The 72,089-nt window shown below is 42.3% G+C and overlaps 1 protein-coding gene across 1 annotated transcript; it reads left to right on the forward strand.

Annotated features, from left to right (window-relative positions):
* The first annotated feature begins 7,970 nt into the window (after window positions 1-7,970).
* Window positions 7,971-59,640, forward strand: slc6a2 (solute carrier family 6 member 2). The gene is made up of 15 exons (XM_080729230.1): window positions 7,971-8,014; window positions 8,500-8,970; window positions 11,287-11,418; window positions 13,322-13,556; window positions 38,195-38,333; window positions 39,793-39,927; window positions 40,410-40,513; window positions 42,321-42,445; window positions 46,933-47,045; window positions 48,068-48,196; window positions 53,276-53,375; window positions 54,878-54,978; window positions 56,763-56,930; window positions 58,669-58,743; window positions 59,280-59,640. Exons 2-15 carry the CDS (start codon window positions 8,673-8,675, stop codon window positions 59,301-59,303), a joined length of 1,878 nt encoding a protein of 625 aa, XP_080585356.1. The 5' UTR covers window positions 7,971-8,014; window positions 8,500-8,672; the 3' UTR covers window positions 59,304-59,640.
* Window positions 59,641-72,089: the final 12,449 nt, after the last annotated feature.

A 72,089-nucleotide genomic window follows, 5' to 3' on the forward strand; every position in this document is an offset into this window, starting at 1 on the left:
ATTAGGCTATATGTGTACTATATACATATAGATGTTTGCCTATCTGTGACATTCTCTTCTCTTCCTGAAAACAAACAAAAGAATGGAGCTTGCACAAAAATGAATTTCACCCACTTCTTTACACCTGTAAAACAAAGTTGATTCTGATCGAGATAGATAGAGCCAGTTGAAGAGCACATCATTCTATATCGTGTTTGGGCCAATGTTAGGTTTCACACTCTGGCCAATAAAGTGTACATTTCAATATTGATTGTTACAGGCGGTTTCCCTGTAACAATGTTCTGAGTCTGAGTGCCCCCCATTAATTAACATCAACTCCTGAGAAATGTCCAAAAGGTGGCCGCTTTTATAAGACACTGATCAGAGCACTTTTTGTGGCGACATGCTTTTAAAATTTGAGAATAGTTTAACTTTTTGAGAAATGTGCTTATAATGTGGAGCTCTTCTTTATCAGCTGTCCAATCAGGACTGGACACAAATATAGAGCTGCTCACTATGGCTGCTCATGATGGTCTCTCTAGTCTCTATGCCCTGCTGTCGGCCTCCTCCTCTACTGCCTAACATAAACACTATTTTTGATTGATCCATTCATTGAATACTTGATTATTATTATTACAAAACCACTTCAGACCTATACTTTGGCAATTTGAAAATAGCAGATCTACAAGCTCGCTTTCATTTGAAAACTTGTGAAATGGGACCTTTTATGCATAATGTGTACTTTTGGTACTTTAAGTATACTAGAAGCGTCTAGTCGGCGACCTGGCCAACTCGGAACAATGTAAATAGGGAATGAATGCCCCGCCCTTTAATGCAAACCCCATTATACCTGTTTTCATAGGACCCGTTTTGACCATCTGTCTGCCTGTGTCCATTTATGCCCATATATGGAGATATCTGTATCTGTCTGTCTGTCTGTCGGCGTCCATTTTATGTCCATATATGGAGATCACTGCAGTTATAGTTCTGGGTCCATTTTATGCCCATATATGGAGATATCTATCTATCTGCGTCCATTTTATGCCCATATATGGAGTATCTGTCTGTGCCTCCAACTGTGTTGCAGACACAGTGCCGGTTCCCCCTTTAATGCAAACCTCATTATACCTGTTGTCATAGGACCCGTTTTGAACATCTGTTTGCCTGTGTCCATTTATGCCCATATATGGAGATATCTGTATCTGTCTGTCTGCGTCCATTTTATGCCCATATATGGAGATCTTTGACCATCTGTTTGCCTCTGTCCATTTATGTCCATATATGGAGATATCTGTATCTGTCTGTCTGCAATCCATTTTATGCCCATATATGGGGGCATTCATTTTATGCCCATATATGGAGAACGCGCGTGCCCGTGGGACGAACGGTTCTCGAGATACGCGGATTACATACATACATACACACTCACAGAGATTTTTTGTTGACTCATGTGGCGTACGTGATGTGATGTCACAATGAGTCAGAGCTTTCGCCGATTTCCTCCGGAACAGCCTGATGTCAACAATCAACCCTGCATAAGGAGATTCCGAACGTTTCGCGCCGGTTCGGGAAAACCGCGCGTCGGGTCGGGTCGAGACCCGGCACTGCACTCCGTGCCGCGGCGGGGAACGCGCGTGCCGAATCTGAAGCCGGTGGGACGAACGGTTCTCGAGATACGCGGATTACAGACACACAGACAGACAGACACGCAGAGACTTCTCGCATTTATAGATAGATATTGATGCCAATACCCTTGTACTTGTTACTCAAGTCAATTTTGAATACCAAACTCGTACTTGTAACAGACTATTTCTACAAAAATAGGGTATTGATACTTTTACTTAAGTAGAAAATGACAGTAATTCTTCCATTCCAGCTCCAGACAGAGGAAGTCACAGCCGTCATGCCCCCCAGGAGAGAAGTGACAGCTGGGGAGAAGACACGCAGCCAGTCGATGTTCGTCTGACAGCTTGTCTGTGAGAGATCCAAACATTTCAGTCGATGAATATGCCATGCAGTTGATCAATCTCGATTAATTTAAAACATCTACACACCTACTAGTTTAAATCTTTGTAATCAATATTAGGTACTTCCTTTTTTAAAGATATTTTGGGGTCTTTTCTGCCTTTATTGGATAGTACAGTAGAGGCAGGAAACGGGGAGAGGGAGAACGGGAGTAACATGCAGCAAAGGTCGTCGGGCTACGGAATCAAACCCACCAGTCACTGCCAGGCTGCATTAGAGCCTATACGTGGTACGCGCCTTAACCACTAGGCTAAATATTTGGTACTCTCCAAGGAGTGTGTCAGTTGCACAATGACCCTCCTTTACCTCTTCTTCTTCTTTCCTTTTTTCATTATCAGCAGAAAAAGCACTATAGATAGCGCTTTTTCTCCTTAAAAGGCATCCTAAATTATACTTGGCGAAAACAACTGATTCAATTACCAAATAATGTGATGCGATGCATCATGATTTATGTTGGACTCCACTCTTAACAAGTGTCTCTAGACTTTATAACTAAAGACATGTGGCTGACATACATATATTCTACCGACTCCCTGACCTGGAGAGACAGATTCACTTTATCACTCCCAAACAGACATCAGAACCAGTCATTCTCAACCTGTAGGCTGGGCAGGGAATGAGGCGATATCTTGCTTTATCTGATTCTCATGTTTTCTGGGTCTTTGTTCTTCATGGGAAGAAGTAGCAGCGATCATTAAAGAATTATGGGTTTTAGTATCAGTAATAAGCCTACAACATTCTCAGCTCTCTATCTAAGCTGGGAGAGAAATGCGATGGCTCTCTCTCAAATACTGTACGCACCATGTTTGACACGTGTAGGTTTGTGAGTGTTCCTTCCTATATACAGCCTTTAATTTGTTTATGTCCTTAAAATATGAGTTTCTTCTAATTCAACCACTTAATCCCTATTTTATACTTAAGCTATTAAAAGACAGCCAATCTACAAGCTCACAAAGCTTCACATGGCGACGCTATTTTATAAAGATTTTGGATGGAAATTGGAATTCAGCTATAATGTCATGACAAACGTAGTTTTTATAATTATTTGTTTAAGGATATATTACCACTTGCATTATCCTCACAGCCCACAGGTTGAGAACCACTGCATTATGATTAACTAGCCCTTACCCGTTCAAAGATATGAGCTCCAAAATGATGTGCAGTGTGTGGGTTATGGGATGTGCACTGTGCATACAGTATATGAGGGATGGAAAGTAACTTTAACTGGTGCTTGCATGATAATATGTAGGAGCATCAATGTAAGAAATACCCGTTTCGTTTAATGGCTAACCCCCCCCCCCCCCCCCCCCCCCCCCCCGCCTGCCCGCCCGCCCGCCTGCCTGCCCGCCTGCACACACACACACACTCCCCCCCCCCCCCCCCCCCCGTGTGTGTGTGTGTGTGTGTGTGTGTGGGTTTGTGTGTGATTGTGCATGGCCTGAACAACAGCGCCCCTCCCTTTAACATGTGTGGTCACAAAAGGTACTGTAGGCTAAATAGATATAGATACACCATAAAAATGCTATTATACAGCATACGATTTGTGAAAGTGACAAACGGGCTTCACAGTTATGTCAGGTGTGTTCATATGCTGATGGTGATGCGATTTCAGATCAATTGCTCCAGCCACCGGGGAGAAACGCTGTTTCATACAGACAGACACTCACTCACTCAGACAGACATTCGCAAAATTATAGTATAGATGTAACGAGCATAATGAATTGCATTTTTATAACGCTTTAGTTCATTCATTCGACGAACAGTTCCCACATTCACACACCAACGGTGGGATTCAGTGTCTTGGCCATGGACACTTTGACATGTGGACAGGAGGGGCCTGCGGATTCGAACCGCCGATCATTGGACGACCTGCTCTACCTCCTAAGCCCCTGAGCCAGAGCCGCCCCCAGCATGCCCATCCTGGTTATAGGTTACTGTCCACTACAGCAAGGGTTTCAGGCGGTGACCACCCCCAAAATAATCATATATGTTTATGAACTGGGGACCCCCCACCCTGACAAGCACTTGTAATTGTAGGCTACACATAGTTTGACTCGTTATGTTTGCCTCTTATGTAGCTAATATTTGGCCAATTTGGTATTAAAATGTTATCTTAAAAATCATTAGATTGTAACTTTAGAAATGTGCAGATACCCTGTATACACTTATACTGTAGGCCTATGTTGGTTTGAATGTTTACTGTTGAGTGAAACAATATTGCACATTAAGCTAATCATCTGGGAATTTCCCCCCAAAAAAACATCTAGGCCAGGGGCCAATTCTGACATCTTCACAAATTGGTACCACCCAAGGTGACCGTACGTTTTTTACATTTTTGACTTCGTACATGTCTCTAGTTTACATTTTGGTATGATAACCCTTTCTGAGACCCAGCTTAATTGATGTTATCAGCCGCTAGAGTCGGTGTCCCATTAACTTTACATTACAGGGGGAAAAAAGCAAAAATTAATCTGCTTTAAGTAGCATATGAGGGGTCAAACTAGGGGGTTGTCATGATTCTGAATCCATTGCAAGCATTTGTTTTGCACAAAAAACATTCCTTGGGCTACAAACGGACCCACAAGACTATGGTTCAGTGATGAAAAGTGATGAGTCATCACTTTTCACACTTTTGTGGGGGCACCGACTCTAGCGGCTGATAACATCAATTAAGCTAGGTCTCAGAAAGGGTATCATTACCAAAATGTAAACTAGAGACATGTACGAAGTAAAAAAATGTAAAAAACGTACGGTCACCTTGGGTGGTACCAATTTGTGAAGATATCAGAATTGGCCCCTGGCCTAATCTGGGGATGCCGGTTTTGGAACCACTGCAGTGGGCTACAGGCTAAGTTTACTTGACATGGGTAGGCCACAGCAGGCAGAGGAAACAACCACCCAAACAACACAGAATCCCTCCTTGTTATACCTGTTTCTCTGTTTCTTCGCCTTACCATCACGTCCATTATTCAATCTTCACAAGCCAAAGACCCCAGCACATGCCCTGCCCTCCAAGGATTCTATCAAAGGGGCGCTGGAGAGCTTTAAAAGGGACACTCATTGACTTTAATGGGATGAACCCATCAGCCATATCTAATAGAAATCGTTGCCTTCAGCAAAAGCTGGCGCGCGATTCAATTACGCGTGGAACACACAATGCTTTTACCGCTTCTTAGAAAACTCTAATTCAATCCATTTAGCCAGGAGAAGAAACAGATAAATAAAGTCCGAATTAAAACATTTTCTAAAAGAAAAAGTTTTCTTTCAAATTCAAGCACTAGTCTACAAAAGGTAAACATAGTCGGTGGTTCCCAAACTTTTTAGCTCAAGACCCAAATTAGACGTTAAAGTGAAAACAGCAGATCTACAAGCTCACAACATGCTTTGTGTTGCATTGTGAGCTTGTAGATGGCTATTTGTTGCCTATGTGTTGTCTAATTTATGGAACTTCTTAGATTTTTGGCCTATTCATGAAATTACTTAGGAAAATCTTTGCTTTTTTATTCATGAAAATCTTTGCTTTTTTGGGAATGTTTTTGAAAATGTTTTTAAGTAATAATTAAAAACAAAATGTAGGAAACAAAAAACTAAGGGACCCATAAAAATGTGTCTGCGACCCACAAATGGGCCCCGACCCAGTGTTTTGGGAACCAGAGTGGCCTGTATAGCCTAGCCTTGGCTTAATTTGATACAAAAAAGAGAAAGAAACAACAATCAAAAATGTGTCAATGTTTTCTTACTCTTAAAGGAGTAGTTCACCCCCAAAATGACCTTTCTTCTGTTGATTAGTCACGCCATGGAGACTTCACTTGACTCGATAATATTCTTTTGTATTTGTGCCATTCCTAAGACAAAAAAGAAAGATTTATAGTAAATTTACCCCCATTGATTGGATGGGGACCCAAATGCTTGGCCCATTAATGTCATTGCATTAAAAGTAGGCTATGGAGGGGGAAAATGTTGTCTAGACAGGTTTGATGTTTACCTGATATCCATCGTTTCCTAGTTACTTTGTAGCACTCTAAATTCTTTAATACGTGACCATTTACCCATCCCGTTGTTGAATAGGGTCAAACTCTGATCTTGCACTTTGTAAGTGGCTCTGGATAAGAGTGTAGGCTACAGTGCCAAATCCACAGTGTAAATTATTTATATGTATAAAGAAGTGTCAACCTGCATCTGTGTCATCCTACATCTACAAATTGCACTTTCTTGATGGCAACAATTTAGGCTAAAAGTCTCAGAATTCTCATCTCGCATGAGATTGGTAGTTACAAGGGTGGCACTGTGTTAGGCTAATCAAAGTTTAATTTACTTACCAGTTTATTGATTGCAAAAAAAATATATAGTAAATTTACCCCCATTGATTCTGGATAGGGACCCAAATACAAGGCCCTGGATGGGGACCCAAATGCCCAAATGCCAAACTGGACAACAGGGGCATTTCTGCCTAATAGACCCCATGGACAGTCTTTTGGGATCAATATAAGTAGGAAAGTGAGCCTAGAAGTGATTTAGGGCGGAGTTGTCCTTTAACTGGTTGTTCGTAAATAAGCCACACTGAATGCACTCTATAACGTCACCGCCCACTGCACTCACTACACTGAGCACACACCGGGTGCGCATTTCCGAACGCACCCATAGTCTTCTGCCTTGCCATGTTTCCACCATGGTCCTTGATTCCCACAGACCATCTGCTGTGTCTTGCGTAATTCGGGTCAGAATAAATGGGGGTAAATGTAGGTGTCAAGCTAATTTTACCCCCATTGATTCTGATTCTGAGCTTGTGTCCCCATCCAGGGCCTTGCATTTGGGTCCCCATCCAGGGCCAATGGGCCAAGCATTTGGTAAATTTACTATAAATCTTTTTTTTTTTTGTCTTAGAAATGCGACAAATACAAAAAAATGTTATTGAACTCAAGTCCCCATAGCGTGACTAATCAATAGAAAACAATTTATTTTGGATTTTGGGGGTGTAGTTCACTTCAACTTTAGTTTAGTTCAACTTTAACGTCAACCTGTGCTGTTTTATGTGCAGGCAGAGGCGTCAATTGGGTGTGGCAAGCTATGGCAGCTGCCATACCTTGGCTACAGGGGAAAACAAATAAAATGTAGTCTACTTCTTGAAATAAATTAATTGTGCCTGTAACTGTTGCTAAGGTATATGACAGGTATGGCAAGACACTAGTCATGTTGCCATACCTTAGCTTTTTCTGAACTGACGCCACTGTGTGCAGGACCTACAAACTAACTAATGTGCGTTGTCCCGCAGCGGTGGTGTAAAAAGCTGTAAAAGGCGCACTGAGAGGCCGTTGGCCGGGCCGTCCGTGCAGCTATTAGGCTATAATAGCCTTCTAGGCTATATAGCCTAATAGCTGCCCGGACGGCCCGGCCAACCGGACTCAGACTGCAGCAGTGTTCAATTCTGGTTCCCAAACACTGGGTCGGGACCCATTTGTGGGTCGCGGTCGCGGACACATCTTTACGAGTCCTTTAATTTGTTCATTATTTTTTTAATTATTATTATTTTAAAACATTTTCAAAAAAACGTCCCCCAAAAAGATAAGATTTCCATGAATAAAATTAAAATGTTTTTCGAAGTAATTTCATTGATAAATAAAATAAAATCCAAGAAATTCCATAAATTAGAAAACAAAATGTCTAAGAAGTAGTGAAAACAGCAGATCTACAAGCTTCGATAGCCTGCTGTGAGCTTGTAGATCAGCTGTTTTCACTTGCTTGGATCCCGGCCAAACGTCTGATCTCTCTTTTGGGTCTCTATCTTAAAACGTTTGGGAACCACTGCACTGCCTGCCAATGAATTATACAACATCACGTGGAAGAGACGGGAGAGGAAACGGATCTAAAAGCTCACATTTGATCTCGTCTGATCGCCGGAGAAGAAGGCGAGTCTTAAAAGTTCCTTCAGGATGGGCAGTCTCCCCTCAGACTCATCTGGACGACAACAGCGACGGGTCACCATGGAGAGACTGTGTCCCTAGCTTCACAAGTATGGACCTGATCCCTGTCGGCGGCGGGGATCTTTAATCACCTTTACTCACGATGACATGACGCTAACCTTTTAACTTTTTCATCTATTGTCCTTGTAATAATGCCTGTAGAATTAGAAATAATGTTTTTTTGGTGATCGGGTCAGTTTGGAGCGAGCAGCGCACAGTGCGCGCTCCGACGCGGTGAGGAGTCCGCTCTAATCCTCGACACCTGCTGTTGGAGTGAATTACTACTTATATATAGGCGATCCTTCCATGTAGCCTAGATGTCATACTTTTATTCATTTTTTTTGGTAAAAAAAAAAATACAATCTCTGTCCTTTAGGGAGGAATAATAACCCAAATCTCCCCATTAAATCCATACCGATCCTGTGCGTAATTCGCGCTGAGCGTATAGCTAAGGGGGAAATCAACACATTTCGCTGCAACCACGTAGGCTGTCCCAGTCTGTACAAACTTTCCGTGTGTCTCTATCCCACTTCAGCTCATGTATGCGGAGGGTGTTGACTGCAGTTCCCGGGGAGAAGTGTCGCTCATGCGGGGAGTTTGCCGGCAGGAGTCCCGTCGTGAACCGCAGCAGCAGCAGCACCGACACCAACGTGATCGCCAGTTCCCCGTGGCCGTGAGAGCACGGGGCCACACCGGCTGCACAAAAACATGAACATCCAGGTGATGCCAGAACACAAACTGTCGTCGGTGGCCCCGCTTAAGCAGTGCAATGTGGAGAAAAAAGACGTGGAACTGATACTGGTCAAGGACCAGAATGGAGTCCAATTCACCAGCTCCAGCATCATCCCGACCCCTCTGTCTTCTGGTCCCCCCGCCTGCTACCCCGACGGGGAGGACCGGGAGACTTGGGGCAAAAAGATCGACTTTCTGCTGTCGGTCATTGGCTTCGCGGTGGACTTGGCCAATGTGTGGAGATTCCCTTACCTGTGCTACAAAAACGGTGGAGGTGAGTACATTTGTAGCTGGAGTTCAGTGTTTCTCAAACTTTTACGTTTCAAGGTCTCCCCTTAACTCTGACAGTATACAAATGGAACGAAATGGGTCCATTTAGGGTCGTTACTCGTTAGGGTCCATTTGGTTCCATTTGTACACTGTCAGAGTTAGACTTGTAAGAGTCAATTTAGACCCCCATAAAGGAACCCACAGAGTCCCTGGAATCCACTTGTAGGACCACTGCTGTAGCTCTATGTGCAGCAGGGTACACATCACAATAGTCCAACCTGTTATCTGGAGGTTCCCCTCAAAGTATCAGCAATTTTCTACTTTTAGGTTAAAATGTTCCCTTATGGGGCAAAACATCCATATCGTCCTAATAACAACACAGCTATTTTACATTTTCTCTTATCACTGCACAGTCTCAGTTGTTTTAATCACATAATAGCTTTAGTTGTATATTAACAGTGTCAGTGCATTTTGGTTTTAAGAAGGAACCACTTCATTTCATGATAGATGTGTAATGTCATTGCATTAAAAGTAGGCTATGGAGGGGGAAAATGTTGTCTAGACAGGTTTGATGTTAACCTGATATCCATCGTTTCCTAGTTACTTTGTAGCACTCTAAATTCTTTAATACGTGACCATTTACCCATCCCGTTGTTCAATAGGGTCAAACTCTGATCTTGCACTTTGTAAGTGGCTCTGGATAAGAGTGTAAATTATTTATATGTATAAAGTGTCAACCTGCATCTGTGTCATCCTACATCTACAAATTGCACTTTCTTGATGGCAACAATTTAGGCTAAAAGTCTCAGAATTCTCATCTCGCATGAGATTGGTAGTTACAAGGGTGGCACTGTGTTAGGCTAATCAAAGTTTAATTTACTTACCAGTTTATTGATTGCAAAAAAAAAAAAAAAAAAAAGAATTAAGACAAATTGAAGAAAGAGACATTTTCTAAATCTCTGCATCTGCAGTATGACAGTTCAACAAGGAAAATGTGCCGTTTTAATGAGACTTCTGTTGCCTCAGGCATGCTGTAGTCGTGACAAGTGTGAATGTGTGCCCTGGCTGTGGCTGGTACCTGCTGTGCTGTGCTGTGTGCACGTCACTTCATGTGGTGAAAATAAACATTGTGAAAGGTCTGCTCCGCGGGGTCAATGGTACAACTGATGTGTGATCCGTTTGACCTTCACATAAATACATGTATTCATACAGTCATATAGTCTTGGCCAGTGGTTCTCAACTTGACCCACATTTTATTTTTTATTTTATTTTATTTTATTTCTGTATTTGGGGGGTCCCCAGATGACAGTAAAATCACCTTTAAGACCTTTTTTTTAATAAACACGAAAAAAGACCATTACTGCATCAAAAGTAATCAACAAACTAGTATAAAAGAGGTCAAACATTGGCCAAATTGTCAAATAATATAAGAAAGAGGCATAAATTGTGAAAATAGGCAAGCTAACCTACAAGCTCACAATGCCTCTGCTACTACGATTCCAAGTGCGTGTCAGGGTGGGGGGTCCCTAGTTCAAATATGACCATTTTGTGGGGTCGCAGCCTGAAAAGATTGAGAACCAATTGTAGGGCCTATACAGCTCATACTGTGGCATTGTTTCATTGTTAACTGTGGCATTAAAGGGATACGTAGCTTTGCCCTGTGTTACTGTTTACATAACAAAACAATATATACATTGTTTTACACATCATTTCCCTCATCAGCCCCTGGAGTAGTGTGGTGGTCTTTACCTGCAGAAACACACTGTCCTCTCGCTGTATTTTGGTGTTTTCACTGTTTGTTATAAATAAAATAAATAAATAAGGATATTTATTGTTTTGTCACATAAATACAGGGCAAAGTAATAGTGACGTTTCCATGTCAAGGAACCTCAAATTGTATATAAAATGTACAGCGTAGTGAATTTTAAAAAGGTTGAAGGCTACCTATGTAGAAATGGTCATAGAGTGCTTTCCCACAACGTCTCGGCGTGCATGGCAGTGAATGATGTTTAAAAATGTAGGCTGAGATCTGCATCTGTATACACTGCATACATGTACACAACCTTGTTGAGGACGGGCAAATGGTCCTTTAAAAAAAGAGTGTTGTGTGCTTTCTATTTTTGTAAAAAAACAAAAAAAACAACCAACTCCCTTCTCTATCATCCAAAACCGATCTTACAAGCTACAAAGCTCGTGGCGACGCAATCCGTTTTGAGCTTGTAGATATTTTTGGTGAAGAGATTTGAAAATGTTACAGTTGTAACTCGAGTCCGATGACAATGTTGCCAGGTTGGTGTTCAGACTGTGTGTGTTCTTTCAGGTGCCTTTCTGATCCCCTACCTCCTCTTCCTGTTCATCGCGGGGATGCCACTGTTCTACATGGAGCTGGCCCTGGGGCAGTACAACAGGGAGGGGGCGGCTACCGTCTGGAAGATATGCCCCATGTTTAAAGGCAGGTCACACACACACACATGCACGAGCGAATGCACACAAGCACGCACGCACACACACACACACACACACACACACACACACACACACACACACACACACACACACACACACACACACACACACACACACACACACACGCGCGCGCGCGCGCACACACACGCACATGCGCACACGCGCACACACACACGTCACACACATCTGGCTTTCTCAACCTATGCCACTCACCACTCACTCATCTGAACTTTCTTTGAGGGTCTTGACTTTATGTTTTGCTCCAACCCTGTTGACCTTTCCCCTGCGCTGGTAGCGACCAGTCTCTGTGTCAGGTGATGATCTTTATTTCTACCTGTTCCTGAAACCTTTACCCTTCCTCTGCTTCCCCAAATGCCACACAGACATGAGTGACAGGCCACACGCTCGCACTAACAGCACACTAGCATGCATGCATGCAGGCACGCACGGCGCATGCACGCACGCACACAGGCACGCACGCACGCAGCCATTCTGTTGTCTATGTTGTACTGCTGGATGGCACTCGAAGGAGACCTGTCATCAAATAATTATGTTGTAAAACGGAATGTTTACTTTTTCTCGTTCTCGGGATTGGACTACTTATGAATCTGAGTCATATGTTTTGTTACTATGCATAGTGAACCGTCTCTGTTAAATTTACTCTGAGAGTGTTTATGGAAGAGAGGGTGTGTCGCTTGAGCTGAATTGAATATGAATCTTGAGTCATATGTTTGTTACTCTGCTCGCGGCCAGGGGTGTCGCATCAAATTCTGGGCCCTGGGTACTATGACAGCAGATATACAAGCTCACAAGCTGCAAGCTTGTAGATCTGCTATTTTTTTTTATCATGAACATTTGTGCAAGTCTTTGAATATTTCAACTCCTTCTCCTTTTTGAAAAACCTATGTTTCTATGTCAGTGGTGCTAAAACCTTTTCATGTGAAGGACCCCCAAAATCATATGTATTTGGCCACGGACCCCCATCTCAAAATATTTAGTTCCAGGGACCCCCCAGAAGCAAAACTTAGCTCTAACTTAAAAAATAGCAGATCTACAAGCTAGCAGCGCAGCACTCGGTGCCACGCTGTGAGCTTGTAGATCTGCTATTTTTCAATAGCTAAAGTATCAAATAATTAAGGCCCCTCCACCTTGGGCCCTAGTAACTCAGTCCCACTCCCCCCCCCCCCCCCCCACCCCCCACCCCCCTCCTTGTGACGCCACCTGCACCCATCTCATCACGTATTAAGTGGTCAGATGGGTGGGCCGCGAACGCTTTCGAGATTCTTAAGTGGGCCTTCATCCAGAAAAGGTGAGGACCACTGATCTAAACTAGTGGTTCTCAAAGTGGGGCCTGGGGACCCCCAGGGGTCCTTGCGGCAGTTCCATGGAGTCCCCATGCAGCCAAAATAGTTAAGAACAAAATGGACCCTCATGAGTATGCAACTCCGAGAACGTACAAATGGAAGCACATTTGTGTGCTCTCAGTACTACAGTGTAGATTGGGGGTCCCAGAGATCAACATGTATCTAATTCGGGTCTGTGTCCTGGAAATGGCATATCTTTTCAAATCGTCACTGTCGTTTAAAATGTGTATGTTTTTTCGTAAAGTAAAGCCCTGCTTCATCATACAAGACTGTTGCACAAAACTATAAATAGCAGAACTACAAGCACACAACGCCTTGCACCGCGAGGCGCTATGAGCTTGTAGTTCTGCTATTTTCACTATTTTCAATTGTTTTTTAAATGATAAAAACAAAATGAAAGGTTTTGGTGATACACGGTTTCCACCGGGCGGCACCCGACAACAATGAAATGCGGGTCCGCCGGCTAATATGTGTCAATTTGACTTGGAAAAAAACCCCTGATCTAAACTACGGCGTGGTCCTCAGGCGTGGGCTACACGGTGATCATCATCGCTCTGTACGTGGGCTTCTACTACAACGTGATCATCGCCTGGTCCCTCCACTACCTGTTCTCCTCCATGACCAGGGACCTGCCCTGGCTCCACTGTGGCAACCCCTGGAACAGCGTCAACTGCACCGACCCCAAGCTCATCAACAGCTCCTTCCTGGGCAACGAGTCCTACTCCAAGTACAAGATCACACCGGCGGCCGAGTACTACGAGTGAGTAGACCCCCCCCCCCCCCCCCCCCCGCTATTTTGGGCTATTTTAATCTGATTGCAGAGGAGGCTCAAGTTCATGATGTCTGGGTATGCCTCTGTTGTATGACGTAGTCGCATGGCAAACAATAGCCAATCTACTCCATCGTACGACAAAGGGTGGCAGTAGATCAGGAGGCTGAAAAGTGTCACTGAAAAGTAGCAAACATAGCGAATCTACTAGCTCTAAACGTTGATCAGACACACTGTTTTACAAGACAAGGATCTGAATCACAAGTGTACAGTATATATAGATGTCGGGCAAAATCTCCATATTTTAACATTTTGTATTTTTTCATGAATTAATGCCCTACTTGATCACTCTACAACATCACACCACAGCATTCTAAAGTAACAGATCTACAAGCTCTTTTGAGCTTGTAGTTCTCCTACTTTTGCTATTTTTGAATTAGAATCCTGAAAAGTAACAGTTTGGACATGCACATTTCCATGCGACAGAGACAATATCTGTGTTGTCAGGTAATCTGCATTGGTTGGGTTTGTAAACAGAGGTTTGTGATTTGTCTAAGGAGCTTTGTGGTTGGTCAGTTCATATGTCTGTCACACACATTTTGTTTTTGTCTTGGGGCGGTTCTTAACCACTTTTCATTAGATATCAATCTAATGGGCTGGCTACTGCAAGACTATAATGGAAATCTAACATAATTAGATGCTGATTAGTGATATGTCTATGCCTTTATAAGCACTAAGCAGCATTCCCATAATAGCATTAATGTGACATGTGAAAGAGGCTAAAGACAGGTTTTAAGGTTGGATTTTAAAAGCACCACTGGAAGCCAGGGGCGTTCGGAAGTGGACATGGTGGGAATTCCACAGGCCTGGCTCCAAAGAGTTTAGCAGTTTCTCTCTATTCTCTATTCTCTTTCTTTTTCCATTCCATTTGTTGACGTTCTTTTGATTACTGTCACAGGTTTCAATCATAAGTCATTGGGCTCTGCACTGCATCAACCATGTCTTGCACATTGATTTCTTGTAGTAGCATGCAACTATTCACATGGCACACGCATCATAACGATGGTGACCTTTTCACTAGAAACATCTGTGCTTCTTCACAAATTCTTCAAAATCCATTCATGAACATTTGCTCTATAAAAAGGCATATGTACGTCACAGACAGATACAGTGTTTGAAGCACACCGGGGGGGGAAAAGCCCAGCATCCGTTTGCACTTCAAAGTCGCCCCCCCGACCGACCGACCGACCGACCTCCAGCTCATGTTCAGACTGACTCTGCAGCACACACAGGAAGTAGTCTGAGGTGACTAGGAGGACAATGGCTGTGTCCGAAATGCGGAACACGTTCCCTAAATGAGGGATCCAGATGTAGTGTACTACAGTAGTGAACAAATCAGCGCATTTCGGACACTACTCCGTCGCCATCTGGTTGTGTCATCGCTGTCGCACAGTTAAAACGCTCAGAGCACTGGCTTTTGGAGCAATAAATAATAGCCGATCTACAAGCTCTCAACAGGGGGCGAAGCGACGCGTTGTGAGCTTGTACATCAACTCCCCAATGCTTGTGGATTGTAAATAACATACCAACATGTTGCGGTGTTATTATGAGAAATAGGCCAAATATAATTATGTTTTACTTTTTATTTATCACAATTCAATAAAATAATGTTAAAAAAAATATATGTTTGTGATAAAATAGGTTATTCTTGCTAATTTAAATAACATTATTTATCATGATTATTATTATCAGCTGTGGAAGGTTGGGAAGAAAAGATCGAAAAACAAAAGCCTCCATCGTCTATTCTTGTATATTCTCTTCATAAACAACTTTAGAGCTTTTTTTATCATTTGTTCTCTGGTGACAAGGCTGTGGACATTTGTACGAGTTGTTTTCTTTAGCCGGTGGTTCTGCTACGGACGGCTCTGTTGCATTTGCTCTGCAACAGGTGGCTACGCCTCCTGCCCAGAGACGCAGAGACGAGCCTGCAGTGTGCGTGTGTGCGTGCACACCGCATGTGCGTGCTGAAAGCGCGAGACAGCGGCCACAGTGCTGTGCATTGTGGGGTGGTAGGGCTTGAATATTGACCATCGAATGCACCCTACAAATCCAAATGCATTGTGGGATACTTCAGTACACTATATTAGGGTACAAAAATGCTCACTATACATTCGGACACTAGTTCAAAATGGCGGAGCCCCCCTTTTAGTACACTACATTAGAGAATAGGGTGGATTTTGGACGCAGCCAATGTGATGGTCTTTTCCGCCCTAGTCCAGTGGTGTAAAGTAACTAAGTACATTTACTCAAGTACTTTACTAAAGCACAATTTTGAGGTATTTTTAAATTACTCTTTACTTATTACTTCTACTCCACTACATCTCAGAGGCAAATATTGTACTTTTTACTCCATACACTTATTTAATAACTTTAGTTACTTTGTTGAGTTTGATTATTATTACAAACAATACAAAGCATACATTACCCACTTCAGCCCTATATCCACGGGTTTCCAACGCCTCATAGTGCATTGCGCAGACGTTGTACCGAGCTTCCGGCGCCGCAGCCGAGTGTGATTTACAAGCTCACAACGGGTTGCATCTGCGACGCGACGTGAGCTTGTACCGTATGTCTGCTGTTAAACCGGAAGTGTGGTCCAAATAATCTCCAGTAAACTCCCGCGGAAACAGGTGGATACATTTCGGCCATTGAAAATAGACGATCTACAAGCTCATATTGCGTCGCATTGCGATGCATTGTGAGCTTGTAGATCTACTGTGCTATTTAAAAAAAAAACATGAGAAATTAGACATTCTGCATAATGACTACTTTTACTTTTGTGCTTTTACTCAAGTAATCTTTGATTACAGGACCTTTACTTGCACAGAATGTTTCTGATCTTGCATTCGTACGTCGCACTGGAAAAGAGCGTCTCCTAAATGCATAAAGTGTAAAATGTAATTGTCTCATCCTTGGCTCACCTGCACAAACAAAGTGTGCTGGCCATTGCGTCACATGCGGGTAACCATGCAGATTAAACCCGATGCCTGCTGTGATTCAGTAGATGTCCCTCCTTGTTATCGCAGACTTTCCTTGAGACCCCCCCCCCACACACACACACACACACAACCCCCACCCCTGCCAATGATTCGTACGAGAGAGGCGACTGCAGTTTTCCCGGTGAACCTGAGCGCAACGGTGGGGGCGCGGGAGTGTGGGGAACACACACCACTGACTATTGCCGATGATGGAGAGGGTATAGGCCTATACTAGCTTTATGTATTGAGAGGCACTCTTGCCGATTTCGGAAGAGACTCGTCGCCACTTGCCACTACTAGAAATGCATATTGTCTGTGTTATTGTTTACAACCACAATTATTCACGTGTGTCAAGATCACGGTTCCACTAGTTTTACTTGTAGGCTAGTGTAGGCTTAGAAGCCTTTTCAGAAGTTAATTTAATGTTTTCCATTTAATGATTTCCTTTATCCTCATCTAATCTTGCGTTAATGCACGCAACTGTTTTCGCCATCAAGTCTAGTAGGCTTTTCAGAAGTTCATTTAATGATTTCCTTTATCGTCATCTTGCGCTAATGCACGCAACTGTTTTCGCCAGGTTTTAACTTTTAAGGTCTTATTTTAGTTGTTTCTCATAAGCTCGCAACCCTCCTTGCCCATCGGCTCCCACCGTTGCGCAAAGGTTCACCGGGAAAACTGCGGTCGCACGAGAGAGAGGGAAGTGAGGCAGGATTTGCTGACCGCTCTCAATTTGACATACCGGCAGTCGCTTGGTTAGTCCAGTCTAGAGGTTTTAACCACATAAACCCTGGTGTCCTTATTTTGGGCATGTTGTTTAGGGGAGACATTTCTCAAACGTAGCTCAATTTATACATATTGTACCCCACAAATAAAGCTTGTGGATTGGCTGTTTTTGTCATATGACTGTGTGTCAGGCTTAACTGGTTAATTGCAACCGTAGGTCGCAGTTTACTATCAGAACCGTCACAGCTTATAACACTGTGGTTCCCCTGACACATCACAGGTGACATCACAGTGATGTCAGATACTCAGAGCAGGGATCTCCATATATGGGCTTAAACAGGTGACATCATAGTGATGTCTGATACTCAGAGCAGGGATCTCCATATATGGGCATAAAAGGGATTCTGTTAGGGATCTCCATATATAGGCATACAAGGGATTGTATCCTAGATAATGCCCTGTTAGGAGAACCAACTAACATAATCCATACATGGCCAAGACAGATGGCACGACCTTGCCCTTTAGTGCGAGGTTGCTTTTCACCCTTAGGCGTCTTACTGGTAATTAATACTTGTGTGTCCAGTTTAGTTTGACTCGGTTCCACAGATAAATATTGTGAAAATAGCAGATCTATAAGCTCACAACCCCTCGGCTATTCTCACAATGTTTATCTCTTTATTAACGTTTCAGAGCATAATGCCCAGAACGCCATGTATGGAGATGTCCCTGTGTATTTGTCCCTATATTATGTATGCAGTACCAACGTTTCAGAGCCGTTTAGAGTCCTTAAATTGTCACCTCGTTGTCATCTGGGGACCATTGACATATATGGACCCCCACTGCGTGTACTGTACATTTTGAGACGGGCCCTGTCCGGCGACAGGGGCTCTGCTGGGGTCCATAAATCCTTCACTTCCAGTACAGGAACAAAGACAACTTGAGTCAACAAGCAACTTCCTCGCTCTCTCTCTCTCTCTCTCTCTCTCTCTCTCTCTCTCTCTCTCTCTCTCTCTCTCTCTCTCTCTCTCTCTCTCTCTGTCACCCAGGTGGAATGCGTGCACGTGCCCATGTTTACGTGCCCATATGCGCTTCTCGCCCTTAGGGTGTCTTACTAGTGTACTTGCAAAGTATTTATAGTGCACTGCCAGTAAATGCATATGTAGTTAATTATGTAAATGTTAATGACCATTTAAGTGTTAAGTGGCCCCCGATCTGGATGAACCATGGTTGCCTGAAACAGGGACCCGGTCTTTTACTGCACTGCACTTAAAAAGAAACGTGATCAACAGATAATGCTATCCAGTCAAAGTACTCTACATACATTCTCATTCAACGGCTAAAAGAGTAGCTGTGCCCTTGTCCCGGCCTGTCAGAGGTCATAACACGTCCGTTCACCTTCTTTCATCCTCTGTCATAAGTGGGCCCCTCAGGAGAGACCCAGTAAATGGATGTGGTCCCTCTAGGCCTGGTCCCTTTAGGTAACTTGGCAAGAGAAAACCGTTAACCAATTAAAGCCTAAATAATGTAATCAATAGCTCACAACATGTTGCAATGCAACGCGTTGTGAGCTGATATGGGCTTTAGCTGAATGCTTGCCAAATGTCCATCCATTTTGTGTTGTGAGCATGTAGAGCTGCCATTTATAACAAAGGTTTTCCCCCAGAATGTTGGATGCTGGGGTTTAAGTGGTTAACCGTGCCTTCCGGGCAGCTTACAGAGTGATCGATTTTTGACAGTTATTCACTTATTTCCTATCAAATGATAAGCAGCCACAGCCGCTTTGGATGGTATTTAAAAATCCTGTGCTTGTTTTGATGTGTCCCAGTACGTATACAGCGACATCCACTTTGACCCCATAATTCAGAACTAATGCACATCTGACCCCATTTAAGTCTTAACCTTGTTTCATTTAATCTCTACAGTTAGAGTTATCTCCTCGTTATTGCTAATGATATCTATGAATTATCTGACCTCAATCAAATTGCTGCTGTTTTCAGCAAACTCCTATGTTTTAATTCATCCATTAAAAATCAAAGTGTTTTGCCTCCAATGACAAATGAAAATGAATGATTTGCACTAAGCTGTTGGCCTTAAAATAGCTATTAGGCTGTTGACTCAGTGAAGTCCCAAGGTCCCTCTGCTCTGTGAGAACACGTTGACTTCCATTTAAAAGGACAAAAAATACAAATTGAATCCAGCAGTTTGAAACAAGATGGGCACTGATGCATGTTTCCTGCTGTCATGCTATAATTCATGTTAACTTGTTATAATCATTGTTGTTTAAACCTTGAATTCGATCCAGTGAATAGTGTCACTGACTGGCTCGATGCAGATCATACGGGAATCAGGCTGAGAGTGAAAGTTGTGCTCAAGGATGTGGCTGGACCTTTGTTTTCGGAATCATGCAGAGTCAAGGAGGCTATTTGAGGATAGCCAAAAAAACTCAATCCAGCACCCTGTCAAAATCTAGACCTGGAACCAACGTTTTCGGTATTTCTCTCTGGTGTGAGTTTGATCTCCTTGCCAGCAAGCCCTTGGTTTCCTGGATAGATCTGCAGTGTGAATCATCTAAACTAAAGATCTGCAGCCTGTTTTTGTGAAAAACAAACTAACTACTAGGGATGCAACATATCGAACCGAATATCGAATACCGAACCTAAAGACCCTGTACCGAACAATACAATACAATAACCCTCCACATCCACATTCCCCTGGAACCCCCTCAAGGACCCTTAGGGGTCCGCAGAGCCCACTTAGAGAACCACTACCCTAGAGGTTGGGTACTGTATTGTTCAAAGCTAAAACCAAAAAATACGTAGTAATAAAAATACATTTATAAATCAAGGACATTTCTGTTTATTTTTTGTATCGAAAAAATATCGAACCGAACTGTACCGTGAATTTTGTAAACCATTGCACCCTCACTAACTACCTAACTACTTAACAACCTATAACTACCTACCTACCTACCTACCTACCTACCTACCTACCTACCTACCTACCTACCTACCTACCTAACTAACTAACTAACTAACTAACTAACTAACTAACTAAACTCAATGATGTGACTATTTCATATGATGCAAAACATCATGATAGATTGCAGTGGCATGCATCTGGGGTGGGCTTTGTAAACCCATGTAGGGGCCAGCCGTTGACTATCATAGCCAACCGCAATGTTTTGTTATTTTGTTGGACGTACTTACGCTACTACAGAACTGAATTGTCTCATTAAATATTTGACCACAAAAGTAAACTAGTTTCTTACAAAATAAATTTCTTTCATTGAACACATTCACTCATCATGACCCAAGGCCTCCAGGCATACAGAAACAAGACAATAAATTGCCTCATGATTCGCATAAAAAGTCTACTTAGTTAGTAGTTAGTGCACTCCTCTTCCCAGCGCCCAGCTCAAGCACTTTCAGCTATCCTGGCGCCTGCTGTTTTTTGGCGACGCGTTCAACTTTGGGAGATGAGCTCAATAATTTATGACCTGATGTTGAATTGTTATCACAACCATGAGAAGTCCATGTTTACCATTGTTTCACCTGAGCTATTTCTGCTTATAACACAGATGACAGGACATTCTAGCACAGCAACGGTTGATAGGTTGGAAAGATGCGCGTGTAAACAAAACACTTTGTGCGAGCAAAGCAACAGTACATTAATTATTAATTAGTAGTACAGGAAGTGCAGTCAAAGGTAAAGTTTAGAAGGAGAACCAAGAAAGCCACAGGGGCTTGTTTCCATTGTGATCCACTGTACTCAATTCATCAGTAGTCTAATACATATAACATACAGGTATATTTACAGAGAAAGGAGGGGTCAGGGTGGGGTCCGGAGGATTCTACAATCAAGATGTTCAAAAGAGTTTTGAGGACAGGAATTATTTTAGTTTAGTTTTGGGTAGAGGTTCGACGCCCGTCATGTCTTTTGTAGGTCATCCAGATAGATAGACAACCAAATGAATGATGAATATATGCCATGACGCTAATTGATTTGAAATATTATAACAATCATTAACTCACATCAACTGAGCCTCTACAGTGTAATCTTTCTGGGCTTCATTGCAGCAAACACAGCAATTAAATGAAGCCTAGCGTTAGTTTATACAGGACACGCAAGTCTCACCGCCTCAGCTGTCAGTCAGATCCTTTCCTCATTCACAGATCTGCTGATCAATACATCACACTGTCATAATCCAATCAGAGCTCACACTCAGTAAACGAGGTTCCTTTAAATACAGCTTGCATTCACTATGGCCCTGCTCATCTTGGATCTGAAGCCTCAGATCCACTGCTGCTTAGTTCCCTCCTCCACCCCAGCCTCCACCTTTTGATGAGTCTGGCATAGGCTCTAATACTTGTGATTTCATGTCTGCTATTTCAAGCTAATATGTCAATGTAGTGCTATTGTGCTACTATTGTATCCCTAGGGGGGGTTTGCTAAAATCTCCCTGATTTTGCATAGCAGGCATGCATGTACAAAATTCAGGGAACATCTCGTTCCCTGAATTGTGTTCCTGACTAAAATACATAATCAAGTATTGAAGCAACTTTATTCTCAATAGAGAGAATGGGCGTCCACAGACTGGCATTTCTCTTCTTTTTCTGAGTATTTTCTTTTGCTCTCAACTTGTACTTTCTAAATGTATCTCGATCTCTGCTCTAGCCTTCCATATTATACAATCAGTCTTAGATCCGGCTTGTGTCTCACCTGAGCACTTGCCATAGCACTTGCCCTTGCATTGACGACCTTGCAGAATTATGCAAAAAGGCTAACATAATTAGATAGCATGTTATGTAGACAGATGTCATATTCAGTTTCAATGGACAGATTATTCATTTCTGGATATCGTATTGTTTAGACTGATGATATATCCTATATTACTATTTCTAGTGTTTACCTACTGAAGTAGCGTCTGCTAAATGCCTACATTGTAAATTGTGTGCAGCATAGGAATAACAGCAGCATAACAACCTAACAATAATGGAAACAAGTGAATGACAAACAACCTAATGATAACAAAAACAATCAAACAACCCAACAACAATGAAAACCACATGAATAACAAACAATGAAGCAATGATAATGCTGAATATGGAGCAGATACTCAGTGAACTTGTTCCAGATGTGCCCTGGCTGTAGCCTCAGTGGATGACAGCTCCAAACCTAATTTGTGCAGCCAAAAAAGGTTGTTTATTTTGTTTATTATACTGAGGTGACGATGAATTCAAATTATGTACTTCTTTCTTTTAGGAACAGTATGATGATCTGATTGCTTAATATTTGTCACAGTGCAACAGGAAGTGCAGCTCTGTCTTCACCTCCCCTTGGATAAGCAGATTTTACTTACTTTTACTTTTTTCAACCGCTTTTTCCCCTCCCCAAATTAATTATTATGCTAATGAATTCCTCCCCATTCTGGGTGTTGTCACTGCTGTTGTGTCATACTGGCTCAACTGAGCCCCCAAAAGGAGGACTTAGAGCATTCGTCCTACTCCTCCTGCCTAACACTCGTCGCTGACAGGGGTCGCCACAGCCCATAGAAGCATGTGCAGTGACAAGTATCACCTTCCACACCTGGCTTCCCACTCCCGAACTCGACAAAGCCGGATGCACCGCGGTGGATTCGAACCCCCAGATTCCGCAGTGGTGGGCACTGGGCAGGCACTATCTATCTGCCTGTTTCTACTAGCAGGTTGCAGTCACTCTGTACATCACGTTCACACGGGTGTGCCGTAACTCCAGGGCTCCATGGCGGCGTCGCGTTGCTCTGCGTCTTGACGGCGTCATTGACGGCGTCACATTGACGTCCGACCGGCTCCACCGCAGCGCAGCGGCTGTGACTGTGAGGTATTCATTCTATATCAATATAGCCCATTTCCAAAACAACATGAAAATCACTTTCAAACAGGAATAAAACTATTTGTGACCTGAATATGAACGTATAGAGCACACTATGTTCAGCAGAGAGCAGCAATGCACCACTGACCACTTTGTTTTGTCATGATTATAGCCTGTTGTAGACCTACATAATGTTATCAAAGTAGACCGCTGTATTACATAAAAAAATATGCTATGATTTTTGGGACATCTAGTCACCCATGTGAATGGATAGCCAACAGCAGAAACGCACGTACAGTATATAGCCTACATTTAAATATAGCCTACAATGCATTTATTCATATTTTATACATGACTGGACGTTGTGGACGCTGTCAAAAAATTGAACCGGGGCGATTTTCGACTTTGGACGCCGTCACCGGAGCGTCCGACGTTGACGTTACCGTCGGTAGTGGAGCACCCGTCATTGATTAAAACGAGAGCGTTCCCAGCGTTCCCAGCGTTGACGTTGACGCGACGCTCGACGCGCCCGGTGGAGCCAGGGGGTAAGTCGAGGTGTGTCTTGGGACTTTGTGACAACCTAACATTGAAATGCTGTATATATAAGGGATAACGTCTGGGTCAGCGGTCATTATCGAGAAATAAAATCCCGATAGGATTATCATCCTGAAGGGATTTTATTTCTCCAAAATGAACTCTGACCCAGACGTTAACCCGCTTATAACGCGGCTACATAATAAATACATTTATAAATTGACCCAAAAGTAAAAACAGAAAGAAATATTTCCTAGCTTACAAAACAAGGAAGTGTTGATCAAATAGAATCCATATTTGGTTACGGTATCATCTATTTCTTGCTTCAAATGTTTTCAAAAAACATTCTTGAGAGCAACGTTTAGTTGTAAATTGCATTGACACTGTGTGTTTGTTTACATGTTGGATACGGCATAAAACTCATGCAGTGCAGCAGGTGCTCTGAGTCTTTGATTATACTGTTATAGAGTGGAGCTGTCATTATCAAGAAATAACACTCAGCTGAATTCTGCGATTTACCAATCAGAATCAAGCATTCAACCAAGCCGTATAATAAATAACTATAAAAAATAATATTAACTATTTTTAAATGTACTTTATCAGTACTTTGTGGGCACTCGTCTTCCAATACAGAGGCAAAATCTATACCATAAAGAAAAAAATAAACATTGTGAGCTTGGTAGCTATTTTACACATACTAGATGTTATGGCCACTATGCAGTCCAGTCCTATATTGTGCTGATCAGAGAAATGGTCACGAGTTATGGCCGTTTGAACTGTTAAACACTGCTGTAGCAGTACCCATGTGTGCGCAATTTAGTTGTTTCATGGCAGACCCTTGAACAGCATTTGTGCCTAGTTTGGTGAGGATTGGAGCAATAGTGTGCCTGTGGCCGCCAGTAACCCCTGACTTGGCCCCTGGGGGCCACACATCATGGCCCCTGTTGTGACTATTCTCATGCCAAACCCCTGAACAGTGTTTGTGCCAAGTTTGGTTGGGATTGGAGCAAACTGAGGACCCTGCTTTAACTCCCAAGCCATTTTTTGTGTCAATCACTCGACACTCACTAGACAAGGGTTATAAATCAAGTACAAGTACAAGGAAACTGCATGACTATAATTTAAACACTGGAATCCTTAAACCAAAGAGCTATGTCTTATACAGTAATGAAACAAGTGCCCAATTTGCTTAATTAACAGTTAGTGGTGTTCAGTTTGAGTTACATACGATATACATCCTGTGCATTTAATGTAAGCATTACCAAACACTTTAATGAGAACACATGGTTTCCATAGATGCTGTATCCTGAAGCAGCAGCATTTTCCTTAATGTCGGGAATAGCTGAAGTTGATGAATGACCTTCATTAAACACAAACAGTTCTATTTACATATGGGCTAAGAAGATTGCATCGCTTGCACTTCAATCTCACACACAATTTAACACATTTATTGAAGGAATTACTTTAATGACGAAGAAGGAATACTTTTCATCAGGGCAACCCCCCTATTTTCCTTAGGCTGCCTAACATGCCTCTCAGTCAAATGAAAGGGGGTCAGGTTTGTGCTGTACTGAAGAGATTAAAATAAAACAAACAGCCCAACTTTGACAGGAGAGAAACTCTTCCATCGCCATGAGCATTCCAGTCCGAGCACAGCCCATTCTAGACTCTTGAGACAAAGGCATTTGAAACCTTGTTGTATATATTTTTGGTTTAAATGCGTGACGTATTGTTTCCTACTTGACGTCAATGGCTGGAGGGAGTGTGCCAAGGCCTGGAGTAAACTGATACCAACTGACTAGCAACACTGAGTGTTGGGATAGCAGCATAACCAGCTCACAAGAGCAGATAAGACCATCTGTGTTTAGAGTAAATGGGCCAAAGGGACCTGGATGGATGTTAAGGGGAGCTTTTCCTGGCACCATGCTATCAGATGAGCCATGATACCATGGGCTTTGGACATCACTGGATGCATTTCTAATATTACAGCTTTATTTAATCTTGTGTTGTTGTTTTCATTCAAATCCGTCCCATAGTCCAGTTCTGTATGTTATCTCGTTCCCCTCTTTGGCATAGTTTGTCTACCCCCTTCTCTACTGAAACATCTTGTTCTGTCTTATAATGTCTTGTGCTGTTACAGTATGTTCTTGTTGCGTGCCTCACCACTGTCACTGTGTCACATTCTTTTTCATGTATTGTATTTGTCCACTTTACACTTCATAAATGACATAAATGCCTTACCCAAAATAGCCTTTGGATAAGGGATCTCACAGTTTCCACAATCCCTCTTGGGGACAGTATATCTAGACACAGCTCCCGATGTCGTTGTTGTGTAAGCAACCTTCGGTATCAGATCCAGATGCATGTTTCTGAACAAAGTGGCTCACAATCAAGAAGAGTCCAAGAAGATCATCTGCACGTTTAACGCCGCACTCTGGGAGGCAATGATGTGGAGACAAACCAAAGCCCATTTACAGTAAAGTCCTATCACTCCTTCTTGGGACTTCATGATTTATTTTGCTGTTGCACATATGCCACCATCACTCAGTTTCTGGATGAGAAGTCAAACTTTATAATGAAGATGTACTTTTCCAAGTCCGATATGTGATACTATATCTGTGCAGCAGAATTGTGTAATTTGTTGTACACGTTAAGTGTTAATTTTAGCTTGCTTGTCCCCCTGACAAGAGCATCATTGACTGGCATGACAGTGTTTAATGACATACCATAACTCAGTGGGTAGGATACAAGTGCAGGCAAACGTTTGTGTAAGTCCAAGCTCCAAAAATGGAGTATGGCAACAAAAGTCAGAGTAAATTGTTATTTTCAGACGCAGGCTAGAAGCTTGAAGCAAGTTAAGACAGAACGATTGGCCGATTACCAGGAGAGCTGCGTGTACTGTAATGAGCGACAAGTGAGAGGAATGTTGAGTGGCCGGCTCTCATTGGCTGAGGGCAGTGTGATGAGTAGGACTGATTAACAGCAGAGGATAAGTGTGTTAAAACACTGTGGATGACCTGGGGGCTGCTCACACTTTTGTATGCGGCAAGGTCTCGAAAACGTGACGGGAGGTGGAGGGACGCTGCCATTTCATTTAATTTCCAATGGGAGTTGCGTGGTTTTCAAGCTTCCGATGTGCCGTGGGGGAGGAGGAAGGGTTGCTTGCTGCAAGCATAGCTCAGGGGTAGAAAAAACGTTATTAGAGCACGAAGGGTTCCCGAAGGGTTCCCAGTTCGAATCCGGGCTCCCCCTGAGTTAATGTCGAAGAGTCCTTGAGCAAGACGCTGAACCCCTAGTTGCTCCCAGTGTGCAGGTTGGTGCCTTGCATGGTTTCCTCCGCCACCGGTGTATGAATGTGTGCGTGAATGGGTGAATGTAATGCACAATCTCTGTAAAGCGCCTTGGATAAAAGCGCTATATAAATGCCCATTTACCATTTATATGTTCCCTCAGTCCTAAATTCCCTCAGTTTAGGATTAGTATTGGGGTTAGGATAGGGCTCTTCAACGTTTTCAGGCCAAGGACCCAAGCTAGCCTTACACCTAACAACTCTGAAAAGATTTCTCAGTCGTAATAAAATCGAGACGAGTCGCGGCGCGCTCCCGTGATTCCCGTTACTCAATCGCTAAGTGTGAGGTAGTGGTCCGACTCGATTTTTACCCCGACTTGAGACCCAGATTCTGTTACGAGAAAATCAAACTGGTTTGATATTTTCACAAATCGGGGCTGAGTCTGACTGAATGTCGAGTACAATGACGTAACAACCAAAACAGAACGCTTTGAGCCAAAACAAAAGCCATTCATTCTCCAAGACACTGAGCTGCCAGCCTGGTCGACTCGCCACTAGTGGCTGTTGGTGCGGCTACGGCAGCCCTTTATTTCACCGCGTTGTCCGTGTATCATAAATAATAGTTCATTATTCCAAACATAAGAAGTTGACAATAAGTTGATAGGATCGATCTGCGCAGGCTATGGAGAGGAGAGGAGACAGATAGGGCTGAGGGAGGAGGGCGGAGCTCAGTGTGTGTGCATGCAGTCAGACGCAGTGATGGAAAAAGTACTCACATGTTACTTTAAGTAAATGTATCAATACTGCAATACTGCGATGCGACGCGTTGTGAGCTTGTAGATTGATAGAAAGAAACTAGTAACAAAAGTTTTCAAAGTAGTGTAGTGAAAGTACAATATTTTCCTCTGATGTAGTGGTGGAGTAGAAGTAAAAGTACTGCAAACGGGAAATACTCAAGTAAAGTACAATTACCTCAATTGTACTTAAGTAAATGTACTTACTACTTAGCTACTTTATGCCACTCTCTCTGTGTGTGTGTGTGTGTGTGTGTGTGTGTGTGTGTGTGTGTGTGTGTGTGTGTGTGTGTGTGTGTGTGTGTGTGTGTGTGTGTGTGTGTGTGTGTTGGGGTGGGGGGGGGGGGGAGAGAGCGCTAGTCAGAGGAATATGAACACATGGGCATGGCTATAAAGCTAGCCTTACATCTAACAACTTTGGTAAGATTGTGGACAGATTTGGGAAAGATTTCTTAAAGACTAACCCTCACACTATAAGATTTGAAAAAGACTCCCCAAATACTGTAGGATGATTTTTCAAAGATTTCAGTTGTTAGATGTGTATGCCTCTAAAGATTTTGTAAAGACTGGTTCAAGATTCCCTTTTATTTGCTGATATATGCCTATTATATAGCCTTGTGTTCCTAAATAATTTATAATATTATTATAAAGCATTAGGATACCATAAATGAAAATAGCCGATCTACAAGCTCAGTCACAGCGTGTCGCATCAGAGTATTGCAGCATTGATACTTTTACTTGATTACTTTTTCACTGCACATGCCGTGCACAGTCTGCACACACACACCGAGCTCCGCCTTCCTCCCTCAGCCCTGCCCCTCTGTGCCTCTCCTCTCTAGTTTTCACCTCTCAGCCGGCACAGATCGATCCTATCAACTATTATCAACGTTGAATGTTTGGAATAATGGAAACGCGGAGAAATAACTAATAAAGGGCTGTCGTAGCCTAGTAGCCGCACCAACAACGACCAGGCTGGCAGCTCAGGCAGCGTCTTTTGGGGAATGAATGGCTTGGCTTTTGGCTTGTTCTGTTTTGGTTTTAGGCTAGGCTACGTCATTGTATTCATTCAGACTCAGCCCCGATTTGTGAAAATATTAAACCAGTTTGATATTCTCGTAACAGAATCTGGCTCTCAAGTTGGGGTAAAAATCGAGTCGGACCACTACCTCACATTTAACGATTGAGTGACGACTGAGTCACGGGAGCGCGCCGCAAATAGCCCCGATTTTATTACAACTGAGAAATCTTTACCAAGTCGTTAGATGTAAGAGGGCCTTAATAGGCATAATTCAGTAAATAAAAGGGAATCTTGAACCAGTCTTTACAAAATCTTTAGAGGCATCTAACATTTAACAACTGAAATCTTTTAAAAATCCTCATTAAGTCTTTGGGGAGTCTTTTTCAAATCTTATAGTGAGAGGGTAGTCTTTTAGAAATCTTTCCAAATCTTCACAAAATCTTTTCAAAGTTGTTAGATGTAAGAGGGCCTTTAGTCATACACAACCTTATCATAGATTCCATATAGTTTCATCGTTTGACAGCACAGTCATCAGTGTATTTTGGATTCATGTCAATTTGTGTTTTCAGATATTTAACCACTTGAACAGTCTTGACCTTTCATTCTGTACTTAGTGCAGAATGCTCCTCTTTTTACGCTCTACACCAAACCTCTTTGCTGAAAATAGCTGATCTACAAGCTCACAACACCTCACAGCGCGAGGCGTTGAGAGCTTGTAGATCTGCTATTTTTGGCCAAAGTTCTCAGAATATGGACACTAGAGTTCAAGTGGTTAATATAAAAAAGGGGAAAAAAGGTTCCATCACTCGATTTTGGAGGACCCCCTGTAGTAACTCTGAGGACCGTCCCGGACCCCCTGTTGAAGACCCCTAAGCCCTTGGTTAGGACCTAGGGTTAGGGTTGGAAACTTCTCTCCATTTGAAGGAAATGTTTGGGTCAAATTGTGCTACAATCTAACATAGAGAGCATAACATTGAGAATGAGCATACAGTAAGAACCAATATTTAGAGATATGAGACACGAGACGAGACACCATTATTTATAGTGTGTGACAGTGAAACACGCTCCCACGCTGACAGGGGCGTACAGTATGCTGCTGAATGAATTGTTGGGAGTGTGTTTATACTCTGTTCACTACCATATCTGCCAAAGGGCCTGACAGAGACAAACCTCTGTGTGTGTGTGTGTGTGTGTGTGTGTGTGTGTGTGTGTGTGTGTGTGTGTGTGTGTGTGTGTGTGTGTGTGTGTGTGTGTGTGTGTGTGTTTGTGTGAGAGAGAGAGAGAGACATACAGACAGACATACATAAGGGGAGAAATTGACCTCAGTTACCTCAGGCCCACGGCATGAGCAAACCCAAGACATGGCTACCGCTACGCTGTATGATTCAGCTCAAAGCTCCTGCTGTCATGCATCTTTCAGCAGGTTTAATACAGTGCCAGGTACTGTATGAAAGTACAGTACTTTCCCTTGTTGTTGTGTTTTAATTATAAAGCTGACAGAGTTTGAATGTTCCAAACAACATTGCTCTGTGGTGTGATGATGATAACAGTGAAGTGTTTTGGAAAGAGGCTTTGATGAAATGCTGTTTGTCCTTGAAGGGCCCCTAACAGGCATGTCGCTGCTGTCGGGTGGAAACCTTTGTATGTCCAAAACCGTTCCTTATTTATTAGTATTTGGAAACATTTTACAACTTGAAAGGTGCAATTCTGAGAAATTGTACAGTCTGGTTGCACTGATGCAAGCCGCGAGGAATCCACTGGGAAATGGATTCCGTCTTAACATTTATATTATATATTGTGATGTCAAGTGAAGCATGACTTACTTCAGTCAACTATTTTCAACTTCAGTTAAAAGGTTAACAAAAAACAGGTTCACTTTAGCTGGCATAAAAGTTCTAGGATTTAGAACAATACTGTGTTGCCTCTTTAGCAACCACCCGAATAATGAAAATATCTACAAGTTCTATTTTTGGTACTTTTGTGCAACACTAACAGTGATGGAAAGTAAATAAGTACATAAAAGTACTGTACTTAAGTAAAGTTTTGAGAAGGTTTTAGAGTATTTCAAATTTCCAATACTTTACTTCTACTCCACTACATGTCAGAGGCAAATACTGTACTTTTTACTCCAATACAATTATTCGAAAACTTTTAGTTACTATTACTACTTACTTATTATTATTAACCACTTCAGCTCTATACAGCTTGGCTATTTGAAAATTGCTGATCTAAAAGGTCACAACGTGTCGCATTGTGACACTATATGTGTCAAAGGGTTTTTATACATTTGAAAACTTGTGAATTGGGATATTATTCATAAAGCTGATTCAGACATTCTACATAATCAGTACTTTTACTTTTGGTAATTTGATACCAATACTTTTTTACTTTTACCAGACTTTTTCTACTTTGTGGTATTGATACCTTTACTTGGAAAAGATGTGACTACTTCTTCCACCGCTGCTCTTTATGATGAAGCAGGCGCACTACTTTATGAAAATGAAAACATAAAAAGTTGAAACATTGGAGATGTAAGGTTTCTGCCTGACTTTATGCTCATCAGACCCTGTCAACGTGGGCTGATTTGTTGAGTCTCATCCCTGGCTGAAGTGTAACCTGGGTGGGCCTCAACCCAGACAATAACAATCCTGTCTGGGATTTCCAGGGCATATAAGAATATAACAAAGGCAAAACAAACTTCTTTTGGTAATAAAAGGACTCTGGAATACCCTATACCGTATGAAACATTGTGAGAACTTGTACTTCGGCTACTTCCACAATGTGTATCTGTGGAACAGAGTATAAATGTAATGCCTACATTCCAAGTGCTTGTCAGGGTGGGGTTCCCCAGTTCAAATATGGTTATTTTGGTGGGTCCCCGACCCCAGTTCAAATATGATTATTTTGGCACATCTCCAGTTCAAATGTGATTATTTAGGGGCGTCCCCAGTTCAAATATGATTGTTTCTACATGCATCTACTGTACCACCAGCGCATGAGATCACCTGTTTTCGGCTACAGTGTCAGGCTTAAAATTGAATTAATAATAATAAAATACCATAATTAAAAATAATAATTACATGAATAAAATTGCCTTTCTGTCTGAAATGTGTATATTCTCACCCAGTATGATAATATAACTGTGTGTGTGTGTGTGTGTGTGTGTGTGTGTGTGTGTGTGTGCGCACGCGCGCGCATGTGTGTGTGTGTGTGTGTGTGTGTGTGTGTGTGTGCGCACGTGCGTGCGTGCGTGCGTGCGTGCGTGCGTGCGTGCGTGCGTGCGTGCGTGCGTGCGTGCGTGCGTGCGTGCGTGCGTGGTCCTCCATGGATCGCCACCTTGTCGTGGTGGAGGACCTTGCGTGTTCCAATGAACCTAAGAGCGATGCCGTCGGGAGCTTATGCTCCTGGTAGGGTCACCCATGGCGGTAAGGTCGAGGGGGAGGTTCCAGACAAAGAGCGGTCCAAGAAGACCTCAACAGCGGAGCAGGCGGAGGATGGAGTCCGACAAATGGATGGACGTCCACACCGGCTGTGAAGGTGGAGGAAGGCTGCAGCAGAGGGGGGCCTCCAACTGTCATGGAGTCCATGCCGTTGGGCGTTGGTCTCTCTCTGTCAAGGATCGTGTGGTGGCTGCTTGTGCACCAGTCTCCCCACGTTAAAAGAAGTCACGCACAGGCGTCCGCCTGTAGGGAAAAATCGACATCTGCACCCCCCCCCCCCCCCCCCACTTTAAAGCCCTGTGGCGTTCAGCAAGTGGCGACGGGAGCAGGATCGAGAAGTCTAGAAGCTTCCAGTCACAAACTGGCACACAGGTGGTGGGTGAAGTTTGAGTCGCTGGATTCTCGGATCGAGGCAGGAGAGTCCTTCGGTACCTTCATCCATGACTGAGCAGCCCTTTTCAGGACCCACACTGCTCACCCCAGTAGGGGACGGGACTAGAAAAGGTGTCCCAAAAATTGTCTGCCTCACCAACTTCCTGGCTGGATTACCGCGTCCAGTGGGATCTCCTTTAAATGCGGTAAGAAACAAAAGAAACAAAAGATGAATTTTGGAGCCTGGAATGTACGCACTCTTTTGGACAAAGACTCCTGTGAAAGGCCAGAGAGAAGAACCGCCTTTGTAGCAAGGGAATTGCGAAGGTTAAATGTTGACATTGCAGCCCTGTCTGAGACCAGACTCGCAGAAGAAGGTCAACTGAGGGAGGAAAAAGGTGGATACACCTTCTTCTGGAAAGGGAAGCCTGCTGGTGAGCCCAGAATACATGGGGTCGGCTTTGCCATCAGAAACACCATGGTTGGCCAGCTCACTGAACTGCCACAGGGCTTTAGCGAACGCCTAATGACAGTCAGGCTAAAACTGGATAGCAACCAGATGGCAACTGTTGTGAGTGCATATGCTCCCACAATGGACTCACACGATGACATCAAGGAAGCCTTCTATGCCAGCCTGGATACCATCCTGTCAGGCATCCCTAAGGAAGATAAAATCATCCTTCTGGGGGACTTCAATGCCAGAGTCGGTCGGGATCATAGGACGTGGACTGGCACCATTGGGAAAGAGGGGGTAGGGAACATCAACTCCAATGGGGTTCTCCTCCTGACCAAATGTGTAGAACACGAGCTTATTATTACCAACACCCTTTTCAGACAGAAAAACAAATTCAAGACCTCTTGGATGCATCCCCGTTCCAGACATTGGCATCTGATTGATTTCGTCATTGTCAGAGCCAGGGACAGGCGTGATGTACATCTAACGAGGGCAATGACCGGTACAGATGGATGTTAGACAGACCATCGTCTAATCCGAGCAGCTATGGCCATTAGATTGATGCCCAAAAGAAGAGGGAAGAAAAAGCAACACCGCCCCAGCCTCAACATCAGGAACTTGGAAAAGCCTGAGACACAGGAGCTCCTCCAAGCTGCAATAACTAACAACTTGCCACCCGAGTACCCTGATGATGTTGAGGCACACTGGAGTTCACTGAAGACCACCGTCCTGAACACTGGCCGAGAAGTCCTTGGTTTAAAAAACAAAAGAAACCAGGACTGGTTCGACGAAAATGATGAGGAAATTGAACAGCTAATTTCCAAAAAACGGCACACCTTTTGTGCCTGGCAGAAGGACATCTCATGCCAGGCCAAGAGGGAAGCTCATTCTAGAGCCAAAGCCTTCGTCCAACGGCGGGTAAGGGAGCGTGTGGACAGAGAAAGCCAGTGAAATTGAAGAACTTGCAGAAGCAGGGGACACAAAGGGCTTCTTCAATGCGACCAAAGCTGTATGTATGGCCCCATCCACCGCGTATCAAGCCCCCTCTGGTCCAAGGATAAGCAAAACATCTTGAAGACAGATGATGAGATCAAGACCCGCTGGAAAGAACACTTTGAGGAGCTTTTAAACCAGAGAACAACGGTTGACAGAATCCCACAGTATCCTGTGAAGGAGAGCATGGGTGATGCACCGAGCCTGTTGGAGGTTCAAGATGCCATCTCAAAGCTGCGGAACAACAAAGCTACCGGTCCTGATGGGATTCCAGCTGAAATCCTGAAAGCCGGAGGGGATAACCTTCTTCAGCACATGCATGCCTTCATTACTAAGATCTGGGATAAGGAGGCAATGCCTGCAGACCTTAGAGATGCACTCATTGTCATCCTGTTTAAAAAGGGGGACAAGGCAGATTGTGGAAACTACAGGGGCATCTCACTCCTGTCCACAACTGGGAAGATCATTGCCCGCATTCTGTTCAAGAGGTTTCATCCAACATCTGAAGAAATCCTCCCTGAATCCCAAAGTGGTTTCCGCCTTGCCCGTGGTACAACTGACATGATCTTCACAGCTCGACAGTTACAAGAAAAATGCAAGGAGCAAAAACAACCACTATACATGGCATTCATTGACTTAACAAAGGCTTTTGACTCTGTGAACCGCGAGGCCCTCTGGAAAATCCTGTCAAAATGTGGATGTCCAGAAAAGTACATCAGGATCCTGCGGCTCCTACATGACAACATGTCAGCAACAGTCCTCTGCAGTGGCAGTGAGACTGAGCCTTTCAAGGTGGAAACTGGTGTCAAACAAGGATGCATTATTGCCCCCACCCTGTTTGCAGTCTTCATTGCAGCCATTCTCCACCTTGTTGGTCACAGCCTACCTCCGGGAGTCCAGATCATCTAGAGAACAGATGGCAGGCTGTTTAACCTTAATCGTTTCAAAGCCAAATCCAAGATCTCTCGCACATCCATCGTGGAACTGCAATATGCAGATGACAATGCCATTGTAGCCCACACAGAGACAGATCTTCAGAGCATACTTGATGCTTTTTCCAGAGCATACAAGCTCCTCGGACTGGCCATAAACGTGAAAAAGACAAAGGTTCTTCATCAGCCCCTACCAGACTCCTCCATAACCCCACCAACAATAAAAATCAAAAACGTAGTCCTAGAAAATGTGGACCAGTTCCCCTACCTGGGCAGTCACCTCTCTTCGAGCCGAGGGCAGACATCGACAGCGAAGTACACCATCGCATCTGCTGTGCAGGAGGGGCTTTTGCAAAACTTTGCAAAAGGGTCTTTTGCGAAGGGAATTCTGGCCTTCTGGCAAAGACCAAGCTGCTGGTCTACAAGGCCGTTATCTTGCCCACGCTGCTATATGGTGCAGAGACATGGACCACCTACAGCCGGCACATAAGAGCCCTGGAGTCCTACCACCAGAGGTGCCTGCGCAAAATTCTGCGCATTACCTGGGAGGAGAGGCGCACAAACGTTGGTGTGCTCGAGGAGGCAGGCATGGACAGCATTGGCACCATCGTCACAAAACACCAGCTCAGATGGACGGGTCATGTTGTGCGAATGCCTGACACACGCCTTCCTAAACAGCTCCTCTACTCTGAGCTAGCAACTGGTCAGAGAGCTCCTGGAGGTCAGAAAAAGCGTTTTAAGGACAATGTCAGGATAAACCTCAAACAATTCTGCATAAACAGCACAAGCTGGGAAGCCCTTGCTCAGGACAGAGCCACATGGAGGAAAAGTCTGTACGATGGTGCTACATTCCAGGAGCACAATCTCCGCCGGGCTGCCACAGTCAAGCGACAGCAGAGAAAGGAGAGGGTAGCCGCCACCAAAGAGGCTGTTCCACATCCCACCCCCAGCACCTCACACCAATGTCCACACTGCACCAAAGTGTGTGGTTCCAGAATTGGACTATTCAGCCATCTGAGGACCCACAAGAAGGACCCCCCAGGAGGACCATCCTACTCGACTTCGAGTGATCGCCGATGATGGTGTGTGTGTGTGTGTGTGTGTGTGTGTGTGTGTGTGTGTGTGTGTGTGTGTGTGCTTGTGTGTGTGTGTGTGTGTGTGTGTGTGTGTGTGTGTGTGTGTGTGCGTGCGTGCGTGCGTGCGTGCGTGCGTGCGTGCGTGCGTGCGTGTGTATGTGTGGGCTTGCAAAGCTATCTTTGTGGGGACCTCATGTCCCCACAAAGATAGTACAATCCAGGGAAAAAAACATGTGGGGACAAATTAATACGTCCCCACAAGGTCTTTAGGGGTTAGGTTAAGGGTTAGGGTTAGGGTTAGGGTTTAGGGTTAGGGTTAAAATGAATGGAATGTCCCCACAAAGATGGTAGACTATGTGTAATGTCCCCACAAAGTAGCAATTGCAAACCTGTGTGTGTGTGTGTGTGTGTGTGTGTGTGTGTGTGTGTGTGTGTGTGTGGAATGAGGACATTATCACCTTTACAGTAAAAGCCAGGTTACAGGTCCTTCCCACCAAACTCAACCTTTCCCTCTGGTTCCCCTCCACCCATGCACCTCATTGTTTGCATCACACCACAGGGCTTGTTACAGAAACCATGTCACACATTCTGAATGGCTGCCATGCCTATAAAGGACTTTACATAGCACGCCACGACAGAATAGTTGATCTCATAACAAAGGACATATCTAAACATTTTGCACTGTCTGTGAGAATGTACAAACATTCCTGTGTCAAACCCTCCATGTTTCACCTCTGTACTCAAAATCCTGAAATCTTTGCACATCTCTCTGCTAATACACCAGGGCGGGGTTGCACCAGCAGTTACTAAGTTATAACGTAGCCTAGTTGTAACGTAAATGGCTTCTAAGTCAAGACTTGCGCATTACTAAAATGTCAGGTGTTGCACCACACAAATTAGTTCTTACGTATCTCTAAGTAACAACTAAATATTTACACCACCCCTTGGGCAGCACTAAGTCTTTACTAAGTAACCTATCTCTATGGGAGTAGAGCAACTTCACTACTAACGTTATTATATCGGCTATTTAATTGATTCAACAATGAAACGACCCATCTGTTTAAAACATAAGCCCTATATATATTTCGGCCATTTGAAAATAGCCGATCTACAAGCTCACGATGTGTCTGCTATTAATAGAGTATTTCTATATTGCAGGATTGATACTTTTTTAATTCATTTGAGTACTTTTCAACCACTGCATACGGCACAACAGCGAATTGAACGGTGCGCTCTCTTCCCCTGTGTCTCCAAATATGCGCTGCCCTGTGCGCGCATATCAGTGACTTGTGTACTGTACTGCACATGCCAGTGGAGAGACGGAGGTCTCTGTTGACAAAAGACGATACAAGCTTTATTTCCTTACTAGAAACAGTTCGCTTTCATTGGATTCGGGAGCTATGACGTCATTGTATACGACTATACATTACTTTAGGAACAGTCTACGCATTACTAGTTACGTTATGCCTTAATAAGTCGTGGTGCAACACCTGTTAGTAACTAACTTAGTTACAAACTAACTAGTAGTTACTAAGCCTCTAGTAAGGACTTTACTCCCTAACTTAGGGAATAACTTACGTTCTGGTGGTGCAACTGGCCCCAGATGTTGTTGTTGTCAATGAAGGAGACAAAACTGTTTCCATTCTTGAAATGGCCTGTACCTTTGATTCTAGTCTAGAGGAAGCCTTTATGACTAAAGTCATTAAATACCAGCCGCTCCTACGAACCATCACAGAGCTAGGCTATAGGTGCAATCTATTTGTGTTCATCTTTGGCAGCCTTGGACACGTACACAGGTTGGTTGTAAGAGGCTTCCAACAACTTGGGATGCCAAAAAAAGCAGCTAAACAGCTTGCAAAATTCTGTGCAATCTCTTCTACTATCGGTAGTCGCCAAATATGGCGAAGGCGGTGTTACTTGTACCCTTGAATGGTTTGTGGGTATTGGATAGTTGTCCAGGATATGATGACTGTACATTACTTAAAGCACCTTGTAATATTTGTGTCCTTGTACTGTATCTCTTATGTGGACATAAATAAATTATTGAAATGTGTGTGTGTGTGTGTGTGTGTGTGTGTGTGTGTGTGTGTGTGCGTGCGTGTGTTTCCCTGTGCAGGCGTGGTGTGTTGCACCTCCATGAGAGCCGGGGTATCCATGACCTGGGCCCTCCCCGCTGGGAGCTCAGCCTGTGTCTGGTGGCCGTGGTCTTCATCCTCTACTTCAGCCTGTGGAAGGGAGTCAAGTCCTCGGGCAAGGTACTTCAACCTGAGGCCCATTGCACAAAATGTCCTCTAAATCAGGGGTCTTCAACGTTTTCAGGCAAAGGACCCCTTAGTTGAGAGAGAGATGAAGCAGGGACCCCCACAATCTGTTCATAGTTTCCATATACACTGTAGTTCCATTGTTTGACAGCACGATCATCAGTGTATTTTGGATTCATGTTAATGTGTGTTTTCAGATATTTAACCACTTGAACCGTCAATACTTAATAAACTTGACCTTTCATTATGTACCGGTACTTACGGTAGTCTGCTCTCCTAACCCTTCCCCTCTACACCAAAGCTCTTTGCCGAAAATAGCCTATCTACAAGCTCACAACGCCTTGCAGCGCGAGGCGTTGTGAGCTTGTAGATCTGCTATTTTTGGCTAAAGTTCACAGAATATGGAAGCTAGGGTTCAAGTGGTTAATATAAAAAAGGGACAAAAACAAGTTTCTATCACACAAAGATTTGGAGGACCCCCTGTAGTAACTCTGAGGACCCCCTAGGGGTCCCGGACCCCCTGTTGAAGACCCCTGTTCTAAATCCTAACAGTTTTCTGTAAAACTTATGTTTTGGTTCTCAAAACCTTTCATGATAAGGACACCCAGAATTCGATGTATTTGGCCATGACCCCCCATATCAAAATACTTTGTTCCAGGGACCCACAGAATCAAAGATTTTAGTTATAAATTATCGCTTTAAAAGAAAATATATATTCAATGATTTGCACCAATTGTCACGATTTTTCAAAAATAGCAGATCTACAAGGTCATAGTGCAGCATGAAGTGATGCTCTATGAAATTGTATTACTTGTATATCTACTATTTTTGAATAGCCAAAGTATAAAATTAGCTCAAATCTAAAATGATACAGATGCTGTCCCGGTGAAGGTTATATTTATATTTATCCCTATCATGTAGGACAAGGGTTCCCAAACGTAAAGGCCGAGACCCCTCAAAATAATCATATTTGAACAAGCACTTGGAATTGTATGCATTACATTTAGTTTGACTCGGTTCCACACTTACCGGTAAATATTGTGAGAATACAAGCTGACAATGCCTTGCACTCAGGGGTCATCAATGTGTCCGTACACAGACAAATGTGTCCGTGGCAAATTCTAGATTACACACCTTTATAATGTTCTTATTTTGATCACAAGACCCAATTACTGAATGTCAAGTCTCCAGGCTTGCTTCAGAATATGTTATTTACTACGACACTATGGCATATTAGGAGTCCAACTAGTACTATAATATTAACTCTGAGAGTGTACAAATGGAACAAGCACAAGCCAACATGGCGATAACCCCCGCTTGGACTGCGAGTGTTCCCTCAGTTTGGGAACCACTGATGCAGGATATAAAGTTACTCCGTTACAGTATACTAAATGTACTAAAATGTATACCAAAGTAGTAAATGTACTAAATGTGTGTGTGCGTGTGTGTTCAGGTGGTGTACATCACAGCCACCATGCCATACGTGGTGCTGTTTGTGCTGCTGATCAGAGGAATAACCCTCCCTGGGGCCATGAGTGGCATCAAGGCCTACCTACATATCGACCTCAAGATGCTCAACAACCCCAAGGTCAGATATGGCACTCTTTAACTGCTAGATTCAAAACAGTGTCTATAGTAATAGTGTTTTCGCGTACCTTTGAAAAATCATAGAATATTATGTGTTGCGACGATCTGCCCACGGATAGACAATTGCCCTCTATCATAAACCACTGAAATGAGGCTTTGGCGAGTGACTCGTCTTTGACGCTGTGGACCTTGGACGAATTGAGGAAAAGAGTTAACATTGCCAAAGCTTTTTTTTTTTTGTGTCTGCCATCATTTACAAGTAGTGATTTTTCTTTTTACTTTGTGCTGTCAACAACATAATACTTCCGTGACCGAAGTCCCCCTGTCTATGCAGGCAGTGACACTTTACTTTTTTCCCTCTACACCAAATCTCTTCGGTGGAAGAGAATAAGGGCACTAGGGTTCATGTGCTGTGGATCAGAGTTTGTATGTAAGCATTGATCTGAAATCAGAAGCAGTTAACCCTGTGATCCTGCCTTGCAGGTGTGGATTGAAGCTGCCACTCAGATCTTCTACTCGCTGGGGGCAGGATTTGGCGTGCTCATAGCATTTGCCAGCTACAACAAATTTGACAACAACTGCTACAGGTATGACATTCTGCTGTTAAATATCTCCTTACACTATCATTAACAGCCCACAATAGGCCCTCTAGCCACATTTAGCCTTGTGTTGTTATCAATACTGTCCCTCCTTTCCTATGTTAACGGGATTATGCAGCAGACAGAGGTGATGTTAATCAATCCAGCTGCCCCTCTGGGCTGGTGCCGGATATACTGTAGATAAGGATAGTCCAGGCAGGGTTGCCAGATACTAGCCCAGGGCTGTGGGTTGCCTGTTCTGTCTCCACACTCATTTCCTGAAGAGAGAGCCGGCTTGGAGGTGGAGAGCTTCCCTAGTCTTTTCCCACATCTTGCAGGGCATCTGTTGTAGCAGTCTGACCTTTCCAGATAGATCATGTGACATTTAACAGTGGAAGATGTCTCTTGAATTGTTTAAGCTTTCTAGGTTAGGTCAATTTGTTTGCTGTGGTACAGTTTGTTTTACAGGGGAGAAAGGATTAATGTCCTTCTCCTCTATTTTTTATGGCATGGCTCCTCAGAACCAGCTTATCGTTTTAGAAGATTGTCCGTCTGTCTGTAAGGCCAGATAGGGTAACGTGTTTATTGCCAGAGGAAGGTGATTTCAAAGAGTGTGCGGCCTGTGGGCCACAACTCGTTCACCCTGACTCTGAGTCTTTAGCCTAGACTTTGGGACGGCCTTGGTTAGAAAACCTGAGTGATCTCACATTGTTCATGCATCTATCTGCCCATGCAGTGTTTTTATTTGTGATAGGTTTTTCATAATTGCTAAAACACCAAACCACCTTCTCTGAAGCAAATGCTCAGTGGCCTATTGGAAATACTGAAGGAAGTAAAAATACTTCAAAATTGTACTTTAAGTACAGTATTTACTTTACTTACAGTAAATGTCCTTAACTACTTTACACCACTGGTATCTATTACCAAAACCTACCAGGGACGAATACCATAGGCCTGTGGAGACAAACTGTAGGTGGGGATCTGGCCACGGGACAAAATATTTAGTGTGAGTCCTCTGGCTGGATCAACTCAAAGACATGACGCTGAATGAATCTGTCATTGACTTGGATTTAGCAGTTGAACAATATTTTTGAGTGTTCTGTCATGTGATTGTTATTCAGAGTTTGTTTGTTCTTAATTATTTTGTGCTGAATATACAGGCATATCAGTATTAGTGCAAGTGCTGAATATGTAGGCAATAGGCATATCAATACAATCTTGGGAAATGCTTCAGGTACTTTAATATTTTTTTATAAACACATATGACAAGTTCACATGTTTACAGTTCAAATATGCTGCTAAGGTATGGAAAAATGAACTGGAACAGGAAACAGGTATGCCACCTTTGGAAATCCGGGACTACAGTTACTGTATGCACAGAGCCTGTGGGAGCACTTTCACACTGAATAATTTGATGAAATGAAACTAAACTCAGGCTGTGTGTCCTGCTATAACAAGTAAGAGAAGAAAAAACATACACACTCCATTGTGCATTCAAGACAGTACAATCAGCAATGCCTTGGCTGAAGATCAATGTGATTCATACGTAATTGATAGTGTCAGTGCAGCAGCTGTTGGAGTGTAATCATAGTCATATTATATACATTAATAGTCTTATACAAGAAGTGTGTGTGTGTGTGTGTGTGTGTGTGTGTGTGTGTGTGTGTGTGTGTGTGTGTGTGTGTGTGTGTGTGTGTGTGTGTGTGTGTGTGTGTGTGTGTGTGTGTGTGTGTGTGTGTGTGTGTGTGTGTGCGCGCGCGCGCGTGTGTGTGCGTGCGTGCGTGCGTGCGTGCGTGTGTGTGTTTTCTTCCTGCAGGGATGCTCTGCTGACCAGCACGATAAACTGTGTGACCAGTTTCTTCTCAGGGTTTGCCATCTTCTCTGTTCTGGGCTACATGGCTGAAAAACATGGTGTGAATATAGAGGATGTGGCAACCGAGGGTAAGTGTTAGCCTAACCTTAAGCCTAAGCCTAAATGTAGGAGAAATCACACTACACTAATACAACAATGGGGGCGGCCATAGCTGAGTGGTTAGTGAGTCCGCCTGGGAAGCCAGAGGCCCAGGTTCGATTCCAGGCCAGCAATGTGTCAATGTGTGTCCTTCAGCAACAGCAAGCACCCCTAATTGCTCTATAGTGCTGTAGAATGGCACTCATTGCTCCTAGTAGTATAGAATGGGTAAATGTAAATATTCTATTCTAATCATGAATCCCAGCCACCACCACCTCACACCAAGAACACACAGTAAAAGTTATTTGTGTTTTAATGCATTATTTGTAATAATTGCGACAATTATTATTATTATTATAATGTACAGGTATTGTATTAGGATGCACAGTGGTGCAGTCTGTAGCGCTGTCACATAGGGGTGGGACGATTCACTTACCTCCCCATTTGATTTGATTTCGACACCTAGGGTGACGATTCGATTTATATCACGATTCTTGATTTTATTGCGATTCTGCGATTTGCGATTGAATATCACGATTATTGAGATGTTTTCCCCCCAAATTACTTTTTTTTAAAAATACATTTTGGATTTTAAATGTTTAGGTGGTTGTCGTAGGATCACAGCACTTTCCATCAATATAGCAGGCGGTGGAGGGGGGAGATAGGCTGCAGCTACATTAGAGGCAGTATGATTTTCAGTTTTGAAACTCATTGTAACTTATTTCACATCAATAAAAAAATACAAAATTCGAAATAATCTATTCTGAATTTTTTAACCCTGGCATAAAAAATTGCGATAGTTGAGTGAATCTGTTTTTTTTTTGTTTTGTTTTTTTTGCCCACCCCTACTGTTGCCTCACAGCTAGAAGGTCCTGGGTTCGATTCCGATTGGGGGGGTGTTCTCTCCTCCGTGCCCATACTAGGTGGGGTTGGCGAAAGGGCCTTTCTGTGTAGAGTTTGCATGTTCTTCCTGTGTCCCCTAGGGTAGGTAGGTACCCTCCCAAAAAAACATGCAGTAATCCTGGTCTCTATAATGCCTCCCCCTGGCCAGCCAGGGCGCCTGATGGAGGGGAAAGGAATTGGTTGGAATAACGTGTTCCTTCCACGCGCTACGTCCTACCAGTAATTGGCACTAGGTGACAAATGGGTTTCAAAATCGTGGGATAAAAATTTAAAACATTTGCATTGCACTGTTCATTCACAAGGAATAGTGCCTACAATGTTTACTTTAAAACATGAAATCAATCAAAAAAAGGTATTGCTGACAGTAGCTTCACAACATTTTACACAAAATGGCTTTTAAAAAATAGAGAGGTTTTTAGGCCTGTCCATGGTTTACAGTGTCCTTAAATCAATAACCAGAAGAGGCAGAAGGCTCGTTCCCCCATGGTGCGGAGTTTGGCACTGGGGACATGGATGAGTAATATTTAGTTAGATTTAGCTGAGTCATAGGCGCCTTTACTGCGTGTGCTTTGTCTCTTGAGCACCCAGTGGGAATGACGCGCACCCAGTGTGCACGAACACCCGGGAGCACGAACATAATTCGGCACCCCTGAGCTGTGTTACTGAGACAAACATTCATTTTGATCCATTTAATTACAGTATTCGTCAAGTACTGTGTACACACACTAGCAAAGCGAAATTGAGATCCAACAATGTATTAGCAACTGCTATCAGTTAAAGAACTGTGATTTACACTTAATGAATGCAATGATTGTGGAGGTTCTTTGCTGAAGATGGTGCTGAAGGCACTCAAGGCAGCAAAACTTGCAGCAGATCCTGTCGTTTTTATTTCTCTCCATCTAGGCGGGATGGCTTTCTCACTCTTAATAATAATAATAATTATTATTATTATTATAACGCTTTATTTGTATATCATCTTTGAAAACAATTACAAAGTGCTTCACAGAATAAACTTAAAATATTGAAATGATAAGAGGAAATGCACTCCCAGTTATTAACATCTTTAACCCAGAAATCCCCAGAAAAATGATATACAGTGGACTTGACCTTGGTGTCCTCAGTGGATGCTATATGTGCATGAATGAATACAATAGAAGTACACACACCCAGACCCAGCTGGTCTCCTGTCTGTGTAGTGCTACATGTTACCATACACTCTATGTATGGTAGAACAATGAAAGGTTAATGAGCCTTGCGTTGAAAGGATCAAACGCACAAGAAAGTGTTGACAGCACTGTCTCTACCGAGTCCAATGACTACGTTTACACTGCAGGGAAGACTGGCACTGATACAGACAATTGGCTTATTCATCTTTCTCGATGATGATGTATTTCCACTTCCATTATCCCCCACAAACTCTTTTTTTTTTTTTTACAACTACGAGTTTAACAGCTCTGTGGCCAAGAGGTGAAGTCAATTGTGTGTGTGCTGTGTGCTGTGTGCGTGCGTGCGTGCGTGCGTGCGTGCGTGTTCCTCCCTCTGATGTTCCTGTTCCCCCAGGCTAACGCTGTATATAAGATTGTATTCTCTGTCAACGTGTCTATTACTTCATACTCTACCCTCCATTTGTCTGTATTTTTCTCTCCCATTCTACATTTCAGCACAGAGTACGAAATGTCCTTTCCAGCAACTGGATTAACAACTTTCAACCTGCCGTCCCTATTTTGAGCATGTCATTGCAAGCGGGGGGAAAGACATTTTAATAAGTATTCTATCATAGATAAGAGAAAGGCTACCAGCTCACAACATGCATATATAATAGGGCCTAAAGTGGAATGTCATTTTAAAACTTCTACAGTCATTTCACATCTACTCTGACTGTGTGCACCGCTGAGAGTTTTGATATTTTGACATTTTATAATTTATCATTAGCCCATTCAACTTCAACTCCATGTTAGACTCATTGAAAACACACACACATGCTTCTGGTGACTAGTTTCCTTATAATGAATGGTGAGGCCTGCATTTATCAATTAGATGTTTCATTCACGTATTTCATGCATGGACTTTTTATTTATTACTTGTGCCAGCAGAGTGCACAAGTTCCAAACCGAAGGTCGCTGTTTAGTATGTGAAACGGCACATTCTGACTCTGTCTGTCTGTCTGTCTGTCTGTCTGTCTGTCTGTCTGGACATGTACTCTTTTTTTACCGTCTATGGGTTTTCCGCTCTGACATCACGCTTTGACATCATTGTGATGTCATAGGAACTACTCTAACAGAATCCCTTTTATGCCCATATATGGAGATCCCTGATGTCATCAATATTAAGCCCATATCTAACAGGACTTCATATGGGAATGCCCTTGCCCATATATGGAGGAAGACAGCCCATATCTGTGTGGCTGGTTCAGACACGGATCTCCATGTATAGGCATAAAAGGGATTGTATGCTGTGATGTCATAGGAACCACTCTAACAGAATCCAATGTATGCCCACATATGGAGATCCCTGATGTCATCAATATTAAGCCCATACGTATCTAACAGGACTTCATATGGGAATGCCCATATATGAAGGAAGACAGCCCATATCTGTGTGGCTGGTTCAGACAGGGATCTCCATGTATGGGCATAAAAGGGATTGTATATATGATGTCAGATGTGACGTCATAGGATTTTCACATAACGAATGACGGAGTAAGCATGTTTGGGGTCTCACAGCATATCTCCATATACAGTACATGGATCTCCATATATGGGTACCAGGGGTCTCCATGAATGGGGGTTACTGGTCCGATATGCAGGTACATCACTGGCCAGACGGCCAAGACATGGCGCGACCTCGCCCTGAGGCGTCTTACTAGTAGAGTAGGGGGAGCGTGTCAAATTAATATCAAATACTGTATATTCAATCAAGCAACTTAAAAATAATTCTGGGGTGCACAGTGCACACAAAAGCCTGAGTAGACATGAACATGAATGTTTAAAGTCTATTATATATTGTATTAGTGGATATATAACTGAATTCTACCATTGTGGTGAGATAGCTTCACTTGCCTTAGATCAATTTTGTGTTTTTGCCTGACGAAACAACCGCCTTTAGCTGAAAGGTCCATGCTAAACGTTTCCTATTTTGAGCAGTGTTCTCCTTTCCCACCTAACATGTCTCTCTTATCTGTGTCCATGTCTCTCCCAAAACCTGGTGGGATGAGGAGGTCAGAGGAAGGACAAGAACTCTGTTTTTGCTCCGACATCCTGGCTAACAATGTACTTTTTATACGTGTGTTTACATATGGTGTTCAATAAGAAATACTGATGTGTATATACTGTATGTTTATAAAGTTATAAATGTATATACTGTATGTCTGCGTTATGTTCCCATATGTGCGTGCATGTGCATGTGTGTGTGTGTCTGTGCGTGTGTGTGTGTGTGTGTGTGTGTGTGTGTGTGTGTGTGTGTGTGTGTGTGTGTGTGTGTGTGTGTGTGTGTATGTATATGTGCGTGTGTGTGTGTGTGTGTGTGTGTGTGTGTGTGTGCGTGTGCGTGTGCGTGTGTGTGTGTGTGTGTGTAGGGCCAGGACTGGTGTTTATCATCTACCCTGAAGCCATTTCCACGCTGCCGGGCTCTACGTTTTGGGCCATTGTGTTTTTCATCATGCTACTCACGCTGGGCATAGACAGCTCGGTGAGTTCACACCAGCTGCGCGCAACAATGCACACTAATGCACTGGTATTACAAGAATATTATAACATATATGTATAACAATTATAGCTTGCTCAGCCTCTCTCTGACCTCTTCTGGTAATAAAAAGAAAAACACAGATAAGGCTTCCGTATGCGTAAAAACAGAAACCAAGTTTCCATGTACTGAGTTCTGATGCGTTCCCAAGCTTTCCCAAGGCCAGCGTTGCTCTTGCACAATAAACCCCTAAAACAAATAGTGGAAAGCAATGAGAACTGACACTTTCTGACACTGACAATTCTCAGAAATACTGTATGCTTTGCTTTCCGTGGCATGTCAGTGCATGACACTGCATGCATTTACTATCTGCCAAAGAGCTTCTGCTTGCATGACAGACAGATGTGGCTTTTGACCACCACTCTGAGTGCTATTCAAGCAGCATCCCTGGGGACCTACAGTACAAGGCTAGTTTTCTTCTGGTACTTAATTGCATTTAAGTACATTCATCCAGTGTTACGCGTCCATGCCAGACCCTTATTAGATAGATACAGTGAAAATTGCCAGTTGTCTTGGTCCCGGGGACTGGAGTTGGGAACCGCGGTCTGCTTATTCACCACCTCTTTGACTTCTTCATGTTGTAGAAAGACCTTAGGGCTTGTTCAGGCAACACACGAATCCTATTCTCAAATACGATATCCACACTGTTATTTGCAAGCGATATACTGTAGTTGACATAGTCGTACCAATCTGCATTGATTTCTGCGGCATAGGCGCGAGTAATGCTTCATTTAATTCATACTCTGTCGTATGATGTTAACCATTTGTTATAACGATTGTTAGAATGATTTCATATTTTCATAGTTATAGTTATAGTGCTCAGTGTGAACGGCCATTTGTGGTTACAGATACTGACTTCTGTGTGTGTGTGTGTGTGTGTGTGTGTGTGTGTGTGTGTGTGTGTGTGTGTGTGTGTGTGTGTGTGTGTGTGTGTGCGTGTGTGTGCGTGTGTGTGCGTTCTAAACCAGATGGGCGGCATGGAGGCGGTGATCACAGGCCTCACAGATGACTTTAAGATCCTGAAGAGGCACAGGAAGCTCTTCACCTTCATGACGGCCTTCGGAACCTTCCTGGTCGCCCTCCTCTGCATCACTAATGTCAGTCTCTCTCTCTCTGTGGGGTGGGCTTCTTCTCACTACGTTCTCACTCATGTCATATCAGTCCTCTCAGGGCCTTTGGAAGTGACCTGGCAATACACATTTTAACTACTGTATATATATATATATATATATATAAAAAACAGTTAATTAAATAATACATTTCTAAATATTTCACTATCTTTCAGAAATGTTCATGCTCAATTTATTTTTCTAAACCCATCAACAAATCAAAAATATCTAATCTGAAAACTCACCAGACTCCAGCTCACCCTAGCACTAATATGAACGGTTCCAAAAGTAAATGTACTGTATTAACATAGTCATGGCCAGTTTGGTCAGGTGTAGGTACATTTTAGTCCTTTTTACTTTATATGAGAGATGTTAGACATCATATATCATATATCATATCTGAGAGGTCACATGCTCCCAAATTGGTCATACAGTACATAATGACAGTGAGGGTGTTAGAATATATAATAACACAGACTAATTGAAACTTTACTTGTCTTTCACTCTTTCTTTTTTTTTCTTTCAATATAAACGTTGATATAAAGTTGAATTCCTCTCAAATGCTTTACCTCCAAAAGGCATTTGTTGTAATTCTGTTCAAACATTTTATACTTTGCCAGGTAACTTCCATTTATGCTTTTCTACTCAATAAATAAGTCTACGTTTTAAACTTAGATTCTATTCTATTTCAGCCTTTTGTACTTTAGAATTTTGCTGTTTCTACTAAACATATTATTTTTCAACTGTTTTCATCAAACCCACACTGTTTCCCCAGGAACTGCTTGTAGATTTAATCAAGTTTGTCTCCAATAATCTTACCCCATTGATTCATCTGTCTGAAACTTAACATGCACAGCTGTCTATTGTTATAGACAAGAACAGCAATCAAATGTTACAAAATTATCTTTTGTTCTCTCTCATTTCTAACCTATTCTAGAAGTCAATTATTTTATAATGTGCCTGGAGAAGAGCATAATGAGCCTGCTGTGTTGTCTTGAGCCTAGTTCAAACCAGAGAATGAGCAGAGTTGAAACTTGCAACAGAACTTGTGGTTTGCAATATTATAAAACTGGAAAGTCCACATCAAATGCCAAGCTGAGACCAAATGCCATTTTCACAGCAACAACTCTCGTCACGGCATGTTGACCTACTTCCTTAATGTGCAACATCGCTTTGTGGTAAACTGCGACCTTCGGTCGCAGTTTACCATGAGAAAATGTCACAGCTTGTCTCTGTGTGTGTGTCTGTCTGTCTGTTTGTGTGTGTGTACACATTTTTACGGTCTATGGGTTTGCTACTCTGACATCATGCTCTGATGTCACTGTGATTACACATCCGGCACATCTTGTCCACGTATCCGTGTATCTCTGTAGGTCACGCCTGACACTGTGGTTCCCTTGACACATCACTGTGACATCACAGCTGATATCACAGGTGACATTACCTATGTAAAAGTCCATATACAGTATGGGTATTCCCCAGAATCCCTTTTATGCCCATATCTGAGATCCCTGATGTCATCAATATTAAGCCCATATTTAACTTCATATGAGAATGCCATATCTGTGTGGCTGGTTCAGACAGTGATCTTCATTTATGGGTCTCCATATACTGTATGGTTAACTGGTCCGATATACATGACTGGCCAGATGGCCAAGAATTGGCACGACCTCGCCCTTTAGGGTGAGGTTGCATGTCGCCCTGAGGTGTCTTACTAGTATTATACATACTGTATGTTGTATACTCCTATAAATGCACACACAACTTCAGATTACAGCTGTTTTTACTACACATCCTACACATTTTGTATGTATTTTAATTACAAAATACAGACTTAAAAGGCTGATGTATTGTTTATTTACACTTGGACTATTCATTTAGGGTAAGTGATTTAAATCTGTTGTTGCCACTATAAGGTCAGATGGGTAGCTGTTAAAAAAACAAAAAAACAGACCCACACATCTCTAGGCTGTGTGTGCATTTGTATGTGTGTATTTGTCTCTCTAGTCTAGACAGACAGGGGTAGGGGAGAGAGATGTATGGGAAAGCAATTTGCTATTGCTTCAACCCATTCAGGCCGGGAACACATTTTTTGTGTAGTAGGCTACAGTACATGAACAGTACGTAGCAACATATGTTTTTGTTGTAATTTTTGAATAATATTTGACGTTTTTCAGAAAACCTAGGTCAGGCCTAAATGCGTTAAATTAATGTAATTTTCTTGAATGTACCACGCACACCGTGCATGTGAGAGAGGGAAAACCTGCTCTGATTTGTATGAGCAACGTGTTGCACTGCAATTCCACAAGGCAAAATTCATTTTTTTGAACCAGGCTTTAGTGAGAAAGAATTTAAAAAGAATCAGTGGAAGTAGTCTCAAAACATTCCAGTGCATCACAGTCCATCACAAATTAGGATTCAATTGATGCTTTGTGACCAGAAAGAGGATGTCTCTTTTATCTACTCTACCTACCTGATGCATTACTGAGGTTTTCATTGTACGATTTTAGAAAGGTTACTGTAAGTTGTCCATTCAGAGGGTTTCTTGTTTTTAGTTGAATAAATCACAGAGAATTCACTGTGATGTCAGGGGAACTACACTAACAGATTCCCTTTTATGCCAATATATGGGAATATACCGTATGAGATATGGGAAAGCCCATATATGGCCAAGACAGATGGCCAAGACAGCCCATATCTGTGTGGCTGGTTTTACAGACAGGGATCTACATACCGGCATATGGGAATAAAAGGGATTGTATGTATGATGTCAGATGTCATAGACGTCATAGGACTTTCACTTAACGAATAACTGAGTAAGCATGTTTGGGGTCTCACAGCATATCTTCATATACAGTTCATGGATCTCCAGATGAGAACGGTCTAGAGCAAAAAGAATCACTAGCACGACCCCCCCCCCTTTTTGTTGTTCTGCTGTTTTTTTTAATATAGATATATACCACTGCATTGTCTGAAGGAAGCCGAACAAAAATAAGTTTTACTCTTATGTACCTGTACAAAAGATGTAACAATAAAGTACAACCTTGAACCTTGAACCATATATGGGTACCAGGGGTCTCCATATATGGGTAACTGGTCTGATTAGTGATGGGTATCGTTCACCTTTTAATCGATACGATACCTTTTTCGATACCTGGGAATCGATACGATACCTTTTTCGATACTTTTTATTTATTACTAGAAGCTCGGCCGCCCTTCGGGAAGGGCGGCCGAGCGTCTAGTCGGCGCCCTGGCCAACTCGGGAACAATGTAAATAGGGGATGAATGCCCCGCCCTGTAATGCAAACCCCATTATACCTGTTGTCATAGGATCTGTTTTGACCATTTGTTTGCGTGTGTCCATTTATGCCCATATATGGGGATATCTATCTGTCTACGTCCATTTTATGTCCATATATGGAGATCTCTGTAGGACCCGTTTTGACCATCTGTTTGCCTGTGTCCATTTATGCCCATATATGGAGTTATCTGTCTGTCTGCGTCCATTTTATGCCCATATATGGAGATCTCTGTAGGACCTGTATTGACCATCTGTTTGCCTGTGTCCATTTATGCTCATATATGGAAATATCTGTATCTGTCTGTCTGCATCCATTTCATGCCCATATATGGAGATCTCTGTATCTGTTTGTCTGTGTGTGTCCCTTTATGCCCATTATGGAGATCTCTGTATCTGTCTGTGCCTCCGACTGTGTTGCAGACACAGTGCTGGTTCCCCCTTTAATGCAAACCCCATTATACCTGTTGTCATAGGACCCGTTTTGACCATCTGTTTGCCTGTGTCCATTTATGCCCATATATGGAGATATCTGTATCTGTCTTTTTGCGTCCATTTTATGCCCATATATGGAGATCTTTGACCATCTGTTTGCCTGTGTCCATTTATGCTCATATATGGAGATATCCGTTTATGCCCATAAATGGAGATCTATGCAGACACAGTGCCGGTTCCGGAAAACTCTGATGTCAGACATCAGAATCCGAACCTTTCGTGCTGGTTCCAGAAAATCGCGTATCGGATCGGGTCGAGGCCGGGTACTGCACTACCTGCTGCGGCGGGGAACGCGCGTGCCGAATTTGAAATAGGGAATGAATGCCCCACCCTTTAATGCAAACCCCATTATACCTGTTGTTGTGTCCTTTTATGCCCATATAGGAACATCAGAATACGTAACCATGGCATTTTTTGTTGACTCATGTGGCGTACGTGATGTCAGAGCCTTTTATGAAGTGATGTCACAATGAGTCAGCGCTTGCGCCGATTTCCTCCGGAACAGCCTGATGTCAACAATCAGCTCCGCATAAGGAGATTCCGAACGTTTCGCGCCGGTTCGGGAAAACCGCGCGTCGGGTCGAGTCGAGACCCGGCACTGCACTCCGTGCCGCGGCGGGGAACGCGCGTGCCGAATCTGAAGCCGGTGGGACGAACGGTTCTCGAGATACGCGGATTACAGACACACAGACAGACACACACACACGCAGAGACTTCTCGCATTTATAGATAGATTATTATTATAATTATTATTTGCCTTTTTCTATGGGCTATTTTATAGACGTTGGATCATTATCATAATAATAAACATTATAGGCTATTCTCGGCTATTTTCACAGTAACGAGTGTAGTCTACTAAAGCAGTCATTAAACTTTCAGTAGCCCAACTGTTACAGATGCAACCGGCAAGGGGTGCATTCAAAAGTATCGAAACAAGGTATCGTTCGTTTTTACGTGAACCGATACTCGATAGTATCGACGTCAGTGAATCGATACCATTAAAAGTATCGCCGACGATACCCAACCCTAGGTCTGATATACATCACTGGCCAGATGGCCAAGACATGGGCTTGTCGCCCTTAGGCGTCTTACTGGTTTATGTATGCCTACATTTGCCTAAAATGACATGCCCATAACAGGGACGCTAGCCTAGGATTCACTTTGTTAATATCGCACTTTCAAATGCTTTTGAACACTGTCTCCCTATCTTTGTCTTTTTCTTCTTTAACTGTCTCTCTCTTTATCTCTGTACCCTTCTCTATCACTCCACGCAGGGTGGTATCTATGTACTGACTCTGCTAGACAACTATGCAGCGGGTACATCCATACTGTTTGGCGTATTGATCGAGGCCATTGGAGTATCCTGGTTTTACGGTAAGAAATTCCACTCTGACAGCATATAGAGCAAAAAGAAAAAAATCTAAAAGAAAACATCACAGACCACACCGGTGGTGTGACCAGCATCCATACAGTTAGAATCAGTCATGTCAGTTGTCATGCATAACATATGAACTGCATTTCGCCTCAGCTCATCTAACAGTTTTGTTAAATCTCCAAGAGATATTTCACTACAGTTAATTCTTTGATTTGATTTTGATCTGAACCCAAAGCCACCGTGCTATAATAAGTCTACTAACAGTAGAAGCCTTGCAAATTGAAACCTACAGTATATGTAGTTCAATTAGATTCATATCAATGTACCGTATTTTCCGGACTATAAGGCGCACCGGACTATAAGGCGCACTGTCAATGAATGGTCTATTTTCAAACTGTTTTCATATATAAGGCGCACCGGACTATAAGGCGCACATAATAGACGCTACCGTTGCGTTATGCATCCAACAGATGGAGCTGTGCTAAAGGGAATGTCAATGTCAATGAATGATCCATATATAAGGCGCACTGGACTATAAGGCGCACTGTAGTTTTTTGAGAAAATTAAAGGCTTTTAAGTGCGCCTTATAGTCCGGAAAATACGGGTACATACACCTACACATCTTCTAAGTATATCCACATAATGGAACATAATGGAAACAGACCACACAGAGACATAAAGATACAGTAATGCATGGCTGAACGACGGGTTTCTTCCCACCGCCATGGAGAGTGGCTCCATGCATCTGCGGTGCCTCCGGCTCGGCCGGATGCTCCAACAAACACAATTGACCGTGTTTTCAGGTGGAAAGCCGGCAACAAGGGAGGGTGATCTCTGTGGCTGCGTTAGCCAGTCCTACAGGTTGCTCCTCTCCTCTCTGTTCAGCAGGGAGAATCACTGGGGGGGATGGCATGTTCCTCAGCATGCGTTATGCCCAGTGGTTTAAATAACTAAGTACATTCACTTAAGTACAGTACTTTTTGAGTTATTTGTCTTCACTTTCCAATTTTCAATACTTTTACTTCTACTCCACTACATCTCGGATCCAAATATTTTACTTTTACTCTACTACATTTACAAATATTGTACTTTTACTCCACACAATTTATAAGCTCACAATGCGTTGTAGATCTGCTATTCACAAAAGATTTGTATACATTTGAAAACTTGAACTCGGACATTCTGCATAATGAGTACTTTAATTCTTGGTACTTTGGGTACATTTTGGTACCAATACCTTTGTACCTTTACTCAAGTACATTCAAGTACATAATTTTACTTGTAACAGAGTATTTCTATATTGCAGTATTGATACTTTTACTTAGGTAAAAGATTTTAGTACTTTTTCCACCACTGCACATTATGCCCTCCCAATGGAACTCCTCTTGTGGAAAGAAGCAGAGCGACAACTCCACTGTGTGTGTGTGTGTGTGTGTGTGTGTGTGCGTGCGTGCGTGCGTGTGTGCGTGCGTGTGCGTGCGTGCGTGTGTGACCTCTCCAGGCGTGGATCGCTTCAGTGAGGATATCGAGCGCATGATGGGATTCAAGCCAGGACTCTACTGGAGGCTCTGCTGGAAATTTGTCAGCCCGGCGTTTCTGCTGGTGAGCGTGACACTCTACTCCTACGTGAACGCTCACATTTTAGCCACATAGCAGATGCTCTGTTTCAGAGCTTTGGGTGAGTGGCTGGCTGAAAAGTAGGCGACACTGCAAGGAACGTCATTAATGAATGGACAGAAACGGATTCCCAGGTTCCTAGAAATATTGTGTTTTAAGTTAAGTAAGGGGCAAAGCAATGGTGAAGAGGTCTCACTGTACAACAAAACACATACATACTGTATGCTGTCCATTAATATTATAATTATATTATAATTGTTACTTACTTATTACTTATTGATTGCATCATTCTCATTCTACAGTATGTCACCCCTTAAAAAGGATTAACCTCACATCTTGAATGAAGTTTAAATGTATTTTGAATGCCTTTTATCGTTAAACTTACCGTAAACCACACTCTTTCAAAAGTGTGTACACAGCAACAAAAGATAAATCCCTGCATTTAAAGTAGTCTGCTGAGGACGAGTTCGCCTAATTTAGTCAATAATTGAATTCAGCTGCAACACTTAAGAGGCATTTAACCCACTTTACATGTGAACCGTATTTTTTCTCCGTGCTTTCATCGTAGTTAATTCCCCAAGATATCATTTCACTCCAGTCTGTAGATAATTAAATGTACGCCTACAGTATCATGAGAAAGATTCAATCCTCATTAGTGATCAGTAACCAAGCCAAGTGGAGTAGTACCAAGGCCAGGACGGCGCTACACAACACTTTGGCCTTATCAAGGTTGACATTTTGTATGGACAACACTGTGGCCTTTGGTATTCAGTTGGGGAGCAGAGAGAGAGAGAGACCCTGACCTCTCTATGATACATAACCGCTAATGACGTTTCCCAGTTGTCCTACTCTCGGGGGACAGAGGTGGACAGAGTTCAGTCGTGGATTCCGTCTGCAACGGGTGAATGGGGTTAATCAGAGGGGAAAACACAGTTATTACAGCATGTGCAGACCCCAGAGGGTAGCTGTGCCCCCTGCCAAAAGAGTGTTCAGCTCTCAACTCAACTCAATTCGGTTTCATTAATAATGTTTTTCAGATGGATTACCTAAGAAGCTGGACAGAGCAGCATTTATGATGAAAGGGACGTTTGGTCTTTCTGTCTCGCTGTCTGAATCTGACTCTGTTGTCTCCACGGTCACTGTCATTTTCATTGTTTACTAAGAGCGCAAAAGAGGGGTATAAATATGTTTGGATATACAGTGTTGTGCTGTACATCCAATGTGATTAATCTTTCTGCTGTGTTCAAGTTCAAGTTTATTAGAAAACATCATAGCATAACAGTATGAATTTTGATGTTTCTTACAGTTGTTGTGTTGACCCCAACAGTAGAATAAGCATAGGATGTGTCAATTGACAACCTTTCAAGTAGCCAATGCTTGCATGAGCTAACGTTCTTTGTCACTAATTAATGATGCCATAAGTATTCCATAAATAATGATTGGAATGCATTTGTCAAATGAATTATGACATAACGTTCATGGGTAATTTTAACCCACTTAGACCAGGTACACATTATTAAGCATTATTTTTATGCTTTAACTATTAAAAACAATAGCAGATATACAAGCTCACAGTGCTTGTAGATCATCTATTTTTGAAAATTCATGAAAATGTGTGCTAGTCTGAGCTTGTATATCAGCTACTTTTCAATAGCTAAAGTATAAAATAATCCCAGGCCTAAATGGTTTAATTCAATTCAAGTCATTTATAAAGTTTGCTTAAAATGTACTTGTAAACCTAAGTGATCTTTCTCTCTTCTCTCTTCCAGTTTGTGGTGATAGCAAGTATAGTGAAATCTACAGACCTGACTTATGATGAGTACCAGTTTCCTCACTGGGCCAACTATGTGGGCTGGGGTGTAGCCATGTCCTCTATGATATTTGTCCCCGGCTATGCCATCTACAAGTTCCTCTCCATGCCTGGGAACTTTAAACAGGTTAGTATCAACTACCGTAATCATGTTATTTATGTATTTATAATCTTTTTAATAAAAATAAAAACAATAGTAATAATGCAAACATCCAGAAGATTGGATCATTAAAACGATAGCGATGCAAAGAGTACATTAATTGTTTCCAATCCAAACATACTTTTTTTCACTTAGAGTTGTTTGTTTAATGAACACTACTTGTAACAAAAACTGTATTATATGCAACTCAGAGAATAACTCAGAGAATGTGTCCAATGCTTAGGGTCATCGAAATAATGCATAGCCTGCCTGGCAACTAGAAGAGTCCATAATGATCACATAGAATGGCATAATAAAAATTAATCTTCGGCTCCTACAATAACTTTGCCTTCCTGCTTTAAACAATGGTATTGTTTACTTTGTAATGGATGTGGTCTGCCCACGATTCTTTCATTCCTTTGTTGTGCTTTGTATATGACCATTGCAGGACATACAAACTATATTACCCCACATACAGTACAGTATGTTGTTTATACGTCGCCCTGAGGCTTCTTACTAGTTTATACACACACACACACGCGTGCACACACACACACACACACACACACACACACACACACACACACACACACACAGCCAATATCATGTAGAGTATGCAATCATGCAGCAGGCCATACAATGGTACAATGGTATTACCTATAGTGGGGAGGGGGCTGTGAAGTATTGCTTTTCATGTTTCTAAAAAATCTTTATGTAGCCATAATGTACCTTTCTCCTGGCCTGCAAAGAACACTTAGATGCAAAACGATGGCTTCAATGCAGAGCTGAATGATTCTAATCATCAAAGCAATCATCATCAGAGCTATTTGGATCCCTCAGCAGTCAAGCCAGGCTCAAATTGACAATACCGTATGCTGCAGTTTCCCCTGGTGACATTTCCCATGGTGCACCAAGGCTCTCACAGGCCCTTAATGGATAACTTTATTCAGAGGCGGGAAACAGGGCTGAAATAATGCGATCTACACTGTAAACCCAGAACTTCATCTAACTCAAATGGGACCAAATTTTCAGTTCGGGATTCCAATCAGGAGACAGAACCAAGCAATGGCCATTATCAGCTTCAATTTGACAGTCTTCCAGTTCCAATTTTGTCTGCTCAGTGCTCATGTATGTCTCATACCTTCCAACTCTATTGGTTTATCATGTATCCTGTGTGAGTTCTCTCTCTTGATTGGATCAAATTGGTATCATGACCTGAACTTTTATTTACTGAGCTAGAGAGACGGGGGAGACCCCTGTTGAACAGTGTATAGCAACGATTGCTATCAGAAAATAGAGCTATTTAAATAAAAGTGCATTCTTAAAATAGTATGTAGGCTACTTAAAACACATTAAAATAGACAAATAGCATTACATTAAACGTCCACACATGCAGAGTAACTCGATTAAGTGAGCACAACAGTTGTGGGACTTGCACCAAGGGAGATTCGGCCAACAGTCAAAATGGGCTAATCTCTGACAGCCATCAGCGCTTGTACGCAGTTGGATGCCACACGTTCAGCCGAGCATCAAACATCCAGATAAATATTTAATGGTTTTTGGAGGTACATGGACTGTCTGTGACAGAGAGATTTAAAGAGCTTGTGTAGTTTATTTAAACTCATGATGATACGATCTGTGTGTCAGAAGAGAAGAGAAGAGCTGGGAATGATGCCATGTGATGTTCTGATCTGTTCTGTTTGTTGTTTTGTTGTTGCTGCTGCAGAGGTTAGCCTATTGCATCACACCTGAACATGAACACCATTTGGTGGCAGAGGGAAAAAACATCCGGCAGTTCACAGTAAGCCCTTCTTCTGAACACTATTAAGTCTTGGGCATCTTCAGTTGTTTGTGACTTAAAAATGTATTAGACATAGACACACAGATGTTGTGTTGAATAATACACATGAATAATGTTTATCTTTATACCACAATTATAAAGATAATGTTACAGGTCACTATGAACATGTCTAAATATTAACACATATGAAACAAACACATTTGTTTAATAACAAGTCATGTATCGCTTATGACACATGCACATTCTGCAATGTTCTTTTGAGTCATGTGCATTGTAGGAAATGGATTTTTAGCTATCAAATCTTTGGGATTCCAGATATTCCGAAATATGTCCCATTATTTTATTATATATTTTTTGTTGTGTGTGTGGAGAGAGGGAAGGGGGGGGGGGGTAGATAAATAAATAAATAAAGCGCCAAAAACATAATTTTATTTAAAAAGAAAGAAGGACAGAAAATAAAATCCCCAAATGAATGACGGATTAAAATGTAATCAACTAGATACAGACCTAATGTTCCATGTTTGTTTGTCTTCCAGCTAAAGCACTGGTTAACCATCTAACGGCAGACATCAAGAATTCGTCCTCGTATCTTCAGACCTGGTGTGTTGAAGTTGTGTTGTTGCCAAAATTTATATTTTTTTGCTCTCCAAGCCTCTATTGACTTATCTATGACCTTTCTTTGAAACTCATTTTGCTTCCACGCACTTTTATTTCAATACTTTACCCCATTTTCCCCATACTTTTTTATATTGTGAAAAGTTTTGCACAGTTTCTTGTGGAGTCCATGTGTTGAATACTGGTGCAATCCCATTTCCCCTCCCTTATGTGTATTTCCACACATCTTTTACAGACATTTTTTGTAAGCTGTGATTTTATTATTGTCAGAATGGGCTACCAACAAAGAAAAACAAATGGACCAAATTTTCATTCCCTGCATGCATGGGCTTAGGGAATTTGAGCCCTTTTCAATTCTTTAATCATTTAGAATGAATGAACAATAGTTTTTTATTATGTTTTTGTCCCTGTAATATGGCTGTGTACAGCAAATGTACACGTTAATGTATGTCAATGTTGGGAGAAAACGACTTTTTCTTGGTGTTCTGTTGGCCGAGCGGCTCAACTGTGTCAGTGCCTTATCAAGCTAGACACTCCATGTTTCACACTGTCTGCAATAGGAGGACAGAATAGAAAAACCCCATTACGCCTACTTTTTGCTCCGTCGCACGACAAATCGCCACACGCTGAAAATACCGGACCTACAGTATAAGCTCACAGAGTATTGCGTCTGCCACACATTGTGAGCTTTTCAGTCGAAATATTTTTGTCACTCGATGCCGTTGTGCAACGAAACTAGAGTCGGGCATTATTTCTCAGGAACCAAACTGATACGAATAACAGCTTGTCCGCCGGCTTAAAGCCTTATTTATACTTTGTTGTACGACCATGTTGCTCACCGAAAAACACACATTTTAATTTAAAAAATATGGCCCGGCGACATACAGTCTTACAACAAAGCATAAAAGAGGCGTTAAATACTGTTTGACCCCTTCAGTGACCTTGAGTCCTTTAAAGAGGTGGTGCCATGATTTCCCCCCCCCCCCCTCTAAAACATGATTATCAGGTATTATGATTATACTAGGAGGAAGATTTTTTCCAAAAAAGTATACAGAAAGAGTTAAAATTGGGTTTTTATGTGGCCACACCCCCAGTTCATTAAGTATGCATGGATGTCATGGTGGGTGGTGACCCAGCTGATATAGCCACACCCCACAGTGTTGGGTGAATGGTAATTGGGGAGGAGTTGATACTGTGACATACTTAGTATCTGTGTTTTTTTAACTGACACTTTTGACCACAAGGTGGCAGCCTCCAAGAGAAAACAAACAAATACTAAGAGAATACATCATTTCTCAAAAAAACCACACCAGGGGGTCTAATGAAGTACTTTCAACCTCCTAGACACATGAAAAACAGAAAAAGTACAAAACTATGGCACCACCTCTTTAACCTTATGTGGTTGAGCGGTAGTCCCTCAGGGCTCTAGTGTCTTTTCTGTTATTGTTTTAATGAAAATAGCCAATCGACAAGCTTGTAGCAGAGCAGAGCTTGTCGATCTGCTATTCCCCACAATAAGGATGCTGGGGTTTAAGTGGTTAATAGTCCCCGGGCAAGTGCATCAAGCTCCGTAGCATCTGAAAACTGGCTTGATATCATTAAGCCTTTGTGTCACTTTATGTTACAGAAAAGGGAAAACAAGTAAAAAATGCATGTTGAAATGGGCTGGGTGTACCAGTCATTCTTCTCTTTATAATAAGTCAAGAAGAACATGAATAGAATTTCACCTCATATGGTTTGCTAAGTCATTTTCTCAAACTGAGATTTAAGCCTAGTGTAGTAGTAGTTTTGTCTTTTATATACTTTTGTTTTGTTATACTACAGAACCTCTGTTGTGTTTATACTGCAGTATAGCAGTGGTTCTCAATGTGCAGTTCTGGGGACAACCCGGGGGTCCCTGAGGGGCTTCCGGGAGGTCCCCCAGTCAAATTGATAGTTTAGGAACCAAAGGGTGACTCTGAGAGTGTACAAATGGAAGCAATTTGGTTCAAACAAATTGCACTCCCAGAGTTACATTAACACTGAGGATTGTAGCGTGAAGATTGGGATCCCAGAGGTAAAACAATATCAAACTGAGGGTCCTTGCAATTAAAAAAAGGTTGAGAACCACTGCAGCATAGCTGCCGAGCTCCATTATAGTTTGCAAGGACAAAACAAAGGTAATGTTCAGCTTTCTGTGGTCAGTAAAGAATGTGCCTGCTTACCCAGTAGACTGAAGCTGGATAAACCAGCCAATCAAAATGACAATAACTGTTATAATGTTATGTAATACTGTGTGTGTGTGTGTGTGTGTGTGTGTGTGTGTGTGTGTGTGTGTGTGTGTGTGTGCGTGTGCGTGTGTGTGTGTGTGCCACGCACGCGCGCGCGTGCATGCGTGAGTGTGTGCATTTTATTTTCTAAAGCATTGTTGTATGGTAAACGCTAGTGAGGAATATCCTTCCAAAGAGAGTATGTGTGTGTGTGATGGGGGTTGTTGAGTACTCCATGTGCGTTGTTGTTGTTGTTGTTGTCATTGTTGTTGTTGTTGTGTATACGGGAGGGCTGACAATTGTCTATTTCAAATGTCTCTTCTGTCTTACGGTATATTAGGTTATGATGACTCCAGTTTGGAGCATATTGTCACTGTCGGGCAGAAACCTTGTACCTCCATACTTCAACTTTTTGCTTTGGTCAATCGATGGCCAACTTCATCATACTACTAGTGACACTCAAAATTAGCACAAATATCATTGTAATTGTTATATGTTGTAATTAGAATTCTGAAATAGAACAGTATTGTGGACATATGAGGTCTCAACCTGACAGCAACAATACATTATTAAGTTACCTTGAAAGATCTACAGTACCATTGTCAAAGTGCTAAACAAATGTAAACACAACCTACAATTTATGTTCTGTTCATTCATATTTCTCTGGACTAAATTGACGTTTATTTTGAACCTGTTTATAAATATCACCCTCCTGAAGAAGGAAGAAGAGAGCCACACATAGAAAAGATCATTCAAATGTATGCGTAAAGAAAATATATAAATATATATATAATTTTGTTTTTATATATATATATATATATATATATATATATATATATATATATATATATAAAATGTAATCTTGTATTTATCAAATAGTTTATAACAAAACGTGAATGTAAAGTATTTTAAACGTAAACGTCCACTGTTACAACATGGTGTTCAATGTATAAATAAACTAAGATAAACTATGTAGAGATGTTGTTCTTCAGTGTAAAACCCCAGGCTACTTTGCCGCGCACAAATGTAGACGGCCGCGGTTTTTCCTGAACTATGTTTACAGAAATACTGTGTACAATACCAATGTCCTGTTGAAACGTGAGTGACAGCTATCTATGAAGAAGTCTGAATAATTAATTACACTATGATAAATAAAGAGTTTCTTCTTACACACACCTGGTGATGTGCTGTGGTTCATTCATGATTGGCAGATGACAGCTCACACGCTATACACCCAAGCGGTTTTATGGGGCCCTTTTCCATAGCCTATTTCGAAAGATTAAAAGATAATACATATACAGTATGACCTTTTCACAAACAATTCAAGCATTTTTCTAAAGAAATTCAAAAATAAAAATGAAACATTTGTTGTTGTTGTTAATTATTTGGCCTAGTCAAAGAGTGACATTTTTTTTCTAAAGAAATTCAAAAATAAAAATGAAAAGTTCTTATAGTGAAAAGGCAGATTTACAGATTTACTTGAAGAGGACCCAATGGATCATTTGATCAACATCATCCATAACCACATGCTTAATGCTTAATGTTCTAATCAAAGTTCATTGGAAACATTTGACTTGGGGCACTATTGTACGGAGCCCGTTGTTGTTAATTATTTGGCCTAGTCAAAGAGTCAAAAAAAAAATTCTAAAGAAATTCAAAAATAAGAATAAGAATTCTTATAGTGAAAAGGCAGATTTACAGATTTACTTGAAGAGCGTCTATTTTCTTGTAAGTTGTTTTATGATGTTTTTTTTTGTATGTTTGGGTCCTGGGGAAACCCCAAATGTATCTTTTAAGTCTCAGCTATGTTATACTTCACTGAATGTATACTGTATACCTAGATATACATTCAATGCAAACACAGATTGCAATCACGCAGTGGAACTTCATTAGTTTGGGAAATAATTGAAAGTAAAATAACATGTTTTTGTTTGCAACTTCCAACTTTCACAACAGAATACAACTAAACGGACATATCTCACACTCGGTATCATACTACCTGTTACACTATTACAGTGAATATGTACAATTTTAGAACAACAAAGTAACACAATATGAATGTTTTATTTTTACTGAAGTCAATTATGGCAGTAGGATACATTTACCCCTCTGGAGGTCATGTCAAATTGTCTCCTCTCAAACAAACCAAAATAATAATAATAATAATAATAATAAAACATACCAACAAGAAAAGCTAATACTGTATACAGTTTGCAACAGACATTATGTGGTGCCATCCCATTTTCCTGCTTAGTCAGAGCTTCTCATGGTTGCTGACCATGCCTTTTTACTGTCTTTGTGTCTCATCTGCACCAGTGACTGAGGGCCCATATTCTGGCCCCTCATTGCCCATCCTTTGTGCTGTTGTCTCACCATCCTTGGCCTAATGTGCCGTTGTTCATGATCCCCCACTGGACACATGCCCAGTTTCCCCATTCACCCACTGGGGAGAGTTCAAAACAACATACTAAAGGTAGCCTACATGTATATGTATCTGCTGGGAAAGAAAATCCTACAGTTTGGTCAAGTCCACCATTATATTATATATTTTAAATATTATAAAAGAATATGTAATTATGTTATCAACCAAGGTTGTTAAAAATACCAATGGATCAACATCATCCATAACCACATGCTTAATGCTTAATGTTCTAATCAAAGTTCATGTGAAACAGCTGATTGCCACACATCCATTGGGAACATTTGACTTGGGGCACTTTTGGTTCCTCCGTTGTTGTTAATTATTTGGCCTAGTCAAAGAGTCCAATTCTTTTTGATGAAGTTCTCAACTCAATTGACAGAAAACACTCGGCACATACGCTTTCTGAGTCCTTGTCTCTGTCACTTCATTGTCACACAGAGCTTGCTCGGCCAACACAGATACAACAAACGTCATTGTCAGTGTTGGAGGCAGTCAAATCAATTTAATAAATGATTAAATAAGGGTAATTACCACAATTATACATGACATTTAATTAAACACTCAATCCAACAGAATCCCTCTGATGGCCAGGAACAATGTATGAAAACCTCCATTGTCCCATAAACATACTGAAAATAACAGCGTCTGCCGTCTTCATAAGAGAATTAAAGAAATACTTTATTACTGTTCATTGAAGCTTTTTGCCAGATAACTGTGTGCTCCAGTGCTTTTTTTTATACGTTTTTCTGAAGTTTTGTGTCCTCTGCACAAGATTGCACTGAAAGGAACAGATCATCCTACTGTACAGTTCCCTGTTTGGGTGGTTGGAGAGTAAATAGATAGATGTTCAATAGGTGATGTAGTAATAAGGTGATAATAAGGCCAGAAATAGGTGAAGTAATAAGGCATCAGTTCAATGTACAATGTTGAAGGTACTGTATATTGAGTTGAGATGCATGAGTTAATGCAAGACAGTGTTTTTGAGCAGGCACACTGACAAGAATGAATACATGGTGCAATGGTATTGCCATTTAGCCTTAATGGTATGTCTAACAACATCCATTTTTGTGCCTAACAACTGATACAATGATCTAAGCAAAAGTGTGATTGATTAGCCATATGACTCAATTATCATTGATCTCACTTTTATTTCATTTTTATTCTCTATTTGGGGGCAGGTTGTGTGAAGGCGTGCAGTGAAAGGGTGAATTGATCATTTCCAGAGGCGAACTGGTTTTCCCCCGGCTGCATGTGTTTGGTATTTTTGGGACTGTTCGTGGGAGTATGGGAAGAAGGTGCAGTAGGAGGCATGTCGTTTGCAAACAGAAGCACACTGCAATTTTTATGTCAATGTAGACCGCAATTTGCTCCATCCACTGCATGCCTGCTTGAGTGTGCACAAAATATTGATGTAGTAAATACAAAAAATATTCACATCTTTTAGTATAGTCTCACGGCACACCGTTTTGATGTGTGAAAGGTCTCTGTGTTTTTCGAGAAAGGAACAAAGGAGATCTGCACAATGTATCTCCCTAATAGTCCTATAACATAAGTGCAAAGAAGGTAATGGCACATGATCCAAACATAGCGGGACGGTTCAAGCCTGTGCTCTTCTCCAGAGTGAAGTGTGAAGAAGAGCATATAGATCACACTTACAGTGTGCGGATCTTGTTTATTTCTTCTTGATTGTCTTCCTTTGATCGAGCACCCATGACTCATGTGGTCCTTGGATGTGTGTGATTACTTTTCTCTGTTTAAAGGTCTGTGTTTCGTCATTGGCTGCAACCAAATAATCCCTCTCGAGTCAGGTTGTTATATTTGTAACTTGCAGAATGATGTAAGCTTTATTTAAAGTGTTGCTTATAGTCATCTAATACAACATCTTAATACAACTATTATATTTAATATGTTTTGAAGCCTATGTTTATAGAAGAATAGCTATAATACATACTGTACAGTATATACTGTACATGCTATAATACACATACATACAGTTACAGTATAATGAATTGAATATGGTGTGTGTGTGTGTGTGTGTGTGTGTGTGTGAGTGTGAGTGTGAGTGTGAGTGTGAGTGTGAGTGTGTGTGTGTGTGTGTGTGTGTGTGTGTGTGTGTGTGTGTGTGTGTGTGTGTGTGTGTGTGTGTGTGTGTGTGGATGAGAGGTGTCCTGTCCCTACTTATATTCTCAGTCCCATCAGCTGGCTGGTGAATCTTGACCAGGGACCCCCAGAAGAGAAGATTTGTATTAATTTGTTTTAAAAGTTCAAAAATAGCAGATGAACAAGCTTGCAGTGCGGCACTAAGTGATGCACGGTGAGCTTGTATATCTGCTATTGTTCTAATAGCCAGGACCCCTGGGTGTTCCCAGACTCCACTTTGAGAACGACTGAGGAAGCCAATACTCAGTTACTTCCACCACCCACCCAGACGTTTCCATGCAGTTGTTTCAAACCCTGCAACCCTCCCCTTGTCCCTCGGCCAGTTATCTAGTCATCCTCAGTCCACTGCTAGGTGCCACTCCATCCCTCCCTCCAGAGCATCTGTGGGCCATGGTGGCTCACCCAGATGTCCAGGCTGAAGCAATACATTTCTCTGATAAGAAGAGAGCCTGAGATAACCTGGCCATAATTGTCACACACCTAATGCATATCAGAGTGCATCAGAGTACAGTATGTGCCATTGTCACAGAGACTGGCACAGGAGGAGGATGACCAGAAGTCAGACAGAACAGAACACAGCACATCAAATTTACAATTTAGGCATTTAGCAAATTAGGCTCCAATGATGCATATTTTACACTAACAGCAGTTGGCTACTGTGTGTTCGGAGGGGGAGTGTTAGTTTATTTGGAAATGTGCTATTGGCATGAAGTGCAGCTGGGAACTCAATGCTTTGTATTAGCCTATTAATTATTGTTCATTGATACTGCCGCCTGCACCCGTTTTAACCCCCCAAAACCCTAATAATTTACAGAAAAAAACCAAAATAATCCAGAAATTTCGCACGAGCGCACGTAGAGTCACCCCCCCCCTGTGCCCACCCTGAAGTTGCCAGGCCCAGCCTATTTCTCTGTTCTGGCTACGCCAATGATCACAGGTAAGCCAGGAACCTATCATCAGTCTAAACCAGGGGTTTTCAACAGACTGGGAGGGGATATGGGCTGAATTCAGCACACTGCTTGAGAACCATGTGTGAAAGGAACAAAGGAGATCTGCACAATGTATCTCCCTATAACTTGCGTGCAAAGGTAATGGCACATCCAAACAAAATGTGACGTTTCAAGCCTGTGCTCTTCTCCAGAGTGAAGTGTGAAGAAGTTTCCACATTGTCAAGTCAGTATTTAACTGAATCATGAAATGTACTAGTGGTCCAGACCTAAAAAAAAAGGTTGAGAACCACTGATCTTTTCCTATCTCACAGCTACCCTTATTCCGTACTCTTACTTTATCCAACCTTCCATGTTAAACGTATTGTCACAGGGCAGCCGTGCCCTATACATGCATACACACACACACACACACACACACACACACACACACACACACACACACACACACACACACACACACACACACACACACACACACACACACACACACACACACACACAATCAAGGACTGTGCACACACACCTCACAGCTGAGTCAACCTGATCAATTGACAACCAGCTGGATTGGAAGTGACTGTTCCATTATGTTGTATATATTTGTACAAAGGACATTTTAAGTAATTTAACTGAGTTTAAATGTGTATGTGGGTTCATTGTCACTGAAGTTAATTATGTGTTGGTCGCCTGTCTCTTCTCTGCAGTGCTGGCAATCCTGTTGATTGGAATGGGCCAAGTACTGTAGAGGAGGAGGGGTGTCTGTTCTGGTTATTTTGTGTTCATTTATTGTTTGTGTTTGGCGCCTGAAATGTGAATGGAAGTATATTTATTCAAAATTAGTTAAAGAAGCACAGGTAATTGTAAATCAACTCATGGGCTGTGGTTTGCCTTGTTTGAGATAATTATTCAATTATTACTTTTGTGCTTGGTTTGCCCCACCTGTTTAAGAGCAGGCATGTTGCAGGTGAGGGAAGTTCAGTATGTCTTGAGACTTGTAAGAGACAGCATCAGGGGAGAGCTGCTAGGGGCCTCATGGAGGCATAGCCTTGTAGCAGTGTCTTAAGTTCCGGTTTGTTGTTTTTCTTAAGTTTAGTTTCAAGTGTTAATTCTGTTTCCTAATTTTGGAACGTCTACCTTTGGCCAGTCTTTACTTTTTGTTTGTACTGTCGCTGGCTTTCACTGTCTGTCTTTGGGGAGGTAAATAAAATACCAACAAAATGTACAAATGGACCTGTCTGCTTTGTGGAGCCTGGAACCGTCGACCAGCCTTTCCACACGTATGTTAACTGATAGACTGATTGTAGGAGTACCAAGCACACACGAGCACAAACATGCGATTATGAGCACATTTCCTAATGATGACTCAACCAGGAGATCCGGCACATTTCCCCTTTTTGAGCGGTGGTCACAACGCTCCTATACGTGGCCGTGTGTGTGGGTCTCCGTCCGCGTCTGTCTGTCTGTATGTAGCCTAAACTTCGGCGCGTAACTAGTGCCGCACCATTTACGCCACTAGCGCAATATATACATCAAAATGTGCGGCTCGGCCGGGAATGGTGTTCTATTACCTTTCGTTCCGATCCGCCTTACCATGTCGACGTAATCGGCAAAAAACAACGCTTAATTGTCCCCATTGACTTATAATGGGACAATGCAAGAAATCACTTTCAAGTATTTTTCTCTCGTAAACCATAGGAGCTACAGTTTCAAACCTCGGAGAGGAGATTCATAATGATTTTAAGAATGAATCGAAAAATAATTACATCACTCGGCCTCATGGTGGCGCTATAACGGCCCACTTTACGTTTTGCCCCGTAACTCTTGAACCGTAGATCGGAAAATTAAAATTCTTTTTTCCCTGGATTCCTTGGGTCAAACGCATCTCCCCATCGCGCATCGCGCCCATTTGCGCCAGGATAGATTTTCCGCCATCTTGAATTTTCTCCAAAACACACTTTTTGCTCCTTTTCCTACATATTTTCTTCAAATGTCACAAAAATCGGTACACATGATCTATGAGGTGGGTAAACCACCGCTCAGTTCACACGGGTGTGATTTTTGAGATTCAAACTCACTTTTCCCTGGAGTTTCTTGACCTTCAACTTCACAGTAAATTACGACACTGACACGTCAGCATAGGTCACTAAGTGCACAGTTTCTTAGTGAGAAATGTATATATTGTGGTGAACACAGGCTTAACTGGACCAAACCAATAAAAGAAGCAGTTCAATAAACAGAAAACTGTCTTTTTTGGTAGCCAGAAGGGAGGAGAGTAGATAGATACCTTTATTATCCCAAGGGGGAAATTCAGTTGTCCAGTTGTAGCATAGCAGTATACAGTATTTACAAAGTTACAGAGAAGTAAGAAAAAAGATAGATAAGAGGAAAAAAAAGAGCAGTACAGTACCAATAAAGAGAAGGTGCATCAATAGAGGGGGCGAATAATATATAAGTATATATACATAAAGTGTAAAAAAAGACAAAGGCACAGACTAGATCTGGCCAGTGTTAGGGGTCACACAGAAGAAAAAAAGACGGAAAAGGAAGAAAAAAGAAAGAAGATGAAAAGAAAACTGCGGAGCTACGAGAGGACGCGTCCACTCTCGAGGAGAGCTTGGGCAGGAGCTCGTCTGCATGGGACGTGTGGAGCGACGTTGTCCCGGATGATTTTACAAGTGGGCTCCCAAATAATTGGCAAAACACTATGATTTTATTAATTGTATAACATCAATATTAAAGGGACTACACCATGAATTGTATGTAGTGTTTCGGTGTCCCACCAGCACCTTCTATCCTCACAAAGTCCTATTTCTGACCATTGTGTCTTTCTCAGTTTATGGGCAGATCTGCACACGGCGCACCCATCTGACCGCTTAACACTTAAGCCGAATGGCTGCTTTGATGGTTTGACCAAAAACCACTGATGCAAAGACTATACACACCCACCCACATTTGTCCAAAAATATAATATTCAATTATAGTTTTTTGTTTGTCTTGTTTCCCCTCCCGATAATGTTATCCAATTACCTGATCTACTGGAACATTTTATTTTGGACTAAACCACTATTCTGTCTCTATATATAACTTCTGTTGTGTCAATATTGTGTTTCAGGGAGTGAACAACTCTGTTACTATCACATTGTTCCTTCCTCTGCATGCCACACACACACACACACACACACACACACACACACACACACACACACACACACATGCACGCGAGCGCGCACTCTCTCTCACACACACACACACACACACACACACACACACACACACACACACACACACACACACACACACACACACACACGAACATACACACCGAGTGATGCGACTGTAATGGGCCCGATTCATCAAGCACTTTACGGCCAAATTACACCCATATTTTGTTCTTACCGGCATTTAGGACAATTCCCAAGTTGGGGGTCAGATTCAGCAATGTTTTTTGTCAGGGAGTTTGAAGGGATTTTGAAGGTAAGACAGAAATATAAGCCATATTTAGTCACTTTATTTACACTATATCTACGACCAGATTAATAAATCCGGCCCATCCAAGCATATGTATTATGTATATGGACTTAAGCATATCTACCCAAAAATACCCTCATTGGAAACACACAACAAAATACTTGCATAGGCCTATACATGCATTGCACATGCACGCTTGCACACACATGCACGCACGCACGCACGCACGCACGCACGCACGCACGCACGCACGCACACACGCACACACACACACACACACACAATCGCATGCCTCTCAGGAAATCTACTGCAGATGAACATGATAAACATCAAGTCCATACAGTATGACAGACTGCAGACTAGGAACCGGCCCAAACAGAATTAAAGCGGGAACAGGGAGGGCAGAGATAAAGAGGAGAGAAGGGAAAGGGGGAAAATGGCTAAACAAGTAGAGAGAGAGAGAGAGAGAGAGAGAGAGAGAGAGAGAGAGAGAGAGAGAGAGAGAGAGAGAGAAGCAGACAGGTCTATGGGAAGTGAAAGAGAGAGAAATGAGAAGAGATGGAGATCATATAGCCCTGGGTTAAGGAAACAAACTCCCACCCTGTTGTTGTCCACACCAGACAGGACCTGTTTGTTTGTCCTGTCCACTCTGCTGTGTGTGCTCGCCTGTGCCTGGAGGGAGACTAGACTAGTAAGATTGGCATCATTTCATTGCTGTCGGGCAGAAACCTTGTATCTTCGTATTTTTATTGTTGTAAATGAATAGCCCAGGGGTTCTGAAACTGTTTCACGTCAAGGAGGACCCCCAAAAGTGATAATGTTTTTTTGCCAGGGACCCCCAGAATATGTATGTATGTATGTATGTATGTATGTATGCTAACCTGTCGAATGCTAACCTGCCAACGCTGGTGAATGCTAACCGGCTGACGTTGGTGAATGCTAACTTGGTGAATGCTAACCTGCCGACGCTGGTGAACGCTATAACCTGCCGAAGCTGGTGAATGTTAACTTGGTGAATCTTACTATGCCTTAACCTAATTCACCCCTAAACTCAGTAAAACTATGTCTAAACCTAACCTGGTGAATACTAACCTGCTGACGCTGGTGGCTGCTAACCTGGTGAATGTTAATCTGGTGAATGATAAACCTAACCTCAGTAAAACTATGCCTAAACCTAACCCTGTAGGACTAATGAGATGTCGGACTTATGGGCAGTCCCCGGAAGGAGGCACCGCTTGCTCCACCTCGCGCCCAAAAACGAGCGCTCCTGGTCTCAATCTCACTGAATCTCAAAAACACTGACATACGCACACACGCACGCACGCACGCACACACACACACACACACACACACACACACACACACACACACACACACACACACACACACACACACACACACACACACACACACACACACACACACACACACACATTTTGCAGTTTTGAGAGTGTGGAGGCTCCCTTTAATTGTTCATTTGGTTTA

The sequence above is a fragment of the Nannobrachium achirus genome, assembly GCF_963921795.1.
Source record: "Nannobrachium achirus genome assembly, chromosome: 7".
In the NCBI taxonomy this organism is placed as follows: Eukaryota; Metazoa; Chordata; class Actinopteri; order Myctophiformes; family Myctophidae; genus Nannobrachium; species Nannobrachium achirus.

Coding starts and splice junctions, on each gene's coding strand:
- slc6a2 (XM_080729230.1), top strand. CDS start 8,673: ATGAACATCCAGGTGATGCCAGAACACAAACTGTCGTCGGTGGCCCCG. Junction 39,928..40,409: donor AGATGCTCAACAACCCCAAG/GTCAGATATGGC, acceptor CCTGCCTTGCAG/GTGTGGATTGAAGCTGCCAC. Junction 40,514..42,320: donor TTTGACAACAACTGCTACAG/GTATGACATTCT, acceptor TTCTTCCTGCAG/GGATGCTCTGCTGACCAGCA.